This window comes from Balaenoptera borealis (assembly GCF_965194805.1).
Source record: "Balaenoptera borealis genome assembly, chromosome: 18".
In the NCBI taxonomy this organism is placed as follows: Eukaryota; Metazoa; Chordata; class Mammalia; order Artiodactyla; family Balaenopteridae; genus Balaenoptera; species Balaenoptera borealis.
Window position 1 is genome coordinate 26,964,607 of NC_138877.1, and position 72,089 is coordinate 27,036,695.

Genomic DNA, 72,089 nt, shown 5'->3' on the forward strand with positions numbered 1-72,089 from the left:
ATTTACAATATCCAACTGGTGTGGGAAACTCAGGTGCTGCTGTTGGGACGAAGTGAAGGCAGTGGTCAGGAAACAGCAAGAGGAATTTATGTGGCAATCCTTGGTCCCAAGTCTCTGGGCAGAGTCTCTCTGGAGGGGTCCAGAGATAAGCCTGGGGTCTGGTGCTTCCTGAGTCCATTGGCCCCTTATGGTGGCAGGTGTTTCCTGACTGTACACCGACAATCCTAAGGGAAATAGTTTTGAGCACACTTGTGGCTCATTAGTTCACGCTTTGTCTTAGAGGATGTAGAGTTTCTCTTTTTCCTAAAGTATTAGCATATGTTGACTTTCAACACATTTTTTTGGTTGTTGTTTTTGCTTTTCAGCATTTGCACAGAACTTTGCACTGGTTTCCATCAGTTGTGCTTTTGACTAGCTTGGTTCTGCATTCAGTCAACGTCGATGATTTTGCTGCAGATTAAAAACATAAGTATTTGGTTGAAAATTCTGTATTTTGGAGTTGGAATTCTCTGAACCATGATTGGATGGCTAAGTCTGTGAAGTTCCTGATACAGGATATACTTAGGGAATTAGAGTGTTTGGGGGTTTGGGTCAGGCCGAGGAACAACCTTAGGAATTCTGATCTGCGGATGAGTTGCTAGGGTGGCCACGTGAAATTACAGGGGCATGGCCAGCATCATGACCTTGGAGAGAATTCAGGTTGCCTGAGTTCTTGTACTCATGTAATTTCTCTTGCTGGGAACTCACTCCCTTTTCTCCAATAATTTTAAAAATTCACAATTTTTCACAATTCTTCTTGAATCAACTCATTCATTCATTCACTCATATATTTATTAAATATGTCCCTTCAGTGTACAAATGCCTATTGGGCACCAAGTACCAAGCACTGGGCCAGGTGCTGCGATTCAAAACTAACAAGGCCTTCGTCTCCATCCTTAAGAAGCTCAATACCTGGTGAATTCTTCCTACATCAGCTCACTCAGACTAGGTCCCCATCATCCAACCGGTCATTCCTCAGTATTCATGTCATTGGCTTTGAGTCCAATTTGTTGTTTTCATTCCTAGGATATTCTCTGAAGTGGCCTGCCTCCCCTGAGCGACCAGACATTTTTATTAGCAATAATTATGCTTTCTTCCTTCTTTTTAAGTCTTCATAGGGCCTGATACTTTGTACAGAGTGGGGCCTGATACACATTGTTAATGAAGGCCTCATACACATCATTAACCTTCTTTCCAGGGTGCATGAATGATGTCAGTTGATTATTATTTTTACACATCATTTCTAGTATTGCTAATAGCGATTCTAGGGTTGTTGGAGGTGGGGAACACCTCCACCTCCAACCTCCAGACCTCCTTGCCTGGAGGTCAACAGATGTCGAAAGGGTCACCCCAGCACAACCTCTGTAGTCAGTCTGTTGACTAAACTGGCCTCTATTGTCTTTTTATAGACCAGCTACCCTAAAGACACTGTCTTCTGAAAGTACCATGGTATGTTTGGCATTGCTTTTTAATGACAGGGGGATTAAATTAAGGCTTTATCTATATGATTATTTTTTCCTGTGTGTTGCAACTGGTCAAAAAGTACAGCTTTAAGGAATTCCCCTAATGAAATGCACACACAGTAACTTTCCTTCAAGCTGTCGGTGAAGAAAGCAGTGTTATTCAAGTGAATTTCAGTGACCTCTTCCTCTAGAAGGAGCCCATTGTCGGAACACATTTTTATAAATAATACACTGTTTGCTTTGCAGTGCTGATAATTTCTTCCTGTCTTTCAGGCTGTCAAATAACCAGGAGGCTTGTTGTTTCTTTGGACAAAAGTATTTGCAGAGGAGCTGATCAAACTCTTATTATTAATAATCTCATTACTGAGTCATCACCAATGCTTTTGTGCATTTGCTGCTACCAAATAGTACAGAATCTGAAAACTATGGAGGCACACAGGAACAAAGCAGCTTGTGAGCACAGTGGCAGGGAGGCGGGTGGGGAGGGGGGAGGCGGGTGGGGGGGGGGAAGGGGAGGGGGAGGGGGAGGGGGAGTATCTTCCTGCCTAGGGCACACTTGTGTTTGAGAGAATTGCTACCTCATTCCTGCAGGACTGCAGCCCCTCTGGAAAGGGGTCTCCTAAAGGATTGGTCATAGAGGGCTCTAAAGGTAGTCATGACTACGGGCTGCCATTGTTAATGAGATTTTTTATTTTTTTGACAAGGGCACTGACATGTTCCTTGAAAAAAGGAGCAAGGAAAGCTCATTATACCCACAGACAGAGGCTACAAGCAAATGAGAAGAGATTTTGCCCTTTGCTTTGGTGGGAAGCAGGAGGAAGCGGGAAACCACGATGGGAAGTAGAGGAAGCTTTCCTCCCTCTATTTGTAGTCATAGTGTTCAATCTCAGGATAGTGGGTTCAGTTCACCAATTTCCACTCTCACACATGCCCTCCGCTTTTCCTGTCTTGGGCCAGACGTCTCAGTGGCTAGACCATTCTGCCAAAGAGGCCGAAGCTGAATTGCTTCGGTAGAGAACAGTGAGCTCCACAGCTCACATCCTTTCCCAGGAGGCCCTGCCCAGGTGGAGCAAGCAGCCTTCAGCGGTCAGGTTCCCAAACAAAGCACAAGATATCCGGTTCAACTCAACTGTTAAATAAACAGCCTATAATTATTTTAGCATAGGTATGTCCCAAATATATTGTATGGGACATACCTATACCAAAAAATGGTTCGTTACTTTTTAGAAATTCAGTTGGACTGGATGTCCTGTATTTTTGTTTGCTAAATCTGACAATCCACTATAGCGCAGAATATGAGAGGTAGGGGCTTCGAAATACTGCTCCTAATTTTATAAATTAGGAATTTTGGGCTAACATATATATACTACTATATATAAAACAGATAAAGAACAAGGACCTACTGTGTAGCAGTAGGGAGCTATATTCAATATCTTGTAATAATCTATAATGGAAAAGAATCTGAAAAAGAATATACATATATACACACACATATATATGTATACACATATATAAAAATTTGAACCACTCTGCTGTACAGCTGAAACTAACACAGCATTGTATCAACTATACTTCAATAAAAAAATAAAAAAGAAAAAAAAATACTCTTCCTATCCCCTAACAGACGGCCATGAATCCCCTGTCCCTGACCTCAGTCTTCATTGCACATTGCCTTAGAGCAGATAAGGTAAGCAGACCCTGTTGCTTCCAGAAAGCTTCTGGGAAAATGCTCCTGACCTTCCTGGGTCTGCTCTAACTGCCTATCACCACGTCCACGTGAATGTGGGTATAAAGTTGGCCTGAGAAGGCACCCTGTGTGGCTGGTCAGGTGTGTTTCAATGAGGAGGCAACAATGACAGACTGGATGGCGGGGGTGGTGTGGACCCTAAAGTTGGGGGACTGGTATAGGTGAGGTGTCCAACTCAGCGCTTGGGGTCTGGGGGCTACGTGGGGCGCTGGACCAGGGTGTACCCCAGGGCACCTTGGGTACATCAGACAAAGAGAGACTTGTCCTTTCCCCCTTTCCCTCTCTGTCTCTTTTCCTTCCCTCACTCTCTATTCATTCATTCGTATTTTTCCTGCCCGTCCCCTCCCCTGTATCTGAATAATGTACTAAGGGTTTAAGATCCTGCTTCTCACATGAGTACAGTGTTGATTCTGAGAGTTTGTGCAGCCTGTGAGGTGCAAGGATCCTTCAGACCAGGTCTTCTGAACTGCTCCTGGCCTGGGGGTGGGGACAGTGAGGGGCAGGGACCTTCTTTCCCTGTTTCGAACCCAAACCATATTGAGCCGGGCTTTAGGAAATTAAAAATAAAACCATAAAAGCACACACAAAAAATCTGACATTTGTATAGCACTTCAAAGCTTATAAGCAACTTCTTATACAATAATTCATTTAATTCTAATGATTTAGGAATTGTTATCACACTAGGGGGCTCAGTGATTTGCCTAAGGCCACTGACTAAATGAGAGAGCTGGTTTTGAATATTCAGGCCAACACCCTTTTTCCCCTGCAGGGAGGAAGGCAGAGGTCACAGAGGTGTGTGAAACGGTGGAGGGGGTGTAAATGGGCCTGAAGACCACCCCTATTTCTCAGTTTCAGGAATACACCTTGAGCTCTTGAATGCCTAACCAGCTCACAACAGGGTCTGGGATAAGGAGGTCAAGAGAGAACCTTCTGGAGAAAGAAACTGTTCAACCATGGGCCTCCCGAACTGGGTCTGGGGCAGCCTCCTGCTTGGGTTCTTTCTCCTCTGTCAAGCTCACGGGGCCGAGTGATTGATAGCGCAGAGCCCTGACTGAAGTCCCAGGGCAGACACGTGGCTGGTGTCTCCTTCTGAGTGGGGCTGTTGAGAGAACTTTGTCTGGAAGCAGACCCTGCAAGGGAGCGGTCAGAGACACTGCAAGGGAGCGGTCAGAGACAGCCTGGGCAGTAGCCAGTGAAGAGGGAATCCCCTGGGGAGAGTCACAGTCTCCAGATGGAGTTCCCTAGCTTTCCCTGGAAAGCAGCATGCAGGACAATGGGGGGCAGGGGACAAATAGAGATGGCTTCTGGGCAAAAGATTGAGGCTTACTTTTCCTTCCTGGGGTCCCCAAGCTCTTTTCATCCACAAAGACTACTTTCATCCCATCTGTTTCAAGGAAGCATCAAGTCGGAAACCAGACATTGGGCTTGAAAAAGCGCATTTGAGCTAAGATTTGGTAAGAGATACCCAGATTTAAGGGCAGCCGGCAGAGTGGGGCCCAGGACCGGATGTGCAGGTGACTCAAGTTCCCGGCTGTCCTCACCTTCCTGGGTGCTCAGGTGCTCTCTGGCAGCTTCCTCTTTCCCTGCAAACTGGCCCGAGGGGAAATCCCCACTGGGCACTATAAGAGGCCCTGGAGTTCCTGCAGCAGCCAGTGGCCCCAGCCCAGAGCACAAGATGAAGCCGGACCTCCCCAGCCTGCTGGCCCTTCTGTGCCTCCTCCACTCAGATGCTGCGAGTGTTTGGGGGACCACCGCCACCTCTACCCACTTTCCCACCACCGCCTCCACCTCCTTCCTCACCTCTGACTTCAGCTCCAGCTCCACCTCCACCTCTGGCTCTGGCTGGTCCAGCTCCAGCTCCGAGTCCCAGGTGAGGATGCCCCAGAGTCTGATAGCCGCGTTCCTTCCCTTCCTCTGGCTCTTTGGGGAACTGAATATAATTTCACGGATGGCTAGGCCTGAACACTCGAGAAGATTTACGACTCCCTTTGTTAATTGTAGGTGCCCTGAAAATGAATTAAAACCTGGGTAAAATAATTGAATTGTTAGCAGGAGAGACAGCCTTTCGGTTCTCTGGCTGGGGGCTTTAGGGAAAGAATCTAAGCTTTCAAGAGGTTCTCAAACCTGGCTGCACTTTAGAATCGGGGCAGGGTGGAGGGGACTAAAATAAATGAAGATGCCGGGGTTCTCTCCCAGATACCAGCTGTTAGGGGATGAGCCCTGCCAGTAGAAGCTCCAGAAGTTTGTCTAATTGATTTGCGGCTATCAGGGACCCACAGTGCTTTGGTTGGAGACCTGACAGTTTCTCTGAGCCTGTTTGTAAGGGAGATGGGTGACAGAAGGTGGAGGAGGGGTCCCTGGTCTTTGGGAAAGTGCTGTTACACATGCACAGTTCCCTGGAGGAGTGTTAACTCTTTTCAGTCTTTCTTATAAGGAATCTTAAGAGCCATTTCCAGCTCAGAATGACAATAGCAGTAGCAACAAACAAGACAAACAAACAAACGAATGAAAAACAAAGCATGCACTAGAAAGGGACTGGTCCAGCTAGCCCACATCTCTACAACGTGCAGTGAGCCTCGTTCTTTAGGGGATGAGCCCTCTTTGGATCTCCTTTGAAGAAAGGGAAAGAGGCACAGAGGGGTGAGAAGTTAAGGTGCAGGAAGCAGTTCCTCCCTCCATCACCTCTGGGCTTCTCTGTAGGAGTCCTGCTCTGCAAAACCTAGGCTTTCCTTGCTAAGTTGTGATTTGGAGTGGGGGAGTCTCAACTCCCCCCGAGGCTGTCCTCTGCACTTCTATGATCTTTACTTACAGGTCAGGTCGCTGTTTATAGGATCATCTGAATGGAAGGGCCAACGGGAAAAGAGGAGGAAAAGACTTTTGTTTTCCTTTCACCATCAGAACCTCAAAGGCAATGAAAATTTGTCGATTATGAAATGAAATGGTTGGGACAGGGCTCAGAAATGGCAGTAACAATGTTTACTGAGTGCCTTATAAATGTCAGGACTACGTTAAGTGCAGAATATATATTATCTTATTTAACCTCAGAGGTAAGTACAATTAATTGTCGCATTTTAGAGATGTGAAAACTGAGGCTTAGTGAGATGAAGGCATTGGCTTAAAGTCAATAAACTAGCCAGTGATACAGCTCAAACTTAGTTGTTCATGCTCTTCACCATCTCTCTCCATGCAGCTTTCTATATTTTCAGAGAGTATAGATTTAAAGTGCTTATTTTGAAGAAGAGAATGGCTTGGGAATCATGAATATGCACCAAGATTCTTTGTAGCCAGAAATCAGACATATCATTTTATTCCATGATACTAAATGACTTCTGGGGACAATGAGAACTGGTTAGCATTTTTTTAAAAAGATTAAAATGAAAATTAGTAGTATATTTTGAGGTTTTATCACCAATCAGAAACCAGTTTTTAGGTAAGGTGATCAGCTAAAATAATAGAAAAGAAAATATAGGTCAAGAAACAGAGAAACCCAAAGTGTCTGTTGTTTGGTAAGAAGATAAATATTTAAAAGTAGATAAGGAATGGTAGTTAAATTATACTTAGAGGTTTTAATTTCCTTCCTGGTTTACTTATCTCCCTCTGGTGAGTTAGTATCACGTCTCCGACTTCTTTTTTACAGCAGGCTAGGTGTCACTTCCGCTATAAACCCAGTTTTCTAGGGCTGCTTGATGAGCTCTTTGCAAAGTGGAAAGGAAAACCCCTTTATAACTGTCATTGAGCAAGTTCCAAACATATCATTTTCTGTACTTTGAAAATGTTGAGTACCATTATTTTATGCCTTGAATCTTTACAGGCACTTAGACTTGGCTGCTAATTAGAACCAATTGCAACCTGAGATCACAAATGTGAGTCGCACCTTCGCTGGAGTGCTCAGAGCACTCCGCCAGCCTCAGGTGTCGCCCTGCAAAGAGGGGAGCTGCTATCACGGTCCTCAATTCACAGACAAGAAAAGGCTTGGTACTTCGCCTCACACAGCAACTGGCAGAGTCAGAACCTCGAGTCACATGCTTTTGTCATCAGGCTAAAGGGCTTGTTGAGGAAAAAGACACTAAGGCTTTCATAACGACAAGGGGCCTGACTCACTGGGCCGGAAGTGGGTCTTATTTGTCTCCTTATTTGTCTCTTATTTGTCCAGCTCCAGACCAGAGCCTGGCAAGTTGTAGACACCAGTAAATGTGAAATGAACACAGGCCGAGTGAGAACTGATCAGTGTAAGGTGTCTGTGGGGTCCACAGGGGGATCACATACCCTTCCAAAGGCCAAGGGGACAAGTGCTTCTTTCTGTCTCCCATCCCCCATATTACACTCACATAGAGATTAAGCATTTGCCACAGAAAGAGACCCATCACCATTCGTTTCCTGGTCTTTGAATGCGAGGAGCAGAAATATCTCTAATGGGAAACACTGATCAAACTTATGGACCATTTTGATGTCAGCTGAGCACGCTGGGCTGATGATAAGCAGGATGGAAGGTGGGAAGTCCACTGTGCTAGGACAGAGATGTTCAATACAAGACAGTGGAATGGCTATCAGCAGGTCTCATAATTATTTGCCTGCCTTTCAGGTGAACTTCAGGATAAAAATGTTGTGAGCTAGTAGTTTCTAGTTGATTGTCTAGAGACTGCTTGATGATCTCTACTGTTTATGGAGTTGACAGAGCTTTTTCAAGAACTCTCAGAATGGTCCAACCCTGTCTTGTACAGCTAATTGACCTCCCCTTGTCAAAATGCGATGCAAGACCGTTGTTTTTTTGGTAGACAGTTATTATAATAAGCTATTTCTTCAAAAGTCCATGATGACATGGACAGGTCCTCCTGCAAAAGCCTTGGCACGCTTGAGCTAGAGTCCTTCTACCTTCCGTGGGAGTGATAAAGCTGGTTCCCAGGGAAGCTGCTCTCTGACAGGCTCCTGGTGTGGCTTGTCTAGTCTTTATTTGTCCCTGGCAAAGGCCCTTCCCTTACTCTCCTCCCACCCCCAGTGTTCAGCATAAACCTGCTCGTCCCTCCTCCTTACTCCCCAGTTTTTGCAGGTGTGGGGTGTGATTGGCAAAGAAAGTTGAGGCCAATGTCAAGAATTAACGTGGCACAGAGAGTTTTGTGTACAAATATATATATATATATATATATATATATATATATATATATATATATATATATATGTATTTGTTCATCTTATAGAAGATTAGGTTAAAATAACAAGCAATTTGGCTGCAAAAGCCTGAATTAATTGGTTCAGAGGTCACTGATGGACTAGATCTTGATTATAGAAGCATCCACGTCCAGCTTGTTCAGGAATCAGGGAAGGTGGTAGACATTAAATCACTGAAATATTGAGAAGTGTAGCCTGCATTTCTTCAGACTCTGAAAACCATCGCTCTCCCCTTGGTAGTTTCAGAAAGAGACCCTTCGGGCTGATGTTCCACAGGTGAGTTTTGGGCTGGCCGTCAGAGAAGATCATTGAAAGGCACAGTCAGTCGGCTGCCAAGAGTTACTCTGTAAGGCAATTGTAGTAATAAAAAAAGTTAATTGTGCTGGGATCCCCTTGGGGAAGTTCAAAGGGGACAAAAGAAAAACAGGATCTTTCAAACCTGTCATTTTAAAATATGCAGTGGCACCAAAGTGTGAGCCTGAATATACTAAAGAAACATCAAATATTTTAAAATGACTTTTCTGCAAGTGATAAGCTGGAAAACTTAAAAAGAATTTGCACAAAATCTTCAAACTCATACATTGCTCAGTTTTTAACAAATGGCTGGTTTGTTGCCATTTTGAAGGATGTTAATTACACACTTTCCCAGGTGAAGAGAGGATGTGAATTTGCATTGCATAGCTTCACTGTAACCCACATCCTTGATGTTTTCCTCACTTTCCTGAAAGGCATTGGGTTGGGGCTGGGGTAGAAGTGTGGAAAAGAAAATGAGGGCGTAGAAGGAAAAGGAGAGTGACATTTACTGATCACTTGCCATGTGCCAGGGACTTGGTTTACATTACTTGGTTCCTCTTGGGAACAACCCTGTGAAGCAGGTTATCTCTATTTGACAGATGAGGAAACAGAGACTTAAAGAGAATTCAGGTCCAGTAAGTGATAGAATTGCCAACTTAGGACTCTCATCGCGTCTTCTTTTTCTTTTTTTAAAATAAATTTATTTATTTATTTATTTATATTTTTTGGCTGCGTTGGGTCTTTGTTGCTGCGTGCAGGCTTTCTCTAGTTGTGGCGAGCGGGGGCTACTCTTCGTGGTGGTGCGTGGGCTTCTCACTGCGGTGGCTTCTCTTGTTGCGGAGCACGGGCTCTAGGCACGTGGGCTTCAGTAGTTGCGGCGTGTGGGCTTCAGTAGTTGTGGCTCGCGGGCTCCAGAGCACAGGCTTAGTAGTTGTGGCTCACGGGCTTAGTTGCTCCGCGGCATGTGGGATCTTCCTGGACCAGGGCTCGAACCCGTGTCCCCTGCATTGGCAGGCGGATTCTTAACCACTGCGCCACCAGGGAAGTCCTCTCATCACTTCTTTATTTCTTTTTCCTTACATGGGGACAGTAGTAGTTTCCTTAAAGACTCTTCCAGAGAGGAGAATGATATGGTTTACTTAACAGGTGGAGAGGTGGCTGAACACTGAGCTACACTTGGGAGACATGGCAGCAGCTTTGGGGTGTTTCTATGATTCCATTCATTTATGTATTGAACTCCACTCGCTTGCCTCTGAGCACTCTTTTGACAAGCCAGTTTCTGTCACTCCCCTTGCCAAAGGCTCATTTCCCGGCTTATTACTGATGTTGAACTTATTTTTATTTACAGTCGTTGTCCAATTTCACCGGCTCCAAGGATGACCATGGGACCTGTCAGTGCTCCGTTATCCTGCCAGACACCACCTTTCCTGTGGAGAGAGTGGAACGCTTGGAAATCATAGCTCAAACTGTCACCGAGAAGTTCGAGAAAGAGCTTTCTATAGTAAGTATTTTATTCTTTTCTCCTCTTCCAACAATATCTTAAGAACAAACAAAATACTTTTTATTCAGGACTTTATAAGCAGCCTTTCTTCACTGTATCAAAGAGCACATTTGCATCTAATGGAAGCTTTAGCATTTATTTCACAGTAACCTATGGAGTTCTTTATAGCAGGAAGAGTGAGAGCACAGGAAGGAGATGGGATGGAGGTGAGTCACGCCACAGGATAAACTCTCTTCAGTATTATGGTGTGCATGCAGCTGGAAAGAAGCCTGAGCTCTCCCTGTAAATTTCAACTCTGAAATCTGTATTTGGTTTTGTGGCTTCTTCCTTTTGGTCTTCTTCTTGGTCATTCCTCCAGCTTTGCCTTCTTTTCTTTCCTCTCCTCTGTCCTCTTTATGTTCTATCTTCCTGCCCTTGCATTTTTTCCAGCCTATTCTATTCCATTCCTCCTTTCCTTCATTTGTATTTCTCCTCTTGCCTCAGTCCTTTCTTTCCCTTTTCCTTCTTATTTTGTTTTTGTTTTTTACTTTTTTTGGTCTTCTCTTGCTTTTGGTCTTTCCCCTTCCTTCTCCTCCTCCCCTCCCACAAATCTCCCTCTCATCTTCCTTCCTTCCTCCCTCTTTTCCTCTATCTTCCTCCTATTTTCTCTTCTCAATTCACTCTCTTTCTTCTCTCCCTCTCTCTCTTTCTTGGGGTTAGCCTCTATTGTCTCAGCAGGGACATTACATCGAATGCATCCAGCATTAGCCCCAAACCGAAGGCTTCCCTGGGAATTTGAAATGAGACTAGTAGGTGGCTCAGCCTTGATAAAAACCTCCACTTGACCCCCTGATTACTGCTTTCTCCAGCCAGAGGAAGTCATCTCACGGGGTTAGCCCTTCTCTGAGCTGGCTGGAGGAATGAACTTGGCATTCCAGTTTTGACCCCTTTAACCTTTTTAGCCAAGTTAAAAATCAACCAAAAGCGCTTCCATCTTCTGTACAGGTGAAGTCCAAGCTAGGCTATCATCACGTTATGCATTATTTAATACCATTCCATTAATTTACAAGGAGCTCTGGCTTCCCTACAAGATTCAAAATAAGTTTTCCCAAGAAATTTCAGCTCAGCTACCTCAACATCGAGCCTAGCTCTCTTTTAAGACAAAAGTTCTGATGAGGCTGAGCCCCTGCTTTCAACCTGAATTGGTAGATAAATATTCTAAGTTTAAATGAGTGTCCAGGAAAATGTGTTTGACGACTCCAGGAACCTAGCTTCTCAAGAAATAAAATGTCCTTGAATTAATCAGCAGAAAAGGCACAGAACTAAATTATAAATTCCACTCATTAATATTCATAGTCTTATTCCAGCATAATCAAGTACAGATAAGAAGTTCTGCATAAAAACATAACAAGTGGAGGAAAATCCTAGGTAAAGATCTTTTCAGTTAGAGTAATTTGCTTTGAAATAGTGGAAGCTACTGATATGCATGTCTTCTTGGCTGGCAGGGATGTGAAGGGCAGTTTGAAACCCCAGGCTGCTCCAGGGAGAGGTTTGTGAGTCTGGGACATTTAATTCCAATCCTGTAAGGGGGGCAGGTGGTATCCGCCTCACTAATAATTGGCAGGGAAGAAGTGTGGACTAGGTGGAAAAACTTCCAGTTCTGAAAGTGTCAGTAGCTGGTTCTAAAAAAAAATCATGATTGAGGCCTAAGAAAGGAATTGACCTGCCCACTGAGATTTGCATAATGGATTCGGGGTGTGACAGGTGAGGATATCAACAATAACAGTAAAAGCTTCCCTTTGTGCTTTTCTAAATGCTTCCGGTTCTACTCTCAAGCAACCCTTTAAGGCACGTAAACCAGTGTTCTTTACCCCATTGTAGGGATGGAAAAACTGAGGTTCATGAGGGTAAAGAGACATAAATGTAAAGGTCTTTTGGCTGGTTAAGCCAGGTCAGGAATCTGGGTCTTCGGAATCATTCTCTTTCAGTCATTATCTTGCCTCTCTGCCATGCGGTTATCATTCTCTAAGAAGAGATGCACCAGGTCAGTAATGCCTTCCATCCAAAAGTATCTCTTCAGCTGAGGGCTTTTGAGTTTCCAGGTGAATTATTATAGCTGTCCCTAGGTTGCCTTGGAAATCACCGTTTATCTAGAGGCCTGGGGGAACGCCCATTTGGGCAGGCCAGTAGAAAAGGATTTGGACTGTCTTACTTTGATTCATTATCTGTCAGGACACGGAGAAGACAGGGACGGCCTCTGCATAAGATGCTGAAAGCATTTTATACTTTTCTGTTCTTATGAGATGTCCCTGTGTGACTGTACTTAGAAAGGAGACAACACAGAGGGCGGCTCAGAATTTTTTTTTCTCTAGAGGGTTACGGTCTTTGGGGCAAGTTATTTAAATATGACACTTTTGCTAATAGTTCCTCATGCATGAGAGGGTTGAGGCAGCCTGGGAGACATTTAGGCAACCCATAAACAAACAACACCTATTGAGCGACGTTTTGTGCAGTGAAATATAATAAATTAAAAGGTCAGATTGAAAAAAACCTGAAATCACTGTCTAATAATTGCTGTAATTTATAGGGCATCCATTACACCAGGCACTTAATATACATTATCTCTAGAGTTTACAATCATCTTGTGAGCTTGATACCGTTACCCCCAGTTTATAGGAGGAAATGAAGGCTTAGAGAAATTAAGTGATTTGTCCACGAAGTACTGAAGCCAGATTTGAGCTTAGGTGGATCTAGCTGCAAAGTGCTTCATATGTCTTGACGGCCAATTCAAGCTCAATTAATCTTGCTGTTAAAAAATATATTAAAATGACAGTATGTGGTAAAGTACATTTATTTATTTCAATTAATCTAGCTATGGTGATGATCACAGGTTTTGAGGAACTGGCAGAAACACAAGCCAACTAATTCTTTAGCTTAATAGCCAGCTGGGGCTGCATCCCTATCTATTACAAGACCACATTGACTGTATAGAGCAACAACCCCCCAAAGAGATTTTGATGCTTAGAACCCATCAATGACATGATACGTGCATAACAAACAGAAGAATGGGAGCTCTGAATGAAGGGCTGAGGGTTTGAGGGCAAGTGTAGATGAGTCGTCTAAAGCTCAAACTTGTAGTGACGGGGAGCTTTACATTAAAAATGTTGACCCAGGGAACTGTCCCTGTAGGGCTGGACACATATTCTTGCTACACATCCCCAGGTAAACCGGGCACCTCTGCTGAGGCTGCACCTCCCAGGGAGAGTTGGGATGTTTCCAGAATTGTCCATTCCATCTCAACACTAGAGATCCGTACACATGAAGAGTTTAGACTCACAATCTATTTAAATTAGTAACATTCACACCACAACGTCTTTCTGGCCCATTCTCAAATTCTCTCCTGCCTTCTGTAACTCCATGGACGATTCCAATTTTCCTGAACATCCCGGAGCTATTCTTGACATTCCAGTCAAGTCCAGTTCTTGAAGGAACCTCAAGATTTTCCCCAAACAGATCTGTAGAGACCCTTTACTTTGGGGCAGAACAAGGGCAGGCCCACCACCATGTGTTCTCTGAGGTTTGCAGTGAGAATCCGGGAGAGCCACATTTTATTTAGCAGAAATGACAGTTGAACTACTCATTTTTTATAGAACAACAGCTGTGATATGCCACCAAAATGTTCCAGGAAAGCTGAGGGTGTTTCATTTGTTCCAAGAGCTGGCAAGGCCAAATGCCAACAAGAATATTCATTTCACAAACTTCCATTTCTGCCATGGGTTGGCACTTCATTATTATTATTATTTTTCTCACAGCCAAGGTTTTATGCCTGATTTTTGGAGAAGTTGAAACCTGGCTACCTTATATATGTGTTTGTACTTTTGAGTGGGACTTGCTAGATATATATATATATATATATATATATATATATATATTTTTTTTTTTTTTAACCTCCTTATCCACCAAAATGTCACCAGCCTTATCAGCATCCTCTAATGGCAATGAGCATCAGTTGATGAAGGAGATACACTAGCAGTGCCAAAGGCTGCGTTTTCAACTTTCATTAAAATCCTCTTCGCCTGAAGCCCTAGCCCTTTATGTTCATGGCCTATGTGTCTAATTTGTACAGTGGGGTTAAGTGGAAGGGCTAAAATGACAGAAGTTAGGGCTGCTTTTGGTATTAGGAAGATTAGAGGCTGACATCTGGCTCTGAATTCAGCCAGGCCCTGTGGATCAGCTTCTTGACATTAGTGAAGTTTGGGGGAAAAGTATTACTTCTCTTCAAATTTTTAAAAAGAATATAAAACCGTCAACTTTTAATGAGCAGGTCCTTAAAAAAAGCCATGACATTTCTTCCAGAGATCAGATACGGAAAGAGCCACCAACTGTGTTTATTGAAATATCCATTTGGAGATTCCAATTATACACTAAACCACCATGGGAATTTTTGCAAGTATTTTAACTTAATGATCAGACATTCAAAAATATGCAACAAATGTGTAATTTAAAGGTCTGATTGCAATAATCAGTTCTTGGAATAAACTTGGAATAAATATGTGGGTGCACTTAATGAAATGTGTACTTTACAGTTGCACATACCCTCACATATTGTGGAGAAAGTTGGATCTTTTTTTTAAATTGAAGTATAGTTGATTTACAATGTTGTGTTAGTTTCAGGTGTACAGCAAAGTGATTCAGTTATACACATATATATATGTATTTTTTTAAGATTCTTTTCCCTTATAGGTTATTTCAAAATATTGAGTATAGTTCCCTGTGCTATACAGTAGGTTCTTGTTAGTTACTAAATAGACATTTCACCAGAGAAGACGTCAGATGGCCAAAAGGCACATGAAAAGATGCTCAACATTGTTAATTATTAGTGAAAGGCAAATCAAAACTACAATACCTCACACCGGTCAGAATGACCATCATCAAAAAGTCTACAAATACTAAATGCTGGAGAGGGTGTGGAGAAAAGGGAACCCTCTTGCACTGTTGGTGGGAATGTAAATTGGTACAGACACTATGGAGAACCGTATGGAGGTTTCTTTAAAAACTAAAAATAGAGCTACCATATGATCCAGCAATCCCACTCCTGGGCATATATCTGGAGAAAACCATAATTTGTAAGTTGAGTCTTTATGCCACGCTGTAGAAGGCAGAGGGGCTCAAAACTCATTGCATTTGGTGATCAGAGAAGAAATTCTTCTCAGAGCATTTCTCCCTCTTCTAGAAAATACTTAGATTTAGAGCGGTGTTTCTAAATGGAGGGAAGGGGGTGGTGGTGGTGATTTTGCCCCTGGGGGATATTTAGCAATGTCTGGGACATTTTTGGTTGTCACAGCTGGGGGGTGGGTAGGTGCTATTGGCATCTAGAGGCCAGGGATGTTGCTAAACATCCTATAATACACAAAAATGCCCCCCACAAGAAAGAACAACCTATTCCCAAATGTTAATAGTGCTGAGGTTGGGAAACCCTGATTTAGAGCATGTGTACTAAGCAGAGGAGGGCGGGCAAAAGGCATTCAAACGAGTTTAGTTTGACGAGCTAATATCTTCAAACATTAAAAGGGAGATTAAAATATGCTTGCGAATGACGATCCTGAAGCACAATTATTTTTAGTCTAGGCAAGTGCAAAATCCACCCTCTCCCCCACTGTAATAATAAATTCTTTGTATTTGGATAGATTTTTAAAAATATTTAGGTAAATATATTTTTGATCCATTTCTTTACTTAAAAAAGATTGAAGGCAATCAAATAGTCCCCGAGGACTTGGTTAGTGGAGGAACGCTGTATGACATCACTCTGAAAACTGACTTGAGCTGTTTGATTCCCCTCCAGGTGAAGGAGTATGTGCAATTAATCAGCGTGTATGAAAAGAAGCTCTCAAACCTAACCGTCCGAATAGAGATCATGGAAAAAGATACCATTTCTTACACTGAACTGGACTTTGAGCTGATCAAGATAGAAGTGAAGGAGATGGAGAAACTGATCAAACAGCTGAAGGTCGGTTTTGTTGGAAGCTCAGTGATCGTTGACCAGCTGGAAGTGGAGGTAAGGAATGAAATCACTTCTTGTGCATTAATAATAAAGTCTCTTCAGTGAGCAAGTGCTAGGACCAGGATCGGAGTCCCTCTTCCGACGTCTAATTCTGTACTCTCTCATGACCGCCTGGCAAGGCCCGTGTTCTGTTTTAGATGGACGCCTGGCTTTGAACAGTAAATTACACACATTGGGAACATGCTGATTGAGGAGTAGGTGTTGTCTAACGGTCAGAGTCCTGCCCCAGAACCAAATGGCCTTTCAGTGTCTCTAGAAAAGAGATGACATAAGTGTGAACAACTCCATGGCCAAGCTAGATCAAGGGGTCTTCTCTGTTCTGGATTTCTCCTCACGGGACTAGAAGACCACACTTTTGGATTTGCTAGGTCTGTTTCTCCTTTTGAATGATCACATAGTCCGGATCCCTCTTGGAATGCTTCTCCACATACTCCACAAGCCTCTTTAAAGGAGTTTCTTGTGAGGATGTTTTCGTGAAGCCTTTTAAGCTCTGTGGGTAAAGACTATCCCATTAATGTTAGGCTTGGGTAATTTATTTTTTATTTTTTTTAACATCTTTATTGGAGTGTAATTGCTTTACAATGGTGTGTTACTTTCTGCCTTATAACAAAGTGAATCAGCTATACATATACATATAGCCCCATATCTCTTCCCTCTTGTGTCTCCCTCCCATCCTCCCTATCCCACCCCTCTAGGTGGTCACAAAGCACCGAGCTGATCTCCCTGTGCTATGCAGCTGCTTCCCACTAACTATCTAAATTACATTTGGTAGTGTATATATGTCCATGCCACTCTCTCACTTCGTCCCAGCTTACCCTTCTTCTTCCCCGTGTCCTCAAGTCCATTCTCTACAGCTGTGTCTTTATTCCTGTCCTGCCCCTAGGTTCTTCAGAACCTTTTTTTTTTTTTTTTTTTTTTAAGATTCCATATATATGTATTAGCATACGGTATTTGTTGTTCTCTTTCTGACTTACTTCACTGTATGACAGACTCTAGGTCCATCCACCTCACTACAAATAACTCAATTTCATTTCTTTTTATGGCTGAGTAATATTCCATTGTATATATGTGCCACATCTTCTTTATCCATTCATCTGTCGATGGACACTAGGTTGCTTCCATGACCTGGCTATTGTAAATAGAGCTGCAATGAACATTGTGGTACATGACTCTTTTTTGAATTATGGTTTTCTCAGGGTATATCCCCAGTAGTGGGATTGCTGGGTCGTAGTGGGTAGTTCTATTTTTAGTTTTTAAGGAACCTCCATACTGTTCTCCATAGTGGCTGTATCAATTTACATTCCCACCAACAGTGCAAGAGGGTTCCCTTTTCTCCACACCCTCACCAGCATTTATTGTTTGTAGATTTTTTGCTTGAGTAATTTATATCAACAAGAATTTACTAGCACAGTCATGACATGGGCTATCATTGAGAATTCCAGTTCTGTATTTTAGAATTTAGGTTTTCTCTGGCCCTCACCATTCATTAGAAACTTAATTATAGTACGACATGAGTAAACACGAGTTTATAGGGGAAGGTTATTAGAGATGAACTTTAATGGACACTTGTGGATACTTAGACAGAGCCTGTTCTCTGTTATTAAAGCTGTTAAAATCTTTGCCATTTTCTTCTTGTCACACACATCGGCCTGCAATCTGACAGGCATTCACGCTAAACCATGAAATGTATTCTTCCAAATGAAACCAGTCAGAAGAATCTCAGGTGTATTCTCTGGCAATGTTTCCCTAAGTGACATATTCAGCCCTGGAATGTTTATGAAGGAAATTGCACAATAATATAAAGTCACTCTGAATTTTGATTTCCTTAGATAAGGAATATGACTGTCCTGGTGGAGAAGCTTGAGACGCTAGACAAAAACAATGTCCTTGCCATTCGCCGACAAATCCTGGCTCTGAAGGAGAAACTCAAGGAATGTGAGGACTCTAAAGTCGAAAACCTTCCTGCCGTACCCCCTCCCCCTGCACCAGGTAAGGGGGTCCCATTTTTACCAGGCCCCATTAGGAGCTAAGGGTTGGGTGGGGAAGGGCTCTGGGATTGTGGAGGTGAAGGAAGGATGGGATTTTTGTAGCTCTGAGTTTACTCTTCCCTGCTTTTTAATCTCAACTACCAGAGCTCTACATACTGTTGTGTCCTGGGGCTCACAGAGGAAAAGCACAGACGATGAGTTGATTTAAGACAAAATTAAATAAGTTACGCATAACCTCTTTGCATTTACTAACAGAAGAAATGTCTCCACGGTGATTGTCTGGTTATCAAGGGCCGGGTGAAAGCGCCTGCAATCTGCGTGGCATCCCCTCCGGGCTGTCCTGGGGATTGTAAGGGCTGATTGGCTCATTTATGTGATGAGCTGGGTTACGCCTTGAATCCTCCATCCCTCCTTCCTTCCTTCCCTCCTTCCTTCCACCTCTTTATTTCTCCTTCCTGCTTTCCTTAAATGCACGTGCTGTGGAGTGCATCCCAGGATCCACTGAGGATTTAACGGATGGCTCCACGTGTCCAGTACGTGAAGGTGTGTCCTGCCGTCCCTCCTGGACTGTGAATTCTTGGAGGGCAAAGATGGCGTGGCCCTCTCTAAGGAACCATCCTTGGAGGGGGTTAAGTGTAGCATAGAGGTGGGTGCCCATAAGTACCTCCTTGAATGGGCCGGTGGAGTGTAGGGGCCAGGGGCATGGCATTGTGACCCCAAAGGCCTGAACTTTCCAGCTCTGTAGCCACAGCAGAAAGACTCTTAATCTCCTCCTTGGTAAAACGGGAGAACAGTAATACCTACCTTGCAGCGTTGCTGTGAGGATTCACAAAACAAGTCTTGGGAAACTCAGAGCTCTGTGATTGGCATTTATACACTGGTGATTGTTATTGTTGTTAATGAGGATAATTGAAGTGAACACCTTGCTGCAAACAAAAGCAGTGCTAGATCCGTGTGCATTCCGGCACATCCCTCCAGGAGAACTAAAGCCGCAGGGTCCAGCCCTGGAGCCAGGGTCATAGGGAAGCTCTCTTTGCACATCCTGAGCATCTCAGCCTGAACGGGGACAGTATCTGTTCATCAAATCATACAGCTCTTGTTATTTTCATTCATTCCTATTGTCACAACCTGCTTCCTTTTGGGCCATGCGTTTCTGGATCCTTGTCAGTGTCACTGGTTTCTTTAAGGCTTTAATTAAGTACTGCCACAGTTATAAGCCTCTTGGTGTTGTTCAGAGCCCTACCTTCCCTCCCTCTGCAGTTGGGAATCTGTCACAGTATGACATGCAGAGGTTTGGGACAAAGGCCATGCTCTGTCCTCTGTAACAAACCTGGCTAAATGTGGTCTGGGATCAATGGTGTCAACGTCGTCATTGGAAATGAGAGCTCATTCTGCGGGGCCATGGAGGGCTCCCTGAGGGCAGGAATCAAGCAGCGACCACTCCTGATACTACCTGAGCAAGTCTTTCTTTCCTTCCTCCATCCCTCCCATCCTTTTTTCTTTCTCTCTCTTTTTTAAACCTCAGCAAATTGTCCTCATGAAATAGCTTTTTTCTGCCACAGTTTTCTATGCATCCCTTGGAATGAGGACATTTTAGAGCAGGAAAGAACATTCAGGGCTGTCATGTCTCAGAGGAGGGAACTTAGTGGTGAGGATACTGCTTTTCCTGAGGCCACACAGGCAGCTGGTGACAGAGCTGAGGCCGAAGTGCAAGGCCCCTTGCTCCCTGTCATCTCAGGACCTCGAGGGTTAGACTTCAGTAACTCAGGGCCGGTGGTGGGGGAGAAAGTACATGGCTTAGTATCTAAGGAAGAAAACAGTGAGTCTGTTTTCTTATTTTTGTTAGCTTTTTTTTTTTCTAGAACTTTCCCCCAGGTCCTCACACTTAGACTTTTGTGAGCCAGCCCAGCCCAGCTGTGTTGTTTAAACAAATTGGACGCAGATTTCCTCTCACTTTCCCACAACCTTGGCTGTAGCTGGATCCCTGCCAAGCCACTTGGCCCTCCTCCAGCTCTGTTCATATTATATTTATGATGTTTATATTAAACTGACTTTTTGTCATGTTTTGAAATCAATTTCTTTCACTTGCTCTCTTTCTGTTTGGATTGGTTGATAATGCAGAATTGGAAAATCCCCAGGCACCACAAAGTTGTGAGCCTGTGGAGACTTTAATTAAAGTTTCGCACTATTATGGGACTTTAAAATCTGGCTTGTCTGCTTTTTTTCACTGCAGAGTTGCGGGGAACAAAAAACACTCTATGCAAGTTTCAGCTATAAAGTAATTCTGTGCTCTCTTGGGCCCTCTGGGCAGCTGCAGTTCGCTACCCCAGCGGTCAGCTTGATCTGAGAGCCAGTACATAGCATTAGGGTTCGATAAAACCTGCTTTATAGATGGCTTATGCTGCAAATGGCATCCTTTTCTGCTTCATTTCATAGAACTTTCTAATCTAAAATAATTGGCCTTGTGTGCTCATTAACTGTTTTTCCTGAAAACAACTGACTTCAGTTTCTCTCTGTTCTCCCCCTGAATCTAAAGGACTGCAGATAGGAAAATAGGATGTGAATGCCCAGGGGTCATCACTGTTGTGCTCAAAGATGCAAGGATCTGTGTTGGCACATAGTAGGTGCACAGTAAATGGTCCACGAAAGATGTAGGGTGACCGGCCAAAATTCCAAGCCTAGGGAGGAACAGAGTGTTAGGTAACATATATCCATTTTGTCAATTTCATCTTAATCATTTTATGATTATAACCATTTTAATTGTATTATTGTCTTTGCTCAGACAAAGTTCACTTGCCCAGGTGAGAGAGGGCATTGATGGATCCAAGATTAAGTTTCCTCTGCTGGTATATAATCTTTAGCTTTAAAAAAAAAAGTGCTACTAGCCATGAGACAGCCAAGTTAGAGTATTTTAAAGTCTCACCGTGTGGCCTCCCAGGATATTTTCAGAATACCATGGCCATATCTAATAAATTGCATGACAAAGAAGAGATTGCCAACCAAGGCTATCGGGTGTAGAGGGTTCCTTGCATTATGTTCAGTGGAGTGAATACCAGGCTCTTGGAAACTTTCAGTTATGTACCAGGGTAAAGAGCTAGAGTTTTATAAATAAGGGTAAGGTGAGTTTGGGGGATTTAATCAGTTTTTATTTCCACAAACATAATTTGGTGCCACTGGGTGGCTGGTCCTGTTCTGGGCACTCGGATTATCAGGGTAGGTACAGAAACCTGCAGAAACCACTATCTTGGAGGGGAAACAGTCGTGTAAACCTTCATTTGTAACATGGATGTGATTATAATGCTGATCGTTATCATTTATTGAGTCTAATGTATATGTCTTCTGTCTACTCTTCCTCACAATTCTGCAGAGTAGGTATCATTATTTTTCCTTTAACGTAAGGACACTGAGGCTCAGAAATTTAGGTAACTTGCTCAAGGATACGCAGCTCATAAGTGCTGGAGTCAGGATTTGAATTGGAATCTGGCAATGTTTTCACTGTACCAGGCTGCCCTCCACAGATGCTCTAATGGAGAGAGAGGTGCACCTGTGATTCCTAGAGTGACAAGGAAGTTGCAATAACTCACCAACCTGATTAACACCAAATTAGCTTGGCTTTTTTGCTTGCGGAGTAGCTGAAAGGGTACCTTCACTCTCAGTTCTATGGTGTGTTCTCTTCCATCAGGAAATGCAAAAGGATTCGTTGATTTTTCATAATTCTCGGGTCAGGGTTGGACAGTGGGTTGTTGTTCCAGTGGTAGGATAAAGTTGGCATAAAGAAAGAAAGGAATGGAATATCTCTAAGACCTTGAAATGCAGGCTGGGAAGGGGTACAAGATTAGAAAGGGCGGGGAGAAGCTCGTGTAGAAGGGGTGGGCGGATGGGGTCTCTGCTTGGGCTGGATGAGCAGTGGGCACTGGGTTGGCTGTCAGTTTCACTCCTATTTCTAAGACGGTTTGTCGCCAGGAGTCGAGGAAACCCGCCATAGCCTTGTCAGCCGTTTGTCACTGCTGTAGCCACATCTGTAGCATGGACAAGAATACTTAGTTTTCTTCTTATTTCCACTTCCTTTGATGAGAGCCAGGGCTCTAAAAATGGTCTAAAGGAGATAGAGGATAAAGAGAGGATGACAAAAAGGACAGGAGATGTTTAGAATTGTTGTGGGGTGAGGAAAAGAGATTTAAATGACATGCAGTTTTAATATTTATACCAGCTACAATTTTAATCACCTGGTCAACTTGTGAAATGATGAGACAGTAGTAGTAGTAGTAGTAGTGATTTTTAAGAGAAGTTTATTTTGGTTCCTTCATGTCTGAGGATTTCCACATCTAGGACAGAATAGTTTATTTTCTTTAATCTCATGATAAAATGCTTGAATGTGTTATATGCATCGTAAGTTTTCCTTAAATAATTTGTTGCTGTTGGTTTGGAATCTTTCCTTTCAAGGAGGGCAAGATTCAATTAAGCAAATAATGCCTAAGTCTTCTAACCTGCAAGGAAAAAGTGACTTTCTTTCATTTCCTCAGAGTGAAATGTAGTTGAATAAATAAGTTCTCGGGAAGGTATTTTAACTAGAAAATCCAGTTTGTAACATATGGAAACTCAAACAGTTTTTGTTATCATTAAACTGAACACACCGCTAACTTTATTTTAATAATTCATGCATTGTTTCGTAAACAAAAGCAAACAAGCATTCATCTGAGAGATCACTTTTAGAAGAGGAAATAATAATTTATAATTTTATTTATTATTTCTTTAGTGGAGAGCAGTCTCTTGGCTGAACACACGTTGCTTTTTTATTTATGAAATGGTGCATGCATTATTAAAATAAACCCGCGACTGTGTTCTGCTTAATGATATGCAAAATTATTTGAGGTTGGGTACAGAGGGGTTTCATTTCTCTACCTGTTGTATGGCTGGCTGGCTTTCCCACCAACTGCGGATTTATGAGAGCATTTAAGGAGCACGTATTTAATTCCAGGACCAAAAAGCCCCAACAGATTGGAAAAATAAAAGCAGGATTTCTAGTAATGGTTTCATCTCTGAACAGTCCTTGAATGAGGAGGGGAGAAAGAGGAGGCATTTAGCAAGGAAAGGAATGGGTCTTTCCGTGTGTGTCAGAGGTAGGGACTCAGAGTCAAACGCTTTGCACCCCATTGCTCCCCACAATGTTAATCTCGGGCAATTCTTTGGAGCTCTGCTTCTGGCCCAAGCCCACCTCACACACTCTCCATGGCTCCCTGATTCCCTCCAAGCATTTAAAGGATGAGGGAACATGATCTCAAATGTATCTGAAGTTGACTTTTCTCTGTAATTCCAATAAAATTTATGACCAGTTTTTTAAGGGTATTTGTTAAGATTCCAGAAAATGTGTGTTCAAATCTTTAGATAGCTATTGTAAAAATACTGGAGGAATTTTATTTTATTTTTTATAACTCATAAACGGTCTGGGTTGGCAGGCATTTCAGACGGAGGGCTCTGCAAAGGGCCAAATTGCCCAGACTGAGTTATGCGCCCAAGTGTTACAGGGAATGTAGATTCAAGGACCGGTGAGTCTGGTCCCACTTGATTGTACACATTGTGACAATGACAGCAACAGATTGGGAACGATGAAGTGCTTGCCTGTCATTCTGTGGCACAGTAGACTATGGCTTATGAACAGCAAGGCCCACCTTGTAACTGTGCAGTGAGATGGGTCACCAAGTGATCTATGTGATCGGCTATGCTTTGGGCACAGAGCAGGCAATGTTGCCCTATAATAACTTCCATGGCTTCTCAAGGCTGAAATCCCACCATTAGAGGACCTCTTAGAGGTCCATTAGGGGACCATCTTTCTGTATCTTTTAAAATGCCATAGTAAAAACTTCCTCTTTTGAGAGTAGCTTGGGGCATCATTGGTACCTGGTGTGGATATGCCCTTGGGGTCCCAGGGAAAAGCAGAGGGTGAAGGGAAGAAAGACTTGCCTAGGACAGACTTCTCCTTCATCCCAGTTCTCCCTGACCCTGGTGAATAGCAACTTCTGGCTTTATGAAAATAGGGTAGCATTCTCATGTGATCTTACTTTCTTGATCTCTCTATAAGAAAAAGGAAATAAAATAATTATTGACAAAACGCTTTCTCATAGAAGAAAATATATTAAATTCACCAAGTCCTCCTTTCCTCTTTCTGGGCCCTCAATGCTTTTTAATATGGCTCTTGGGAGTTTCATTATCCCCATTTTCCAGATTGAAAGCTCATCCATGTGAATAGAAGGTAGTGCTCTCTAGAACTGACAGCAGGTTTGCACTGAGACTGAAACCAAGAGTAGGTTTTGCCTCTTCTCCATCAGGACCACGGTTGTCATTGAACGTTGACAAGAAAAATGTTTATGGATTCCTTTGGTTCTTAGGATATTAAACTGTTTGTATCTTGTCATTCATTTTCTCTAAGAATGCCCTTTTATTTGCTTGTTCCTCTAGGGAGCTGTGCTCATGGCGGTGTGGTGAACATCAGCAGACCGGTTATGATTCGGCTCAACTGGAGAGGGTTTTCCTATAAGTATGGTGCCTGGGGTCGGGATTACTCTCCTCAGCATCCAGGCAAAGGGCTGTACTGGGTGGCACCTTTGAACACTGATGGGAGATATTTGGAATATTACAGACTCTACAATACACTGGATGATTTGCTGTTGTACACAAATGCCCAACAGAACAGGATAACCTATGGCCAAGGTGGTGGTGCAGTAGTTTATAAGAATAACATGTATGTCAACTGGTACAGCTCCCGGGACATTGCCAAAGTTAACCTGACCACCAACACAGTTGCTTTGACTCGAACTCTCCCTGATGCTGCCTATAATAACCGCTTTTCTTATGCTAATGTTGGTTGGCAAGATATCGACTTGGCTGTGGATGAGAATGGATTGTGGGTGACTTATGCAACTGAAGCCAGCACTGGTAACATGGTGATTAGCAAACTCAACGACACCACACTTGAGGTGCTAAACACTTGGCATACCAAGCAGTATAAACCATCTGTTACTAACACATTCATGGTGTGTGGGGTTCTGTATGCCACCCGTACTCTGAACACCAGAACAGAAGAGATTTTCTACTACTATGACACAAACACAGGGAAAGAAGGTAAACTTAACATTGTAATGCAGAAGATGCAGGAAAACCTACAGAGTATTAACTATCATCCTTTCGAGCAGAAACTTTTTGTCTATAATGATGGTTACCTTCTGAATTATGATCTTGTCTTCCAACAGATACCCCAGTAAACTTTTATGTATTAGGGTAGAGAGAAATAAAATTTTTGTTGACAAAAAATGGTCTTCTCCACTTATTTAGGTATCTGTGGGGGAGTGAGGGATGGGAAGGGGGGGCGGGACTCAGGATTCAAAAGTGTATCTGCTTAGTTGTAATGTTTGGGAGCAGAGTTCTACCACACTAGAGACTTAGGACATTGCCCTGATTGGCTGAGTTCTCTTGGAAGCCACCTGCTTCCTGGGATGCATTTCTCAACTGAAATAAGGTCATTTCAGGGTGGGTGGGTTGTCAGAGGTCTCGGGGCATCATGGTTCTAAGGAAGCCTTTGGTGAGGTGACATCTGGAAATTAAGGAACTTAAAGAGAACTCTGTATGGCTTTGGGGATTCTTTGTACAAAAGAGAGGGCTCAAGGACCAGTTCCCCTCCATATAGCTTGGTTAATTCTTCCACATCTGAAAGAAATCTGGGGCTTAATTAGGCAGATTAATATCTGAAGCTCCTTGAGGGTCCAAATCTCCAACTTTGTTTTTCTTACTAGCATGTGGAACGATGTTTTGTATGTATCAGATAAGTAAATTCAGTGTGCTTGTATTCTATCTGTGAAATGCTCTGAGTTTTCTGGAGAAAAGTCCTTTTAGGCATTAAATTATCTAATCAGTCCCAGATGGATCTGCAGAGGAGGGACTTGGGTTTTTCTTTTCTCTTTTGACCTTCATAAGAGTCAGTAGAATACTCCTACCTCATAACTTCATTCCAAAGGCAGCTCAGAAGATTAGAACCAGACTTACCAATCAATTCCTCTCACACCTCCCCCAAACTCCTACTTAAAAAAAAAAAAAAAAAATTAACCAGTTTTTAATGGAACAGATATAAGATAAACAAAACTAATATTCTTTTGTTTCATCATGAACTTTTACTTTCACAACTCTAAGACCATAAGAAAAGCAAACGGCCGTGATAAAATGGTAGCCTATCTGGTTCTATAATAAAGCCCTTAGAGCATACGTTAGACTTGTATTAAGTCATATCAATGGCTTCATGCAATTTTTGTCTTTAAGCCTGAAACTTGTAAGAAAATTAAATTTTAATTTTTTTCGAGGAAGAAATGTGGAAAAAAAATGGCTTTATCATCCCGTCTTGGTCTATTTTCGTTTGATGTTCAGAAGTCTTCGTTGATAGGACTGGCTCCTTAAATGCTGTATTCTTCCCCTTTTAATAAATGATTAAAATGTGGTTTGAAAAAGTGTTGTCTCTTGTGTTTTTTCACTCTTTTATTTTACTATAAAAAAACCCTCTTACCAGTCCACACCTTGCTGTGAGGTTCAGAGAATGGCTACCTCCCAAACGCCAGGACACCTAAGAGCAGAGAACATCAATGCCTTTTAAGACTCCAAAGTCAGGGCTGGCTCTTTAGTCCTCATTTCCCTTTAAAATCCATTCTCTCTGGCAGCTTTTGTTGTATGAGCCTGCACTCTTTTCTTTAGGGATGTGATGTTATGTACTTATTAATTTGCATGACTGATCTGATTATTTCCAATGTTAGACTATATTTGTGTGGCTTATGTTCCTTTTCCAACTGAGCTATCAACATGGGTCTGAAGCTTCCAGATCTTCCCCAAACAGGAGGTCTTGGATAGAAAGCAAACAGACTAACTGGCCACACTGGGGAAAGAATACCTTTCCTCCAAAAGAATGTGTCGGGGCACAAGTGACCTAGAGCTGAAAGGAGAGATAAGATAGTGGAGTGAGTTTTACTGAAAGGCTTATTTTTAATCCATGCCAAGCTTTTTGAGTATTTTTAGCAAGATTTTTTCTCTATCTTTCAGGGCTGAGCATAGAGACAGGTATGGCCTTCAAAATGCAGCAAGATATGAAGATAAAGACAGGTATGTCATGTGAGATAGAAGTTAAAAACAGTGATGTTATATTTAATCTGGCTCTAGGCAATTTTCCAGATGAATGTTTCTACCAAGTACACAGTATGACCTCTGAAGATTCAGGAAAGGAGACAGGAAGCCAAGATAACTCTAGCAATCAGCTCCTTATTTAAACTTCTACAGAAGCGTTTGCATGAAAATTCCCCTCAAAACCTTGCCACTGGACCTGGTGTATCAGCCTGCAGTGGCTGCCTGTAGGAAATCTCCCCACTGGGAAGGTTGAACAACCGAGGGATTCTGGTCCGAGGGTTTACTGCAATGTAGCTACACAATGGAAATTTTAGCTCAAGGTTCATCAGCTAGCACCCTTTTGGGAAAAAAATGTGTATATATATTTAAATCAGCTTTATTGAGATGTAATTTATATGCAGTAAAATCTACCAATGTTAAATGTATGATTAAATGAATTTTGACAAATGTATACAGTTGTGTAACAGCTAGGATAATTACCATATAAAACGTTTCCATCATCCCCCCAGATTTCTCTTGTGCCTTTTGTAGCCCACTCCTCCCCTCAGCTCCTAGCCCTTGGCAACCACTGATCTGTTTTCTGTCTCTGTGGAATCACACCACAGGAAGATTTTTGAGTTTGGTTTCTTCCGGTTTCCTCTTGAAAAAGAGAACTAGTGGGCTCAAATTACCGCAGAGGGTAACTGGACGTTATCAGTGGCTCTCAGGGTTCCCTACATTTTATTATTTGGGGGGAGGTTAGATAAGGGATTGTGGAGAGCTATGGTGAGCTCCTGCTTTTATAAGTGTTCCCTAGTGAGCTGAAATTGCCATGGGGAGTGGTCAGTCAAGCCCATCTGGCATCACTCCCCAAACTGGGAAGTTCCCTTGCTACCAGCTTTATTCAATGTGTGTTCTCTAATCTCGACCCCTGTGCCATAAGCATCTCGACCCAGGTGGGTCCTGAAATAGAAGAACGATGCATAGTGGGTAAGAGGACAGGATATGGAGTCAAGTAAAACTGGATTTGACTCTTGGTTCTGCTGCTTACTACTGGTATGGCTTTGGGCAAGTTCCTTAATTTTTCTGATGCTCAATGTCTTTTCTGTGTAATGGGATAAAACCACCTACCTCAGAGCCCACTTGGATGAATTAAATGATACCAAGTATATGAAATATGCAGTTCAGTGTTTGGCACATGCTCTGCCCTAAAAAAAGAGTTATTATCCCTGTTTCTCATATTGAATTTTAGGTTCAAAGTGGTCAATGAGTTGACAAGATATAAAGCTTATTGGGATCAGAGTTTATATCCTCTCCCCTGTCAGACTTGTGGCAAGTAGTAACTCTTTAAGCAGGTGCCATTTTGGCTTGGAAGAGTTCCACCCATTGGGACATCCTCTCTTTGTCCTCAGCTCCAAGATTGATCCTCAGAGTTGAAGTTTTCTATCTTTTGACTCCAAGAGACACACTGACATGAGCAACGGAAACTGAGGCTGCTTCCCTTTGCTTCTGAGCCACTGAAAACCTAAATGAAGGCTGGCTTTCATCAAGCCCTGGATGGGACCAAAATAGATGTACATGTTCTCCTACTGGCTTTGCTGGAGTCAACAAGTACATCCGTCCTCTCAGAACATGCATGGGTATTTATTTTGTGCTTCACTCTTAATAAAATACATTTATCTTTTGGGGATTTGTTGTCATTGCCAGCCTTAAGAGTGTGTTTTCCTCTCTTCTTGATTCGTGAACCAGTGAAAGGGCAATGGCAATGAACGGACTGTGGGTGACTGCGTGGCCACCTTCGGGATGATGTTTGGGAGGTACTGGGCTTAAGCTGTCAGCCACCTCCAGCAGATGTCTCACCATGAAGGATGATTAGCCTCCTGTGCTCCAGAATGTTCCGGAACAACAAAAGGGTAAATTGTGACACTTCAGAAAATGAAAGGCAGGCACGCTTCTGAGGCATGCTCCCAGCCAGGGGAACAGACCAGCTGGCTTGGCTCCTTCATGAGAGATGCTATTAGAGTTGTCAGTTCAGCTGCCAGGCCTCACATCTGTAGCTTGGGATGTGCCCACTTTTCTCTGAGATCTGCATCCGCTCCTGGAATGCATTCAAAGGGAACAGCCCTTGGAATCAAGGTCCATTGTGGAGAAAGATGGCCTTCACTCTGTCCAGAGAGGAGGCTTCTTCTTGGGCCCCCTCCCTGGACACCTTGGAACAAGGAGTTCCCCTGTGAGGATGGCTCCCCAGACCTCAGCCCCTCAGGAATATTAAAGAAAGACCTATGGTTTATTTGGGGGCTTCTATGTATTTTTTCTGGAGCTCAGTGTATGTGGTGGGTGGTTGAGGATGAGGATGGAGTGATGGGGTTTATATGATCGAAGGAACTTCCTTCCTGATCTTCCACCCAGGAAATTTATACTGACCTCCAACTCTCTCTTTTTTTAGTTGGATTCTGCCAGCTTACATATTGTTGTTTGTTTGTTTTTGTTTTCTTTTCTTTTCTTTTTGGTTGTGGCCTATAATGTTTTCATGTCAGTATTACCAGTGACTTAATCTGACTTTCACCCTGGTGGCTGTTATCAGTCAGAGTTTAGTGCAGAAACAGAAACAGCCTCTTTTACCTGGGGTGCCGCTAATGCCATATTAGATAAATCTCACAATCCCAGGGACTTAGCACAAGAGCAGGTTTTTCCTCCCTCACTTTGGTGACCACTGCTTTCACCATTTCATCCTTGGTGATTGTGTCCATAACATCTTCCTCATCTACCATACCACTTTCCCCCCTAACATACCAGTTGTATACCAGTTGCCACTATGATGGGATAGAGCTTCTCTTCCAAGATGACTCTCTTCCAAACAGTGATTCAGGGACCCAGACTCATTTCCTTCCCTCCTGTGTCTCCAGCATCTTCACACATAGCTTCCAAGGTCACTGTGCTTGTCTGCATCAGACAAGCAGAAGGGAGAAGAGTATGGAAGATCTTAAGTGGATGTTGTTTGGCTCAGGTCTGAAAGTGGTATCCAGTTGTGATGGATCATGATAGTTCACCATCCATTGACATAGGGCCACACCCAACTTCAAGGGAGGCTGGGAAATGTAGAGTCCAGCTGGGTACACAGGAGAAAAGGAAATGGGGGGCCAGGCTGCCTCACCACTCTAGGTATTGCAAGGAGAAAAGGATTTAGGTGCTTTACAAAATCACTGGAAAGGCTGGAGGCATGACAACCAGAAGCTGCCATTTTAGCATTTAGCTTTGAGGTCACACCCTTACCAACCACACAGAAATCAAGAAACCACATGTACTACCACATCAGCCACAGAAACCACTGGTGTCCTCTCCACCCCCTTCAAACTGGTACCAGACATTACAACATGGAGTCCATTTGCTGCCAACTCTCACCTCTGTTGGGGCCCACTTAACTCCTTGTACTCCTGGAAAGCTTCCACCTTCCAAAGTGGATCTTGTTCACTGACCCTAAAAGAACCCAGGACCATATCTACACAGGAGGTTGGGAAATATAGTTTACTCTTCCTTCCCCTGTGACACAGGGAAGATGATAGAAAAGTTTGGAAATTGATGCCAGTGCCAATAGACAGTGTCTGCACAGCAACCTCATTCGGTGACCACTGCTTACACCATTTCTGCTGCTCCCATTTTGTCTCTGCTGACTATTTCTTTCAGCACATCTTTCGTCCCCTGGTCATTCATCACCGTTTAAATTTTTTTTTTTTATGCTCACACCTAGTGACAGCTTTGCCTGATGCCGCCATAATGGGAGAGTTCCCCCTCTAGCAGCTCACTCTGAATGAGCTTAAGAAGGGGACCTGACTTTTACAACTTTATAGCTCCTCTGCCAGACTCTATCAGAGACGTTGGAATGGTAACCCATGGTGAATCCATCTTGTGGGCCCACCAGTGTCCTAAAAAAAGGCTTAGTCTCTTCAGTTCCTTTTTGAGGATAAGAATAAGAATCTCTTCTATTTGTGGTACCGTCCAGAAACTTCCAGAATTTGGGGTAAGACAGGTCCCTCATTTTCCCCCGTTCATCATCCCTGAAGTATTGGCTGATATGTACCCCCAGCAGACCTAGGGGGTCCTTGGGCTGATGGGCTGCTTTTGGGAGGTGATGCTTTATCCAGGACTTCGGAGGTGACAGTGCAAATAGGGACACCCCAGGGCCTTCCGTAGGCTCTGATCTGCTCCTGAAGAGAATCCCGGTAAGTATGAGTATGTGGTTTTCCTTCTAAGGATACCACACCGTTTGTGGATTTTCTCAGAACCATTCTGGGAGGGGCTGTGATCCACAGCCCCCCTGAGACCATCTGCTGCCTGCTGGAGCCAGGGTGGCAGATTTTCTAGCAGGATCTCAGGAGTCAATGAGTGAAGGCAGAACTGCCCTGGAGAGGGGGGATTCTGGCAACATAAGCTCAGGGAATTTGTTTGGGAAAGAAAGTTTATAATAACAGTGTTCCAGCTTCTGCTGAATAAAACATTTGGAGAGCTTTTCTTCTCCCAGCAGAAAAATAAAATACTCTGGTGGCAATAGAATGGTTGTTCTTTTTAAATGTTGTTTTTAATAAAAATCAGATGGTTGCAGTCATTTGATGGCTACACTGTCCTCCCTTCTGACCCTGTCCTGGGCATCGTGTGGGAGCGCATGGGACCCCATGGCTCGGGGCTAGAACGTGCTCTCTCATCTAAGCAGATGGGGAGACAGCTATTTGAGCGAATGGGGCATGGTCCCAGAGAAGGTACAACCAGCTGCAAACAGACCAGTAAATAAGGTTGTTACTCATCTGGTGGGTAGTTCTATAGCGATGCAACTTAATGGTGTTGGTAATGTAAACGGCTATTAGTAGACTCTGGATTCCGTGCACCCAATTAAGAAGTAGCCTGGAAGCTGTCTCTTGGTGCTGTTCCACTGTCGTTTGGCTACAGACCCGGCCAGCAGCAGAGCTCCGGTTTGCCTAGCTGTCATCGCTGCCTGCAGGGAGAGAAACTTCATTTCTGTCAATAGGAGACAGGAGATTCTGGAGTGGGCCTCACACCGATGGGGCATCTCAGAGGTGATACTTCCCTTGGCCCTCTCCTGCATGCGGGAGGATGCCAGCCCAGCACATCATGTGTTCCCAGTGTCTGCCTCCCATTAATCCTGAATCGACAAAACTCAGAGCCAGTTAATTCTAGGGATTCAATACTCGTGAGTGCCAAGTTATTCCCCTTAAGCCCTCTGGCAAAGAGAAGAAGAGGAGGTGCTTTTTCATTCTGAATCAATCTCACCTGATCAGTGATCTGGGTAGGCATCTGCCTGCCTCTTATCGGATTCCAAGGACCCGGGCTGCTGAAGGTCACTCCGTGCCTTAGGGATTTGTTCTCAGTTAAAATGCAAATGCTTTGGCCAAGAGAATATATTCAGAATGGCTTGGGTTTTTACACCTTGCCTGAAAAGTTTGAATAACGGAGAGCTTGAAGACTTTGAAGGTGGGGCTACGTGTAGATGGGGGAATCTCTGACAGTTTACAGGATGGGAGAAGGAGAGAGAGTGGCAGGAAACACACATTTTACCTACACTTGCTAACACCGCCCCTTGGGAAAACACCTGCTTATTTTCTTCTTGTTTTTACAGATAGTATTAAAAACAACCACCACCACTATGACTACCTTCCAAAATGCTCCAAGCTGCACGGAAAAGAGCAGAGATATGGACCCTGCTCGCTGAGACTTACTTTCTGCTTGCACATCTTGTTTTGCTGGGGCTGGTTGGTTTACGCTTGTTGCCCTGCTGTAATTGTGACTAGTGGGCCCCCTTTCACTCTTAGAAGGTTTTAGTGTGAGCAATCATTTGGTCACCCTATCTGTAGGTATCTCATAGGAAAATATCATTTGTTTTGTCTCTTTTGTTTAATTTCTTCATTTAAAATTTTTTTACTTTTTTGGAGGCAGCCGCAAAGAGACACATGCTTCTACTTTCATACAGCAATTAAGTGACAAGCAAAAATGTGAGTCGACTGGAAAAAAACCATGGCCAGCCTAAAAGAAATCAGGCTTTACAGTGATGCAGAATGAGGTGGAACTTGGGGTTCCTGGTACCTCTTTAGGCCCCTGGGGCTCACTCAGCACCAATGCTCATCTTGGTGGCCACAGGGAGGGACATCAGGGAAACGGCCCTGGTGGGCTGGTCTGCTGATGGCCTGGTGGCCTGAATGGCACTTTTTTGGGTAGAATATGCTGGAGATGTGGCTATGTGGTAGGGGTATCCTGTGACAGAGGTACTCAAAGTGGAGGTAAGTCACCATCACATCGGCTTCTAGCTCCAGTGGTGAAGTGAAGGCTGGTAATGTGACTTGACTGCCTCCATTGGGGAGAAGGGTTCTTAAAATGAGGAAAAGATGGGCAGAGCTGGGCTTATAGGCAGTTTGCTCTGCTAGACTGACCTGTGTTCAATTCCCAGGGTGTTTAGAGATCTGTGTACATACATGGGCGCACACACACCACACACACACACACACACTTCCATGCATAGTATCTACTATATGGCAGGCACTTGACATATGGAAGGGAGGTGATAGTGTATGTGATCTATTAAAGGAAACAGATCTGGTTTGGGGGGCAATCAAACTTGGGTTCAAATCTTCCCAGCTCCATGATTTACCAGCTGTGTTACCTTGGTCAGGTTTCTTAACTTTTGGCATCTCAGTTTTCTTTTTGAGGATGAACTGATAAAATATTTTCCAGCCCTTAGCTCCAGGTCTGACCCATAGGGTCAGAAAATAAATGGTGTCACCAGCTACTTCTCCTCCGTAACCCAGCTCTAGTGTTTAAGAACCTTTAGGTTGAATAAACAACGAGAACCTACTGTGTAGCACAGGGAACTATATTCAAGATCTTGTGAATAAGAATATTCACAATGGAAAAGAATCTGAAAAAGAATACATATATATGTATATATATATGTGCCTATATATTTCTGAATCACTTTGCTGAAACTAACACAACATTGGAAATCAACTATCTTTCAATTTTTAAAAAAAGAACCTTTAATTTGAGCAAGAGAGGCTTGCAGAAGAGGAAAATGTGCTCTCCTGGTTAAGGAAGGTTGCCCACAGTCAATCCTTTATTTAGTTCCAAATCACCCAACTTTGTATACTGCATAGGGCTCGTGTGTCCCCACTCCTGGCTGGCTCAATGTGTAATAATTGCTGCTGAATGAGGGAATGACGTCGGGTAGGGAGCAGGGAGAGTGTTTGGTGGAGCAGAGGCCTGCAGCTCAGAGTTCCGTCTTGGTGCTTTGAGGTTCCTGCAGGTGGCTCCTGTAGAGATTTAACAAGGGTGTTTGTGTCTTAAAGACACTGCCTGCTGTTCTTTCTGTGTTCTCCTGTCCTCAAACATTCAAGATAACAGGATCTGTCCCCCAGAAAATGGCCTGCGCTTGGCCTGTTTCTATTGTGCATCATCTGGGTTTGGCCTTGACTCTTCTGTGTTCCGTGCTGTGAGCAGAATATCAATTAGTGTGGAGGAGAAGCAAGCCGGGCGCTGCCGCTCATTGTGTACAGCGTCGGGGGGAAAATCACGCTACATGCACAGAAAACAACTTCTTTTCTCATTTTATAAATTAGCTCAGTGGTCCTTGGGATTATGAACCCTCATTCCGCCATAGATGGTGTTAGGAAAAAAAGAAAAAAAAGAAACCGAAAACAAAGAAATCAGAACGCAGTGCTCTTGGCAGTTCCGAAAAGGAAGCACGGGGTGGGAATGTGATCTATCTTTAGAGCACCCAAGAGTTCTCCACCTGCCCTGATCTCGCTTTTTCTCCTTAGCATCAGCCCGCTTTGGCTGCAGAAGCACATCAAGCTTTGGTTAAGGCTTGTAATCTCAGCTGGGGCTGCTAGGCTGGGGAGAAGGGAAAGGGGTCCTGCTTTCTAGAGCAGGAAGGTCATGGGAAGGGGTGGATTCCTGTGCCTGGTAGTCTCCCTGGCTTTTCAGATATAGGTTTATCCTCTATCCTGATTTTGTCATAGAAATATGGACAATCAGAGCAAGAAATGAACCCAAACATCATCTAGACCAGGCGTCCACAACTCCCCCGCCGCGGACCGATACCGGTCTGCCGCCCGTTAGGAACCTGGTTGCACAGCAGGAGGTGAGCAGCGGGTGAGCAAGTGAAGCCTCGTCTGCCGCTCCCCATCGCTCCCCATCACTCGCATTACCTCCTGAACCATCTCCCCGGGACGAAACTTGTCCCTGGTGCCAAAAAGTTTGGGGACCCCTGATGTAGACCAACTCCTTTGTTCCATAGATAAAGAAATTGAGACCCAGAGAAGGTGAATGACACACCCAAGCCCTCACACAGCTGGTCAGTGTCTGGGCTGGACCCTGGGTCCAGGTGAGCATCCTAGGGCATTGCTTTGACTCTGAAATAGACAGACTTTTAGGTGTCCCAGGGGAAAAGTGGGCAGCTCGTTCCCATTTCGTTTTATTCCAAAGTAAAAACCACATTCCTATGTGTTCTTAGTCTACTTATAAATGCTAATGAATAGTCCTAGTGTTAAGTACTGAACATAATTTACTGAATTAGCTAATTGCTAACAATGGAAAGTAGTTTTCTTTGACCTTTTATAATCCACGTTTCTCCCACAGAAAAGAAGTTCCAATCATCAGTGTTTTGGTGACACTGGCATAAAAGGTGAATTACTTGGCAGGAAAACAGAGTCCAGTTCCTGAGGGCCATGATTTCCTCTACTCAACACCCTACACTATCTTATTCAGTAAAATGCAGTGGAAAAAGAAGGACATTTTTAATTAGAAGCATTACACACACCTATATATTTGCTGAGCATGGAAGAGAGGTAAGTGGTAAATCAGTGTAGGGAGACGGGGGCCAGGGGTCTGACTTTAAGCCTTGCCTCCACCCTTTCTTGGTCGGATAACTTTGAGCAGAGTCTCTAAGCCTCTGCTTCCTCAGCTGTAATATGGGTTTGATAACTGTGCCTGCTTTATAGAGTTATGAAGATTAAGTGGGTTGGTATATACATAAAGTCCTGGCACATAGTAAGTTTTCAGTAAATGTTATTATTATTGCTGTTTTTAATACGTATTTGTAGAAAAATGTGCAAGTTCCTAAAAGTACAAAGAAGGAAGCTGCCTCAGCTTGATCCCTGAGAGTTCGCTCCTCAAAACCCTGCGGAGCATTGTAATATATGTATAATTTAGTAGGCTGTTTCTTTCATTTAGCATTCTTTTATAAACATCTTCCCTTATTCTTCAAACACATGGTTTTTAATGTCTACACAACATTTTATAAATAGACCATAATTTAACTATTTCCCTATTGTTGCAATTTAGTTTGTTTTCCCTATTTTTTTTTCCTTTATAAACACCCTGGCTTGTAAATCTTTGCCTGCACTTTTGATCATTTTCTTAGGATAGATTCTGAGAAGTAAAATTATTGGGTCAAAACATAAACATATGTCAGAATCTTGATCCAAACTCCCAAGTTGCTCTGGAAAAAAGAAGCCGTGCTTTACTTCGTAAAACTCATTCTCCAAAGCTGCACATGTTGACATTTCCCACTGGGCTGATTCTGTGAGAGGGGCAATCAAATACTTAACTAACATCCTTGGTTAATCAAGAGTCAGTTTCCTTCTCCTTCTCCTCCTGGACTGCATATGGGACTGCTGGAAATGTCCCCAGCTCGAGGGTCCTTTGGAATCGCCTCTTAGGGAAGCCATGTGTCCCGGTTTGGAGAGTTACCCAAACCCGAGCTGACCTTGAGACCTCAGCCGATCTAATCCAGTCTTCTGACCAGTGGAATGAATGGCATCCTCCATCATGCCCACCTTTAGAAGCTTTCAGAACAGTCGAATCCATGGGTCCTTTGCTTAGTCTATTGCTCTTTGGATAATGCCCCTCATTTGCTAGAAAGTCACTGCTTAAGTGTACCCCCCAAATCCTTGACCGGTTTGTTCCCTGTTAAGCAGAGCTCTGCAGGTGCACATCTTCTCTCCACAGTGTGGGTGGTGACCATGTCACAGGTGTGCTTTGCTGCTACACCTCTGGGTCCAGCACAGGGACTGCTTGCCACATGGCTTAGGTATTGCTCAGCTTCTCTTCCTCGGATCCAGAATCATTACCTTTTCTGGGATCAACCTTTCTGTTCTCACTGGCCTTCACCACTCCCCACCCCCATCCAGGGTGCACATTCTTTGTGCCTCAGGTGCTGCATCTTTACCTAATCGGTCTCTCTGCTGCCAACATCTTCCTCCTCCAATGCATCATACCCCCAGTTGCCAGATTAATCTTCCTTAAACATAGTTCCGAGGCTGCCACTCTTCATTGAGGACCAGATTAAGCACACTCTCAAGGCCATCCATTGTGTAGCCTCTATTTCCTGGTTACCCCATAACACTTTCCAGCCAAAACGCATGGCTCTCCGTTCCTGAATTGGCACCATCCTGGTCCGATTCATTATTTCCTCTTGGCTTTTACTGCCCTCCCTTTTCCCATGTCTCTCTCAAAATTTCATCTATTAGTGCCCATCCCAAATACCTGTATCTGATGCCTGTCTTAACGTCCTTTCACCAGCATGAAAGCTCACCCACCATGAACACCTGTGCACATTACTTCCCTTTTCTCAGTTTCTCTCATAATACAATGATTTCTAATCCTCCCTTTGTCCCAATCTTGGTAGATAATAGAGATTACCAACCTTTATTATCTACTTCTTATTATCTCATCCTCCCTTTGTCCCAATCTCCGTAGATAATAAACTCCTGGAAGGCAGGACAGTGCCTGCCCCCTCTGCCCCTTACAAAACCCCACAGAGTGCTTTGTACACGGTGGACGCTTGTTCTGAGACAGACGTTCTCTGACACAGCCCCCCTCTCATGATGCCACAGAGTGGGAGTTGCACAGCTGCCTGGATTTATTGCTTTCCCCTGGAGAGGCAATTATAACGCTTTATCTTCCCTCTTTGGCTTTAAGCCAGTGGCTCTGCACCTAGTCTCTAATTTTCTTTTTGTTTAAAAGGATATTCTGTCTACTCAGTTAAATGATGATGGTAATGAAAGTTGCTACTATGTGCTAGACACTCTCCTTTACATATAAGATCTTACTTACAAATCTTCATAAAAATCTTATACATTAGCTATTATTATTCTACTTTATGGATGAGAAAATGGAAGCTCAGAGAGGTTAAAAAACCTGCACTATAAACCCTAAAGATATAGATCAGAGTTGGAGTCAAAAGTTGAAGCCAGATCTATTGGCCTAAGTCCTTTCTAGTAAGTCCCACCAGAAAAGGATGACTTAAAGGTAGGGAGTGGATGTGAGGCTCTGGCTCAATGTTCCTGAGATCTAATACCCTGAGGCTTTTCAGTGGGGAAGTGCTTACTTCTACTGTGGCTTAGTTATGCTAAGCCCCAGTTTCTCTTGATCTAGTTGCAGGGCTAGGAGAGGACAGGGAAGTGGAGCGGAGCCCCTCCTTGGATCTGAGTGCCTTTGGTGAGCAGCACGTAATTTATAAGGATCCAAAGATCTTTGACTCTACACATACTCTATGCTTCCTCCAGAAATCTCCAGAGCTTCCAGACCTATCACTGCAACAGTGAGCAAAATGTACTCTTGACACTAAACTATGGGAAACCTGACCCTTGCTACACTCTCCAGGTCATCTGCTTGCTGGGGGGAAGACAGCTGAATGGGTGCAGTATATACCAAGATTAAGACAATATCAAACTTCTTACTTTAGGCATGAAAACTGCGTATGTTGGGATTATTCAATGCAAATTTTTAAAGAACTCTAGAAAGCAGCATCCTAGCATAGTGCTTGAAATAAAGTAGGTTTTAAAGAAACATTAATTGGATAAGTGAGTGAATGAATTCAGGAATACACTGTATAGGAACGAATGAATGATATTTACAATCTTGTTTTTTCATGGCAAGCAATGGGGAATAACGGAGAAAATGGTATCTTGCAGTTATTAGTAGTATGACTTTGGGTAACTTTCTCTCTGAGGCTCAGTCTAGTCGTGTGTAAAATGGTGATGCTAATACTGGCTGTCAAGAACTGTGAAAAGTCTAAAGTTTTACCCTACTTTCAGCTAACATGTGAGTCTGCCACAGTTTCAAAGATGCTGGCAGAAGGCATGGACTTCTGGGTCAGATACACTGGCTTTATTACTCATGGCACAGCAAAACATGAACATCACCATATTTGTAAAAGTCTCTCTTGCAAATGACTCAGATGGACGCCTGCACACACAGAGAGCTGTGTTATAAGAAAGAAACCCCAGGCTTAGGGATCCTAAATCTATAATGGGCAGGAAGCATGCCTGCCCTTTCCTCTGGAGCTGCTTGCTATACAAATATCCTTGAGAAGATATTCTGGAACAAAGGGATCTATTGCTTTGCTTGTAAGACATGCAGAAATGCATGAAACTCAAGAAGAATCATCTCCTAACACAACTTCTGAGATTTTTTTTTAAAATGAGGATCAAATGAACTATCATATTGCATCAGTCAGGATAGTCCAGGTTGTGCTGAGGTAACAAATGACTTCCCAAGTTTCAGTGCCTTAAGCCTCCAAAGATGTATTTCTTTTCTTTTTTAAATTGAAGTATAGTTGATTTACAATGTTGTGATAGTTTCTGGTGTACAGCAAAGTGATTCAGTTATATATATACATTCCTTTTCATATTCTTTTCCATTATGGCTTATTAAAGGACACTGAATATAGTTTTCTGTGCTATACAGTAGGACCTTGTTGGTCATTTTATATATATTAGTTTGTATCTGTTAATCCCAAACTCCTATTTTATCCCTTCCCCACCCCCTTTCCCCTTTGATAATCAGAAGTTTGTTTTCTAAGACTGTGAGTCTGTTTCTGTTTCATAAATAAGTTCATTTTTGTCATATTTTAGATTCTGCATATAAGTGATACTTGGTATTTGCCTTTCTCTTTCTGACTTACTTCAGTTAGTATGATAATCTCTAGGTCCATCCATGTTGCTGCAATTGGCATTATTTCATTCAAGGAGGTATTTCTTGCTACTGTCACCCACTCAGGGAGAATCAGCTGGGAACTCTGTTCCAGGTCATCTTCACTCTGGGTCCCAGGCTGAAGGAGGCTCCATGAAGGAGGCACACTGCCCTGACAAAGGGAAAGTGAGTGTGCAAAATAACAGGCTGGCTCTTAATACTGCATCGAAAGTGACGTGCATTGCCTCTGCTCAAACGTCATTCATTGTCCAAAGAAAGTCACGTGGCTAAACCCAACCTTGAGGGGGAAGGGAAGTGTGCTCAGAAGAAGAGCACAAAATACTTATTTGGTGGGCCACAAGAAATACTGTGACACAAATGCTAAGTCCTTGCACAAGGCCTGGAACATTAAAAATTGTAGCGTCCATCTTTTTTTCCACTCTTGGAGCCATGAGATTGGGCAGGGTCAGAAATGTGGGTCTTTGGTTCAGGGGAAACTCATAGTGGTCAGGCATTCACATTGTTCTCTGGCTATCTGTGGCCGTGGTCAAGAAAATTTGCAGAATTCCCAGCATAAAGTTATCTGCACAGCCTTGTAAATCAAGTTAATCAGTACTGATCATTAACATGCATTCAAGTCCACAAATTTGTTGGTCAACATTAAAAAAGAAGGAACATAGGATTTCTCCCAATCCCCAATTATTGCACAGAGATAATAACTAGATTGAGAAAGAGAAGGAAAATGTTGATTTTTTATTCATGATACAATGCAATCACAGATTCAACAGCTGAAATACTTCTGACTTGAATTGGTCTCCCCCCGATCTGACTAGAAATCATGAAATGTCATGGAATGAAATAAACATTATAGATCATCATGACCTCCATGCTTTAGAGTTAAAATATGCCAGACAGGTCTTAATTCATTTCTTCAGTAAATAGTCATTGAGACCCTCCAATCTGTTAGGTTCTGTGTTAAGGATCTGAGTACAGAGTGAGGAACAAAACAGACACAGTTCCTGACTCCATGGAGCTTAGAGTCTAGAGGGAAAAAAGATCATAGTAAAAGCTAACACTTATTCATGGTTTGCTTACTAGGGGCTGGGCACAGGGCTGTGCAATGTGTTAGCATTTCATAAAAGACTCAATAGCTTTGTGGTGGTTTATTACTTGTTCTAACTCTTTGTGGGAACCACAGCTTTGACCTGGTGTAGTCAAGGCTCAGAAAAGTAATTCTGGGGACACCAGGGTTACCGGGACAGAATTCAGGTCTTAGGAGCCCAGATAATAGATGCATCAACACCTAGACATTTTCACTAACCTGTATCACAAGAACCAGCCTTGTCCACGGGCTGTAGATCCCCCGTCTTCAGGCTGTGCCTTCTCTTAGTTACTATTCTCCATCAATGACGAATGAATCATTCAGAGAACTTATTGCATACCTATTAGGTGCCAGACACTGTGCACCTACAATTATTTGCAAGGTAAGGAATGACTATCATCACTTTATAGATGAAGAAATTGAGGATGAGAAGGGAAGACTTGTCTTTTATTCCAGGGCTTCAAGTTGGTAGAGGGAGCCCGGATTCAACCCATCGTGCCTGAGCCAGAGCTCCTCCCAGGGGCACAAAGCTGCCCCTTCTAACCACCAGCGGGCCTGGTCAGTGGACGTGCCCGGACCTATAACCATGGCTCCTGCCAGACATCCCTAAGTCCCCCTGCAATAATGCCGGGTTATGAAATCCAGGCAGCTCTAGCAGAAACAGACTCATTTGGAGAAAACTGTCCTCTCCTCATGGCAGCAGTACAACATGCAGCTTCTACTCACCTGTTCAAATGGATACAACAAACATTGACTGAACATCTTCAAAGTGGCAGGACTCAGAGGTGAACAGGATGAGTCCCTTGTAGCCCTGCTCTCCAAGGGCTCAAAATCAAGATTGCAAGAGAAACTTCGAACCACAGCCAACTATAATGCAAGTAGATTTAACTCAGGGTTATTTCAAATAAAGCCCAACAGGAGGACAAGGAGAGAGACACACACACAGTCCTACTGGGGAATCTAGGAAGGCTTTGGGGGCAACTGTGATTTGTCAGGGTCTTGAAGGATGTGTAAGATTCGAGTGCTAGCGACGGGGCAGGGAAGGGCGAGGAGGGAAAGAGTGAGTTTGAAGAAGCCAGGTCAGGCAGGCAGAAGAGGGTGCCGTTGCTTCTAGAGACGGGTAACCTGCAGAAGTTGTTTTTCCAGAACTCGCAAGGTCTGACCCATTTTCCCAGAGCCCCTGGGGAGGAGCAACTTGTAGGAGGCAGGTGTAGTCAGAAGGGGCTGCCTCAGGGGTGAGCGGAGAAAAAGGATGCTGTGGACACTTGGAAAGTCTTATCTGAAGGGGAGCCATCTGGTGCTTAGTACCAAGCAAACTTCTTTTTGTTTTCTCCCGGCATCTGGAGTGTGGTGCCTGGTGAGCCGTCCCCTGGGGCTCTGTAAGGGTGGAAGGACCCGCGATGGACCCCTCCCCCCCGGGCTGGTGAAGGGCTGCATCTCCTGTCTGAAGCCTGACTGGTCCCAGGCCCTGTACCTCTGCAGACAGCACCACCCAGGGTGGGCAGATGAGCTGACAGCTGTCTGTTTAGGAGCCCCCTGGGTCTCCACCGCCTCCATGTGCCTGTCCCCTTGCAGGAGAAGCATGGTAGGTTTTTAATCCTGACCAGTTACATCTGGGAAAAACAATGCAAATGTTAATCTATCTGGAGAGAGAACGAATCCATATCTTCTGCTACCTGTACTTTTTGTTTTTCATCTTTGGATCTTTAAATATCATTATAAAGCCCGAAGGAACCCCCTGCAAGCCTGTCTCTTACCCTTCAGGCAGCTTTTTAAGCATTTCTTTGTCCTCCCTCTCCTCTGCTCCTCACTAACAGACCTCCTTTCATCTGGATGTGGCACTGCTCTCGAAATAGCTAAACAAAGCCTCACTGCACCCCCATGAGGAAAGAGGCGATCGTAACTTGCTTTCCTCCTGTCTGAGAGGAGACAAGGCATGGAAACTACAGAGACTTGGTGAAGGTGCTCCCGCAGCCACCCTAAAACAGCAAGAGCGCGGCCACAACGTCTGCCCAAGTGTGCTTTGGCAGGAGTAGACCCACAGGTTCAGAAAGAAATTTGGTATATTTCTTCCAAAGCAGGTTCCTCCCCCTCTGTGCCCTGTTTGGGAAAATGGCATCAACCAATCCCCCAAGCCTGGAAACTTCAACTGTCCTAGGCTTTAGGGACTCAGCGGATCTCCAGTGCTCATGCGTGTTCTACCTCTTCCCTCGCTCTCTCCAACACGTTAGGGCACCCTGCTTGCCTGGATTACAGCTTGATCTCCACAGTCCCTGCTCCTACTGTGTTTTCCTCCTAATCCACCCTCCAGGCCGCTCTCGGAGTAATCTTTCTAAAATACACGCTTCGTTATGTCATGCCTCTGCTTAAAACCCCTCTCCAACAGGGTAAGATTTAAACTCCTTAATCTGGCATAGAAGCTCCATGCTCGAGTTTACCAGTCCAACCTCATCTTGCACCTGTGCCACTCCAAAAGCTCCCTAACCGGCCATTTAGAACCGCTTCCTGTTCCTTGGGCATGCGCATCAAGCATTTGTGCATGCTCCGTGCATAACTCTGACCTTCTTATGGGGGAATTCTACACCATCAAAGCCCGGTTCAAGAGTGGTCTTCGCTCTGAGCACCAAATGGAACCGACCACTTGCTCCTTTGTGTCACGTTATAGCTCCACTGGTTTTCTGTTAGAGCACATAGTAAGATATCATGCTTATTATTGACGTACTTCCACCTCTGCCCCCAAATGGTCTGTGCATTCCTTCTCGGCTAGTGCTGTCTTGCTCATCTTGGCCTTGCCAGTAACTGGTACCGGGCCTTGCAAATAGTCATTCAATAAAGTTTGCTGAATGAATAGGATCATAACATCAGTTCATGGGAAAGGGCAAAACTAACAGACGGGGAACCTGAGGCCAAGGACAGTTAAGAAGTTTCCTTAGACTCATGTTGTTAATTTAAGGAGCAATGCAATGAGTAACACACAAGTCTTCTGGTTTCTAGGTCATGAGAGCTTTCCAGCCCTTAAAACCGACAAACACAGCGAGCTGTTTCAGGGGAGATTTTGTATTCCTCTGCATGTTACAGATAACATTCATTCAGATATTCAACCAGTATTTTTGAGTGTTTAGCATAAGGCAGGCACTGTGCTAGATATTGAGATTACAGAAGAGCACAAGACAGAAAGATATCCTTTTCCACCAGAAACTTTCTACTGGAAACAGATACAAAAATGGTTAAATAAGTAAATAAATAAGATATAAGGTGAGCAGGCAGGGACCAGAGCAGGTAGAGGCTTGGAGGCCATCACAGGGAGCCTAGATTTTATTTTAAGAGCAGCCATTGGCTTCTTCAAACAGGGAGTTTGATGACTGCGGGGACAAGGGTGTGGAATAGAGTGGATGCAAGGAGGTGAGTTGAGTTATTGCACTGCTCCTGAAGAGATAGGATAGGGCTTGGATCAGGGTGGTGGGAGTGAAGGCAGGTTGTGGTTAGAATCTTTGGTCTGAAAGAATGGTCATAAACCATTATTCTCATGTGTCAGCATCAAGCTGATGACTACAGAGGCAGTAAGTTAGGATCCTTGAGTCATCGAAAGATTTCAGCATTTGGTCATTGCCAGCTGTTTCTGTGAACTACCCCAGTATACTTTATTAGGTGAACAATATTATCAAAGTCCTCTTTTAGGGGTCAGACTTTTTCTTGTACCTCTTAAGGCCAAGGGTGATGGCAATAGGACCGGTCTGGCTTTGCGTGTGGCGTCTGACCATACCTTCTGGGGTTTGACATGACGGCCAGCGTGGTGTAGGAAGAGCATGGGTTTCGAAGACGTACTGTGCCTGTTTCAAACTGTGTAACCTTGGGAAAGATTTATAACCTAAGTCTCAACTGTCTGATCTGTCAAATGAGCATTAAGAATACATATCTCAGAGAGTCAGTGTGAAAATTTAATGACATAAGTAAAATGCTTAGTTGGCCCTCAGTGACTTTTGGTTCTTCTCCCCAAAACCAGTATGTGGGTAAAGTTGAGGTAAAGGAAGGAAGAGTTTTCACATTCTCTGGCACCAGCTAGGGCCCTGGTGGAACTACACCCCCAGAATCAGCATCTCCATATCCCTCAATAGGTGCTCACCTAGTTTTAGGGAAGAAAATTTTTCCTCCTGTTGGAAACTTGAGTAGGTATACTATGGGGCACAAAGTAATTCTTTTCACCAGCTAGTGGCTTGCAGTTTCCTCTGTTCCCAGTGAGGATAACCATAGAGGAATAATGACAGCATGATAAAGATGTCCATCTTGAGCCAGTACTGTGGCATCTGGTGTTTTTGATTCTGGACCTGGGAATTAGGTGGAAAGTACAAGAGGAGACTCCCGTGAAGAGCCTTGTCTTACTGACTTTCAGATGAACGTGTGTTTTGAGTTGGTGAGTTTAGAAGGGCATCTCTGTGGCTGGTGTGAGCATCTCTGGCATAAGTTCTTCCTGCAGATCATTCACTTGGACACAAGGTGGTCCTCAGAGGAAACCAGAACTTGGAAGGTGGGCTTTAGGCAGGCAGGAAAAGGAATGTTCTAGCTTTCTCCCAGCTCTGGCCTTTTAGATAAGGACTTTGAGGAGTGTAAAGCAGGGATGAGTAAAGCAAGCTGGTTTAACTTTGATGGATTGGTAGTTGATACCTAGAATACTGAGTCTACTCTGCTCTCAGTGAGGAAGAGTGCTGTGGTTGATTGGTGATGTCTGCCATGAGCAGTATAGGGAGAACATGACACACGTGGGCTACAAATCAACCATCTCTGGTGTAGAAATTCATGAGATCCCTATAGGATGGCAGGGGCTAAATGTGGCCTCCACAGCATGGAGGCAGCAGGACTGCTGGGAAGGGAGGCGTCCCCGTAGGGGCCACTTACTAAAGATGGACAAACTACATGGTGTAAATCAGATGATCTGGCTGCTTGTTACTTTTTGTTGATTTATCTTTTTTGATCCCTAAGCCATTAGTGTAATCTCCTAAAAATGTTGTGGCCAGGTCTCTGCTTTATCTCAAGGGGCTGGGGGAAGGTCCATGTTTGGGCTGGAGTACAAAGGGGAAATACCGGCCCCTGAGAACAGTGGGGCAGGCAGTGGACAGAGCCCTCAAATCCCAAGGAGAAGGCCAACCTCAGGGCCCAGCCCTCCCTCCTCCTGTGTGGATTTTTCCTCCTTTGGAAGCTATAGGCGAGATGAATTCTTAATTCTCTGCAGCTAGCACACCATTCTTTTAGCTTCACCTTTTTCAGAATTTTGCTGAAGACTATTGCCAAGCTAGTTAATCAACCATTTCAATTCTTAATTCCATTAGGAAAAGAAGGGAAAATTACATAGACGGGGAAGGCAACCAAGAAGACTTAAATTGAGTGAACATTTACCAAGTATTTTTATGTATTTTATTTATTTTTCTTTCCTTTAAAAAAACCCCACTTTATTGAGGTATGACTGATGTATAAGAGCTGGATATATTGAATGTATACAGACCCAATGAATTTGGGGATAAATATACGTCTGTGAAACCATCCCAACCATCGAGGCCATAAACATATCCATCGCCTCCCAAAGTTTCCTTTCACTTCTGTTTTCATCATCATCATCATCATCATCATCATTTGTCATAAGAACATTCTTATCCCACAATTACCCTATGAGGTAAGTACTATTGTCACCATCTAAACCATGATGAAACTGAGGTTCAGGGAGGTCCAGGAACAGGCCCCAAGTCTCAAGTCCAGCCAAAGGCAAAGCCATGCCTCCAGTACCAGGAGTGCCAGTGCCCAGGGTGCATGTTCCTTGGGCCCACCGCGTGGCCCCCACGGAAGTTTGTGGGGTTTGTGGTCCTAATGGAGCCTCCTGAGAAGGGTGGGTCCCGCGAGGGCAGAATCCGGGCAGCCCGGCATCTGGGCCAACAGGAGAGGGCTGGGATGTCTGACGCTCTATGAGCGGCCTTACCTGCCGAGAGGGGGCGCTGTGGACCAGGTGCCCATAAGGAAGAGTCCGAACAGCATTGTGTTGCAGGGACCCCTCGGGGGTCCTCCTGTCCCGGCTTCTGTACTAAAAATGCTTTTAACCACAAGATTGGCTCTATGGATTTTTATTAATAAAAATTTCAAAGCATTGCATGGAGTGTTAGCTATATAACTTTCACTGAGTTTGAATGGAAATTGTGTAGCTGACTTCCCAAGCCAGGCGTCCTTGCGAATGTGTTGGGGAGATGGGGGTGGGACAGCATGATTTGACTTGATGTCACTATGAATATTTTTAGAGACCTTTTGAATCCTCTCTAATTACACTATCTGTGCTTTGGGCCTAGTGTTGTTGTTCAGTTTACAAAATACTCCTTGCTAATTACAATAGACAAAGGATTTCATTTCTCTAAAAAAAGGATTCTGAAGCTTCTCTTTGCTTGAGCAGCCCAAAATACCTACCCAGATTTTTAAAAAATAAATGGCTAAGACAGGCACACCCAAGACAATTTTTATCACAATTACATCTGTATTGCTTGCAAATAAGGAAGGCTTTCTTCACATGTTTTGTCTGAATGTGGTGACAGAGATGGGGGGGGGGCTTTCTTCTCATGTTTTGTCTGAATGTGGTGACAGAGATGGGGGGTGGTGGTTTGTGTGCAAAGTTTAAACTGAAGCCTGGATTTTGTGTAGCTGAAGAGCGATGCGTACTCCAATATCGTTCGTTCCCTTCTGGTTTCAGTGTGCTGTGTAGATGGAATCCCGGGGATTCTTCTACGAGCTACTGGAAAAGGACTTGAGGTTTGTAGCCTCCCATTTCACAGATGAGAGGGGCAGAGGAGAGAGAAAGCACAAGCTGCTGGAATTTTAGCTCTGCCATGTGCTGTGTGACCTGTGGCAAGTTACCTTACCTCTCTGAGCCTCATATGCAAAATGGACAGACTATCAGTATCTTCCTTACAGTGTTGTTGGAAATGGATGGAAAGCACTTAGTACAGCATGCATACAGGGTATGTTGATATGGAGTTGGCTATTATTTTTAAGATGTGCTCAATAAATATGTGGTGAATGAATGAAGAATATTTGTTCTGATCACAGGATGCTTCAGGCAGCGTTTTCAATTTTAAGTTATGTTAGGAAGAAAGCCTAATGAAGTGCCAGCCTCCTCTAGGAACCTTGTAACTTCTGACTGACTCCAGCAAGGCTGGCTGCTGTGCTTCCTGTGTAACTGTGGCTGTCTGTACTTTGCAGCAACAGTAGCCGGGAGATCTGACTTGAGCAGGGGTGGAATTAGGACTGGACTGACAGAGTAGGGCCCCAGGGGGCTGGTGAGAGATTCTATAGCTATAGATAGTTAATGCTGACTGAACTCTTGCCACCAGGCCCTGTACTAAGTGCTTTATGCTTAGAACAACAATCCTACCAACAGGCACTATTATTATTCCCATTTTACAGATGGGAAAACCTGGGACAGGCAGATTCATTTAGGAAGTCTCTTGAAGTCCCCGGCTTATAAGGGATAGAACTGGGATCTGAGCCCAGCTTTAGCCCTGACCACTGTGCTCTGTGGCCTCTCTGAACCCTGCAAATCTGAGGGTGCCTTGAATATGACATATGTGATGAATTGGGATGCAAATTGGGAAGAGGATATTGGTTCTCTGATCCACAGAAGCCCTGCTAAGAAATGGACCCAGAGTAAGAACTCCAACTGGGTGTCTGGAGCTGGCCTTGTTTAAATCTTCTATGTGCATGGTGGCGCATGTACACACACACACACACCTGTTTGTGGATCTTAAGCATTTCATGGGGCTTAGATAGGCAAGTGAGAAATAGTGTGAGGACAGAAGGACACAGCAGCGTCCCTGAATTAAGGAATTTGGAAGACAAGGGAAGAAATGGATGTCCAAATACGTTGTGTTTGCTGGGAGGCTCTCACAGATTCATTTGATTTCCATTTACTCTTAAACATTTTTTCAGGTTTGCCTATCTGGGCGGAAGATAAAGTCGCAGTCCTTCCTAATGTGTCCACCTCCCCTAGGGACGCTCTCCCCACTTTAGGCGAGGACAGCCTTCAGTCACAGAGACAGTGCTGGCAGACAGACTCCAGCTTGTGCCCTGGTCTACACCCTCTTGCCTTTCCTCCTGGGAGTACAGGGCTGTGTGAATCAGCTGTGAGGAAAGTTTAGCAATTAAGGAACCTGACACCTACGTGATTGCTCCATCCCCAGGGATTTCCAAACCTTTTTGAGCCATGAATTTCTGTGTTCAAACAAAATCCTACCCACTCACCTGATCTCTGTATCTATGAGCTTGTTTCTGTTTTATTTTGTTTGTTTTGTTTATTTAGATTCCACATATAAATGAAATCACAGTATTTATCTTTCTCTGTCTGCCTTATTTCAGTTAGCCTGATACCTTCAAGTTCCATCCCTGTTGTCACAAATGACAGGGTTTCATTCTTTTTTATGGCTAAGTAGTATTCCTTTGTGTATATATACCACATATATTTATCCATTCATTCATCAGTGATGCTTAGATTGTTTCCATAAGTTGACTATTAATTGTAAATAATGCTGCAATGAATATAGGGGTGCATATATCTTTTTGAATTAGTGTTTTCTTGTTCTTCCAGAGTGGAATACCTGGGTCATATGGTAGATCTATTTTTAATATTTTGAGGAATCTCCATTCTGTTTGCCATAGTGGCTGCACCAATTTATAGTCCCACCAATAGTGTACTAGGGTTCCCTTTTCTCCAAATCTTCTCCAACAATTGTTATTTCTTGTCTTTTCCATAATAGCTATTCTAATAGGTATGAGGTGATATCTCACTGTGGTTTTGATTTGCATTTCCCTAATAATTAGTGACGTTGAAGCTTTTTTCATGTGCCTGTTGACCACATGTGTGTCTTCTTTGGAAAAACGTATGTTCAGACCCTCTGCCCATTTTTAAATTGGGTAGTTTTTTTTTTGTTGTTGTTGTTGAACTATATGAGTTCTTATATATATTTTGGATCTTAACCTCTTATCGGATATATGATTTGCAAGTATCTTCTTTCATTGAGTAGGTGGCCTTTTCGTTGTGATGATGGTTTCCTTCACTGTGCAGAAGCTTTTTGGGATGCAGTTCCCTTTGTTTACTTCTGCTCTTGTTTCCCTTGCTTTTGGAGTCAGATCCACAAAAACATCACTAAGACCATTGCCAGTGAGGTTACTGCTTATGTTTTCTCCTAGAAATTGTATGGCTTTAGGTCTTATGTTCAAGTCTTTAATCCATTTTGAGTTGATTTTTGTGTATGGTGTAAAATAGTGATAATTTTTATTTTTTAATTTACCAAATATTTGTTGAGATTCTGGGCTCTATTTTGCATATTGAAGGCTGCAGAGTGGGGAAACAAAAATAAATAGACGTATTCCCTGATCTCAGTTTAAATGTAATGAGCAATTTAGATATGTGTACACAAATAACATAAAGCAGCAATGGGGGAGCAGGGCTTATTCTAAAATTCCTCAGTCTTATGTTTCCAGATTGGAGCACTGGGCTGGGTCCCCTGTCTAAATCCCACTGTGGCTACATGGTGCATGTTGGCATGTTTGCCCAGGTCTCAGAGCAGAGAACAGGTTGAAAGAGGGGGTCCTGTTAAAGCCTCATCTCTTTTTGTCCATGTGGGAAATCCCACCTGGCTCTGGGGCACTTTAATCTTTGTCAAAATTTGCTGTGTTTTTGGCCATTGTGCCTGAAAAACTGAACTTGTCAGCATCTTTCTTCTGATCCCTCTGGGGCAGAGGTCCCCAACCCCCAGGCCACGGACCGGTACCGGTCCGTGGCCTGTTAGGAACTGGGCCGCACAGCAGGAGGTGAGTGACGGGCGAGCAAGCGAAACTTCATCTATATTTACAGCTGCTCCCCATCACTCACATTACCACCTGAGCTCCGCCTCCTGTTGGCATTATGGTGAGTTGTATAATTATTTTATTATATATAACAATGTAATAATAATAGAAATAAAGTGCACAGTAAATGTAATGTGCTTGAATCATCCTGAAACCATCTCCCCCCGCCCCCATCTGTGGAACAATTGTCTTCCACGAGACCAGTCCCTGGTGCCAGAAAGGTTGGGGATTGCTGCTCTGGGGGAAGAAAAGTGCAGAAGGGCAGTAAGCAGCCTGGCTACCCATTTAGTCCCTCTCAGCATTTGGTCCTGAGCAAGGCAGCCGGCTTCGGTAATTAGACTCAGAATCCTGATGGAGGTACTTTGTTCAAAGTTCAGTCACCATCTGAGACGGCGAACTCTGCATGCCCACTTCCCTTGTTAATAGCTTTGCTGACCTTCTCCGAAGAAAAAGTCATTAGAATGTTGAGTTATGATCTGTTTCTTGCAAAATCGCACCAGTCCCCCATTTATAGCCCTGTATTTCAACCAATTCTAATTACCTCTTAGAATATACTTCTCCCAGCCCTTGGAGAATATTTCAAATCCTGATCCAAGCAATCAAGCATACTTCTTGGTTAGCAAGCTGATTGTGTCCCGATGCACACAAGTCTCAGTGAGAACCCCCCTCCCCTTTCCCAACAGCCACATAATCCTTATCTCAAGGGCTCCAAAGAACTGGTCTTTTGGTTTCTTAACCTTGGAAGATGACCTTTCATGGAGGAGGCTGGGTGTCAGGAAGTTAATGAGGACGAGCAAAAAAATTCTTGTCTTTTCCAATCATTTATTGCATCTCCCCAGGGAGGTTCTCTCCTTCCCTCTCATTACTGACATCATTTGAAGTCACTGGCCACCTTCTTCTTCGACCTATGGAGAGTATGCTGGTTCAGTTCAGAGTCCATTGGGGGGTCCCGGGTAGTGGAGTTCTTGCCTCACTTTTGCTTTATTCCTGCAAAAAGCCCACAAGGTGTAAAAAAAAAAAAAAGTCTTTGTTGGCTTATGAAGTCAAGAGCTCCTTGGTACATCTTGAACTTGGCTGTGTCCAGTGGATTTTTTCCCTCTTCTACCTCGTGTTATATATTAGCCTCTATCATTTCAGGCAGTTCAAGCGACTCAAAGATTTTTGGAGGTCTCTGTTCCTTTTACACTTTGAATGGGACTAAACGCACCAGCATTGCTGAGAGGAAACGTTTTTATAGACTTTCTAAATCTCTCCACTGCCGAGAAGAATTAAAAAAAAAAAAAAAGTAGAAACATTTCTCTCGTCTCTTTATTTCTAATCACTTTTTCCTTCTAACGGGACTGAAGCACCATGAGAAATGGCGCTCTTTTACGGCAAGGACTCATTTGCCCATAACGAACACTGAGTACAAAAGCAAATTTAAAAAACCCAACCCTATGCTTAGAGAGACCATTAGGAACGATTTGACATTTATTGAACAACAGATGGCGATTAAAAGCATAAAAACTAGATTGCCTTGCTGGAAACAAAGGGTAGTTCTACTGAGGAAGTCTAACGTTTCAATTAAAATACCTCGCAATGCCAATTAAATCATATGAAGATAAGACTGAAAATGGTTTCTATCTGCACTATAATCAATAGTGCAGTTAAAATCCTCATCAAGAAGCACCCAAGTTTTTAGTTTGACAGTTTGCTAAAAGATTAGCCAAAGCTTCAGGAAACCATTTCCTTCAGTGTAGGGTTCAAAAGATAAACATTTAACCAGGAGTGTTTCATACGTATTAAACAGATTTATTCCAGTGATGAGGAGGCAGCCTCACTGCCTTTGCTTTGTTTCAAATCTCACCCACCTTTCAGTGGATGAAGCATTAGTGAGGGGTGGAAAAATAATCCCATTATTTCCATAGCAAGAATGTTGCTTTAATGATGTTCGTATTCTTTTGGGAAATAGCGAGTTGGAGTAGAGAGGGAAGTGGTTTAGTGGTGAGACAGACCTGTGTTTGAATCACAGCTCAGTCACTTTGGGCAAGTGTCTTAAATGTTGACAATTTGTTTTCTCATTTGTAAAATTGTCATCACAGTATTACCTTTCCTGGAGTGCCTGGTGCATTCTTGGGTCTCGGTGAATGAGGGCCCCTATCTTTATTCCTCTTTTGGAAGAACCTCAGGATATAGAATCTATTCTAGCAGATCTTACCAAAACTCAGTTCAGTGGAATACTTGTTCTGCTACGTATCCCGTGCCAAGAGGTTACTCTGTATTATGGGTTGAATTGTGTCCCCTTAAAATTCATATGTTGGAGTCCTAACCCCTAGTACCTCAGAATGTGAGTTTATTTGGAAACAGGACTGTTGCAGATGTAATTAGTCAAGTTAAGATGAGGTCATACTGTAGTAGGGGGAGCCCTAATCTAATATGACTATTTCCCCTTTTTATAAGTGTTCTTATAAAAAGGGGAAATGTAGAGACAGACATCCACACTGAGGGAAAGACCATGTGAACATGAAGGCAGAGATAGGGGTGATTCTACAAGCCAAGGAATGTCAGAGATAGTCAGCAACGTACCAGAAGCCAGGGGAAAGGCGTGGAAGAGATCCTCCCTCACAGATGTCAGAAGGAACCAACTCTGCTGACAGGTTTGATCTTGGACTTCTAGCTTCCCAAACTTCAAGGCAATAAATTTCTGTTGTTTAAGCCACCCTGTTTGTGGTACTTTGCTACAGCAGCTCTAGAAAACTAACACACTATGTCAAATACAATTGGTAAACATTGGTACAGCATCCTGCTTTTGAAGGTTCATAAAAAGGTTTACCAAAGTCAAGTCTGAGAAATCCTGCCCTAAGAATTATCTCTACCTTTATTTAATCCAGTGTTTCCCAAACATCTGGCCATGGAAGACTTTCTTGCCTGCATAAATACCTATTTATATACTTTGGAACTCTGTTGGGAAACAATGCTCTGGAATGCTTGCCTTTAGCCCCACCTCCTAGCTTACATCATTCCCATGTCTTCACCTCAACCCCAGGGCTTTCACTCCATGTCTTGCTTCTCACCAGCCACAACCAGTCACCTAGCCGTGTGCTCGGCACCGCCCAGAATGACGTCAGCCCCTTAGTCATCACTGCATCCCTAGGCAACCTTCGCTGTTGCTCCCACCCTCTTTTCTCCACTTCTGCTCTGCAGGTGTGAGGTGTTGCTTGAGAATGTAATGAAACTGAGTTAAATGATGAATTTGGATTTGGGGCAGTGAAATGTAGAATGTCTCAAGCTGAGTCTCCATCTCTGCTCAGTCATTCTTATTTTCTTGTCTTGCTTCTCCATTGCTTGCATGCCTTCCTTCATGCCTGCACTCATTTACCTTCTAGTGTATGGCCCACTGTAAGCCAAGTCCTCTACTAGTCACAGGGTAGGTAGGGGAGCAAGGGCAGGCCCCGATGAACCCCTTCCCTCAACTTCAGTTGGTCTAGCAGAAGAGATAAGCTAATACTCTCTCATAGAGAGTATTTCTCTCATAGAGAAAAAACATTCACAGAAATAGTTTCATGTTGAACAGAAAATGGAATAGAGTGAACAAGAGTTTGTCAGCCAAATGTGGTAGAGTATATTTCAGGAAGAAGGAATAGCAGATGTATTCAGGAAATTTCAAGTTCTGGTCAGGTGTTAGGTTACTAGATGGGGGAAAATAGAATGTGAAGTTAGGAAGGAGACAGGGATAAAAATATTACATGCTAAGGCATTTGCCATTTATCTCATGGGGAAGGGGGCACCATTGATGACTGTAAATAGATCAGATTTTCATTAAGAAAGGTCACTGTGAGATTATAAGTGACTTTAATTTTCTTCTTTGTCTTTTTTTTGGTATTTTCAAAATTCTCTGCCTGTTTTGGTTATTGGAAATATTATATGTATTGCATGAATGTATTTTTACTAAAAGTATTAAAAAATTCAGGCATACATAGAGAGCATCCTGGGTTTTCTTACCACTCTCCAAATCAACTTATATTCCCTCCCAATAAGTTTGGTTTATTTTTTCGGTCCCTCATTTATCTTTCTATGAATTTGTGTGTATGTATATGTGCATACACATATACATATGTACATCCATATATGTATACACACACATGCACACACATTCATATATATGCATGACTCAAATTTGTTAGTTAAAAAACATGAATACAATCATGCTTTGCCTCTGATGGTGACATATTTTTTCACATTTGCCATGTCCTGGAACTCTTTCCACATACAGGTTTATCTCATTCTTTTTAATGGTTTCATAGTATTCCATACAATAGATGTACTTTATTTTAACCTCTCCCTTATTGTAAGAAATTGTTATTATTAGCAGTACTTCAAGGGTATTTTGTACATAAATTTTAGTGCACATGTGCAAGTATTTCTTTAAGACTCCTAGAAGTAGAATTGTTGGATCAAAAGTATAGCATTTAAAATTTTGAAAAATATTGTCAAAAATGACTTCAGAATGGCCTCAGTGATTCACTCTTCTACTATGTCTTTTAGTGACTGGAATTATCAATATTTTAAATTTCTTCCAACTGTGGGGGCCAAAAATTTTATTAAAAAATAGTCATCTTCCTTACTACTAATGAGGCTGAGGATCTTTTCACACATATATTGCCCATTTTTATTCATTATAAATTGCTAATTTTTATCTTTTGCCCATTTTAAAAATTGAAACTCTTTATCTTATTAATTTGTGGAAGCTTTTTATATAATTTGGATATTAATCTTCTGTCATTTTAATATGTAACATTTAAAACTTTTCCAATCTCGCACTGAAAAGGTAAATTATGCTTATTTTGACTTTTATTTTAAGGAAATTTTAAATTTCTATAAAATGAGATCTGATAATTATTTTTCTATGACTTCTAGGTATCGTATCTTGCTTAGGATTTTTTTTTTATTTTTTCAAAATTTTTATTGGAGTATAGTTGATTTACAATGTTGTGTTAGTTTCTGCTGTACAGCAAAGTGAATCAGTTATACACACGTATATATGCACCTTTTTTTAGATTCTTTTCCCATATAGGTCATTACGGAGTGCTGAGTAGAGTTCCCTGTGCTATACAGCAGGTCCTTATGAGTTATCTATTTTATATATAGTAATGTGTATATGTCAGTCCCAATCTCTTAATTTATCCCTTCCCCCCTTGACCCCTGGTAACCATAAGTTTGTTTTTTACATCTGTGACTCTATTTCTGTTTTATAAATAAGTTCATTTGTACCACTTTTTTTAGATTCCACATGTAAGTGATATCATATGATATTCGTCTTTCCCTGTCTGACTTACTTCACTCAGTATGACAGTCTCTAGGTCCATCCATGTTGCTGTAAATGGCATTATTTCATTCTTTTTTTTATGGCTGAGTAATATTTCATTGTATATATGTACCACATCTTCTTTACACATTCCTCTGTTGATGGATATTTGAATTGTGTTTTTCTTTTGATGCTTCTATAGTTTTAGGCTATAATAGAGTTTATTTTTGCACACCATGTGATATTGGGAACTAAACTATTCATTTTATTCAAAAATGGTAATGTCCCAATATTGTTTATTGAATAATAATTACTATTATAATCAGAAATAAAGTATTTTAAGTATGTATTAATTTGGTGCCATTGAACAAGAAGGATTGGAAAGGATGGAAAAGACCAATTAGGGGACTGAAAAAAAATACAACCTTAGTAGTTAAAATATAACTCAGAGCCCCTAAGGTTTGTTACTACAAAGAAAATTTTTAGGTAAGGAAGTCTGGTAGCTTAAACTAAGGAATTGTCTTAGTCACCGTAATAGGGTGACTGAGAGAAGAGGGCGTGAAATTGAGAGATCTTTAAGAATAGAACAGACAGGGATTTGTAACTGACTGACTGAGGAAGAGGGAGGGATCCCGTGTGGTTCCCGGGTTTCCAACCCTGGTGACATTAAGTACCAAGGTATTTCCTCCTGGACATGAGAATAGGTTGAACACAATAAAATATGCTTCCCAATCTAAATTAATAAAAATACTGGGTAAAACATTAGAAAACAAAAATTAATAGAGGCACACCTAAAAGCAAAAAGGAGGTTCTCTAATGTTTAAAGAAAAAGGGAACCCAAAGTGGTGAGTAGGAAGCAAAGCCACCTTGCTCAGGGAGGCCTGGAACCAACAGAGACTTTAGTGGCTGTGTTTTGAACACCATCTTGGGGATGGAGTAAAGTCCACAGGCTCTGGGTTGGGGTGAGGGTCCCAGAAATTGAATGCCCCATATGAGGCTTTGGGCTAGAAATGTGCTTCCCATCCTTGTATAGTGGGAAAAAAAAACCCAAAAAACAAAAAACACTGCTCACTACACAGGGGCTGCAGCCAGAAACAAGCTTGCTGCCTCAGGCTAGGAGTGGAAACAATTGTGCCAGGTCACAACTCCAGGACAGCATCAAGTGCAGATAAATAGGGTCCAAGTTTATAGGACCTATGTGGAACAAGTATGCTGAGACCATAAACTAACTTAAAAAGTGGTTTAGGGCTGGTCAATCCCATGGGGCCTGAGCAGAGAAACTGTAAAATAGAACAGCTGGGTGGCTAAGATGTAGAAAAAAATAGAGATAGATAGATAGATAAAGAGATAGATAGATAAATTCCACACCCAGACTTTTCATAGTGCAAGTGCAAAATATCAAGTATAATGAGAAATCCTGAGAGCCAATGGAGGAGGAAAATGACAAGGTTAACTATAATTGCACAGTAATAAGATTGGCAGCATACTTCTCTTCAGCAGCAATAGTTGTCATAAGGTAGTGGAATATACTTCCAAAGTCCTAAGGGCAAATAATTGGGAATTTAGAAATCTATAATGAGCCAATCTATTATTTAAGACTGAGGATTTTTTGTACTTCTTGAATTTGTATCAGGTGCTTGTTTAACCTGTTCAAAAAATTAAATAGAAGAGTGAAAGTTAGATAAAGACATTTTAGGCTGACTAGGAGTTAGAAGGTTTACCGTTCACAGTAACCCAAATAGATTACAATCACTAAAAATATTACTAAATGATATACTTTAGTTTGAAGAAAAATGTATTCAGGGGAAGAAGTGGGATGCTAGTAGCAAAGGGAACAAATAAATTATGGTGATAAATCTAAATGAGAGTTGAGAATAATAATAATAATAATCAATGAGAATAATAATATTGTTCATAATATGTGCTTAAAACAAAATGAACCAAAACATCAAATGAACAAACAAAACTAATAGCACAATAGCAGGGGAGTTGGGTGGGGGAATTCTGAAGGGAGTTAAAGTATGCAAAAGTCCTAGTTCAATTAGGAAGGAAGGCAGATGTGTGTATTAACTTTAGCCTTTGATAGAAAAAATTAAACTATATATCTATATCTATTTATGAAAAATTTAGGTATAATAACTAAAGGAACAAACATAGACTGTTTAACACTAAATGGGCAAAGGAAAATAAAGGAAATGAAGAAAATGTGATTAATGGACAGAAACTAAGACAGGAAAGTAAACAAAGTAGAGTGAAAGCCCAGCTAACACCAGAGGAATTTATCAATAGATCATTGGAATAGCATAGAGACTGGAGAAAATAACTTAGCATGGAACTTGGCTTGTTACTGAACTTGGTTTTGTTCCCCCATCAAAATCAATGGGGGAAAAGATATCCTGTAAAATATATAGTGTTGAGACTACTGAATTTCTGCAAGGAAAGCAATAATTAAATGACTACTTTACATCATATACAAATGAATTACATACAAAAATGTGAAAAATAAAATTCTAAAACTACCAGGAAAAGCATGTTGAATGAAATGTAGAAAATATGGAAAGAATATGAACTTGGGATAAGAAAGGAATTCTTAAAAAAGATCAAATAGCACAATCTATTAAGGAAAAATAGATAAATTTGACTCCATAAGGCAAAATACCCTATAAACAAAGTTTAAAAACAACCTAGGGACTAGGAGAAGTATTTTCTGTGTACATGATAGATTAGTATCCAGAATAGATAAAAAATCCTTACAAATGAATAAGAAAAAGACAAATAGAAAATAGAAAAAAATCCACCCAAAGAAACCAGATATCATCTCTCCCTCTGTTTATGGACTGAATGTTTTTGTCCTTCTCCAAATTCTGATGTTGAAACTCTACCACTCATTGTGATGGTACTAAGAGGTGGGGACTTTGGGAGGTAATTAGTATTGGATAAGGTCATGAGGGTGGAGCCCTCATGAATGGGATTTGTGTCCTTATAAGAGGAGACACTGGAGAGCTTGTTTCTCCTCTCTTGTCTTCACCATGTGAAGATACAAAAAGAAGTTGGCGGGCTACAATATGGAAGAAGGCTCTCACCAGAACCCGACCATGATCTCAGACATCCTCCCTCCAGAACTGTGAGAAAATAAATGTCTGTTGTTTATAAGCCATCCAGTCTATGGTACTTTGTTTTAGCTGTCTGAACAGACACCCTCCTTGACACTTTATCTCATTTTGTTTGTATCTTTTTATGGATCTTAAATTATTTTGTCTTTGTTAGACTTATTTATTAATATATCTACTTGTCTTTATTCTCCATTCTCATCCTTCCAAATGGTAAAATTTTTGAAGGCTGGCACTATTTATATCTGACTGCCCTATAACTCATAGCATACTCTCTTGGATATAATGGGTACTCAATAAATAATTTGTTAAATTCAATTCAATAAAGGTAAAAATCATGTAGTCTTCACAAGAAAGATGTGCTGGCCATGAGAATTCACTGGGAGTGAATCTCCTGGAAGTTTCATGTATCAATTTAAAGGGCTTTGTAACCTACAAATAAAAAGGATATTTTTTACCCCACCTCATTTTTAAGCTTTTCCTTTGAACCAGGGGAAAAAACTCATTGACTTTATTTATTTATTTTAGGAAAATTGTGCTTAAAGGAGGAAATGAGAATTATGATAACAAACATCCTGAAAATGCATTGGAATTTCTTCAGTATTGGATTTGCTTTTATTCAGACCAATAATGCTCTCTTGGCATTTTGATTACTAAAGACATCAGGTCTCTAAGTTTCCTGGAAAGGGAGTTTTTGTTTAATTAGGTCTCACTGTATGAACTACAATTTGATTTACACTGGTGGCAGAAAGGGCCAGGAAGAGTAATTCTGCTGCAGTCTTCCTGCCTGTTTCTTCCTCACATCTCTTCCTTCATCTCTTTCTAAACCACCTCTCTTTTCTGCCTGCATCCTTCCTTCTTAGTGCTTTTCACCCTTCTCCTGCTGTTCAATTATAACTTAGTTCCATTTGTTAAAAATCTCTCTCTTAAGCCTGTACCTGTTTCAGCTTTTCCTTATCTGCACACAATTTATCTTTCTCAAGGATGAGGAAGGAGAACATTTAGTATTGTACAGACACATATTCTCCAAACCACCCTAGAAAGAACTACCACCATTATATGAGTGTACTCTGGTGGTTAAAGACAAGGGGAAAATTTAGCAACCCAGGATGTCTGGGCATCACTGGGCAGAAATAATTGCTAATTAGTATCCTACTAGCTTGGGAGCATTAACTGGCTTTGGGGACCTGCTTTCTAGACCCTAAATGTATTTTGTTTATTTTAGCTTGCTTTATAAGATGAGAGAAGAATGACAATTATAAAAGTAGTTTCATTTCAGTAATTCAACCTAATGAAGACTTGTCATTTGAATGATTATTCAGTAGTTGGTACTTGTTTTTCTGCCAAGTTTTCAGAAAAACAAACTCAGATATTCTTCAAGCCTGAGAAAACACATCCTTTCCTTTAAAATAATTTAGAGAATTTTATTCTATTCATGGATATGGGAATGTTCCCCAAAGAACTGTCATCTTATATGACTTTATAAGTAGAGAGAAAAAGAAAGAGGGTATCTTTTGAAACATATAATTTTCATTTCAGAACACATCAAGCAATCATACAAAATAAAGTGCTTCAAATTGATATCTTAAATTTTCTCCTAGAAAAATTTGTCAGCTATTTTATGATTTATGGAGACTAAAGGCATATGTGAGAACAAGTTTTGTGATTAATTAAATGAAATTACTTGAGCATAATACTCATAATGATATTATCTTTGAATTAAAATACACTTGAATAAGATTGATGACATTTTCAATCAGTAGATTAATTAAACTTTTGTTAATTACACATAAGTCAATATGTTTGGATTACATATCAATCAATATACTGAAAGCAACGTCCACTTTCTTTGCTCTGGAAAACTGCTTTGCTGATATTTTTCTAGCGGCTTTATTTTAAAAGTTAGAATTCTTTCATTTTCTTTATATCAGAGGTCTCAATATTTAGCAGATTGAGATGTGAAAATAATTATTGCAACAATTTTTTTTGCTCATTTTTTTTTTATCATTGTGAAAGTCTTTTTTTGGGTTCTGATGATTGCTTTAATGATTATTCTTGTAACTGAATTTCGACTCTGCCCTGCTCAGATGTTTCTGTCGGAACAATGCCATGATGGAACTAGAGATGGGGAAGTCTGCAGCTGTCGGCTCTGCCCGACGCCTGTCTGATTTGAACTCTTGTCTGCTGTTCTACTTCCCACTTGCAAGTAGGGTGCTGACTACAGTGAAATTTTCTATTGTGTTTAACATGCTGAAGGACTGTTAGCTATTTAGGTACCTTACTCTTCCTTTGCCAATTTACTTCACTCCTCCTCTCCTCCCAAGTCTCATTTCTAGAGGTTTAATTCCTGATGAATTAATATCTGTCTTTGTAGGTAGAGGCTGGGGAGAAAAGTGACTAGTTTTTTTGGCACAAAGCCATAGAAAGGTGAATTTTCTTACAGTCTCGGGTGCACTTGTGGGCCAGTGATAAGCCCACATTGTGGTAACTTTTTTTTCAGTGCCTCTATGCATTGCAATAAAAACAAATGGTGTGACTACTATATATAAAATAGATAGCCAACAATCCTACTGTATAGCACAGGGAACTATAGTCAGTATTTTGTAAAAACCTTTAAGTGAAAAGAATCTGAAAAAGAATATATATATGTGTATAACTGGATCACTGTGCTGTACACCTGAAACAAACAGGACATTGTAAATCAACTATATTTCAATAAAAAAAAAAAAAGAAAAAAACCAAATGGTGTGGTTGAACAATCATCTCAGAACCTCTCCTATCCTCCTCCTCCAGTTTCTGAACACTGACTTTCTCTATTTTTATTCACTAGGCCAAATTCTTTTCTCAATCTGGCAGGAGTTTACATGCTACAAATAGCTACCCTTGAATGAGTGGGAGTTTTCTAGGCTCTCAGTGAATCCAGTTTGGGGTTATCATTTAGCTCCTGTCAAAGCCTGGCTAAGACAATTGATATTTGAGAAATAGAGCTTATAGATGTGCAGTCTCTTCCGTGTGCTAAGCTATATGTATCCTTGATCACCAGAAAGCTCTAAATGTGGTCTCGTTAGCTTAGCCTTTCCCAGTGGAAACTTTCATGAATCATGTTTTGGTGCCAGGTCTTTATATATATATTTTTTAAAGCATTAATATTGGAAACCCTGAAGTGAAGAATATTTCTGTAGCTTCTGCAAAAACTGCTTAAAGATACTGCCTATTATGTTGTTCAATGTTCCTTGACAAGAACTCATGCGATGGATTCCTTTTAAAATTTATTATCAGAAAAAAGTTTGCGTCTGTTGAAGAAGTGTTTTGCTATTTTCAGACAACAAACACCATATCCTTTATTGTTTCTCTTTATGCATTGGCTGTCAGGAGGCTCAGAATGAAAGTACATGCTGTATTAGAAGAAGAGAGAGTAAGAAATCACAGGCAGGTTCCAGGAGGAGCATAGGAGTGAACCTGTCTTTGTCTTTCCTGTGTCTGTTCATTTACTGATGCAATGGACATTTATGAAAGGACCATTGTGTTCTAGGCACCATGTCAAGTGTTGGGGAGAAGAACACGGTCCCTACCCTGGAAGGGATTAGGGTCTAGGAGGGGGACAAGATAAGTGAGTAGACAAATGAAAGGAGTGCTAGAATAGAGGGATGCATGAGGTGCTGCAGAAGGGAAAATAAGGAAGCACTCGGTTCTGCCTGGAGACAGGAAGTTCTCTTCAGTAAATTATGAAGAATAAGTCCCCGGGGTAGACAGGGTCAAGGTGGAGGGCAGAGCACAAAGGCAGAGAGGGAGAAGTAGCCAAGCAGCCACAGTAGTGTGTGAAGGGAGGGTTATGAAATGAAGCTGGAGAGATGGGCAAAACCTGAACAGCAATGACTTCAGTGCCTTGCCTAGAAGTTTCTGGTTTATCCTCCAGGGCATAGAGATTCATATTTTAAGCAACACGATCAGTTCTGAATTTTAGAAAACCTTCTGGAAACCTAGATAATTTGGGAAGGGGGTCAAATGAGAAGCAGAGGGTCCAGGCGGGAGGTTGTTGGAAAAGTACAGGATATACAGGAAGGACCGCACTGAGGCTGGGGCCAGGGGGCAGAAGAGAGACGAAGTAGACAGGGAAGAGGGATTAGAATCAACCGGACTTGGTGTCCACAAGGAAAGGAAGCAGCAAGGATTGCAACCCAGGTTTCTGGCTTAGGAGACTGTGGATCATTATAAGAGGAGAGAGTATGGAATGAGGAGCAGGTGCACCCGTGTGGGTTGGGAGATGATGTTTGAGATTTTGGTGATGTGGGGCTGAGGTGCCTGAGAGATGAATGATGGAAGATGCTTTGTAAGCAGCTAGATTTAAGGGTCTGGGCCTGAGGAGAGAAGTCTGAACTGAAGATGTAGCTCTGGGAGTTGTTTCTACATTGGAGAGAGGTTGAAGTCCTCAGTTCCATAAAATCCTTTGAGAAGAGTGGGACGTGAGTGTATGGGGAAGGGCAGACATACAGATGTCATGAAGCGAGCCTCAAGAGGTGTGGGCAGACAGGAAAGGAGGGACCTCAGAAACAGCAGTGTTGGCCTATACTTCCCCTGCCTTTGTGGTCAGTCTATGAGGTTAACCCATGGGCATCTCGAGTCCAGTAAGTCAAAAGCTGAGCTCATCCTTCTCCTCCCGACACTACCTCTTTTGCTATTCTCCCTTTGAAGCAGAAATCTACCCATTTCCCAAGCCAGATTTGTGGAGTCAACCTTGAGTCCTAAAGTCTCCAAGCCTTAGAACATTCAGTTTCTTATTAAGCCCTTCCCATGTCTCCATCCCCCAGTCACTGCCTTAGTTCAAGCCTCTGTCACTTCTGGCATGGGTTATGGGAGCAGTCCCTAGTGGATCCTTGTCTCCAGTCTTGATCTCAAATTCAATTTTCTCACAACACTTCCATGGTGAAGATCATACAATGGATTCCTCTTTCCTGCCTGACAAAGTCCAAAGCCTTAGCTTGGGATTGAAGATCTATTTAAACAGTGTGATGTGAGACAACCGTTTTGATGTCATTTTTTTTTTTTTTTTTTACGTATGCAAAGTGCAAGGTACAAAGAAAGATGGCTCCATTGTCCAGCCTTGCTCCATTCCTCCTGATTAACATTTTCTTAGTCTAAGGATGGCAGTTGGAGGCTCCACCAATCCAAGGTCAGGAGCAGAAATGGTACCGTGTTTTGTGGAATTGTGAAATCTACCCCTACCCTTCCATCTTTGGGTCATTTCCTGATCCTGAACTGCAGTATTTTTTTCTCTTATCACCACACTTTTGTACATGTTATTTCTTTTGCCTGGAGTGACTTCCCCTTCTTCATTTTGATAGGTTTATACTAGAAATAACAGAGATGTAGTGAGTTCTGTACAATAAGGGATGTTTTGTTCAGATTATAGTTAACCCACATGTTGTTTTCTTTCTCTACCCCTTCCCATCTGAGCCAGAATTTATAAAATCTTTCCCATAGCTACAATGGAGTTCAAAGAGACAGAAGGAGAGATCAGAACAAAGAAAAGTCACCTCTGGGTGACTCTTAGAGGCAGCTGCTATTTGTAGAAAGTGCACTTTGGAGGAAACCAAATCTCCTCAGAAATAAGCTTGATGACTTAAAGATAAATTTTGAACAATTGTTGACTGAGAAACTGAAAATTCTCTGTCATTTGAAGGAAAGCCCTGAAATACAGAAGCATCCTTTTCAGAGCACAGAGGTTTCAGATGTAGACATTTGTAAAGCAAAGAAGAGGATCAGCAAATAACGTAGCTCCAGGGCAAAGAAAAAAGAGAATTTGCACAGTATCTGTGGAGAGATGTTTCTCTTAGCAATATTTGGCTGAAAGTTTCACTGGTTCTGAGGTGAAGAGGAATGGGTAGTTTACTGTGTGTTTTCATGCCTAAGTTAACCATTTAATAATCCATATACAATCACTTCCAAAGTAAGTGTTGATTTAGTCCTTCTCAGTTGAGGAGAAAAAATTATAAGCCTAAAATCCTTGGTTAAAATTAAAAGCAACTCTAAGTCATAATGCTATTCGATAAGCTCAGGAAGAAAAGAATCCTATAGGTCAAGTGCTTTGAATTTTGAAAGTGCTTCACTGATCAGATAAAGATATTTACATTCTGTGGCCACAGTGACAGAGCCAGCAAAGAACACAGGAGGGGAAAGAACAGACAGGAGGGGAAGGGCTGTATTTAAATTTAAATTTACACAAGGTTTGTCTGTTATCAAGTTTATTGGAAAGGAGCTAGAGGCTTCTGGACCAATTCAGTAACTATAAATTTCTCCCTGAGATAGTCATTTAATGTTAACTACAAAATTGCTGCTTAATATTCATAGAATGGAATTTTCCACTGCTGCACATGCAAAATATTCTATTATTTACTTAATCCATATTTGTTTTGTAGGAAATGGAGTTTTTAAACTTCATTTGCAAAGGAAAGAAAGAGCCTTGTGTTAATCTATGTCAAAATTGTTCTTGCATTAGTTGGAAAACCCTTCTATCTCTGGGCCTATTTTTTTTCTTTGCAGGTTGCAAGTAAATACATGCCTTTAGCAGATTCAGGTCCAAACACAACATGAGGATTGGTGCCTGCGACACACTCACTTTAATTTATTGAGCATTTCCTGTGTATCGGGCACCATACTGAGTACGGCACTCATCGTCCTCTAATCTTCCTGTACAAGTCAACTTCAGCCAGGGAAGCAGAGCCACTGGGAGTGGCATGAGAAGAGGGGCTTCTTCAGGACTGCACTGAGGCTGGCTTGCACCAGTTCCAGGGAGCACTGTGACCCTTCTTCCCAATTCCATGTCCAGTGACTTAATGTTGGTAGCCTGAAGAGTGGGAGTATTAACCCCACAGAAATTAACAAAAGCTACAAATCGGGCTCTAGCAGGTATACTACATAACTGTGGAAGGAGCTGGGGAAATGAAGGTCTGGAAGAAGGAGTTGGAGGATGAGAGGTGTCACTTACCAGAAGCACTCAGATATTGTAGAGGAATCTGGAAGCCAATCACGTTCATATGTGGAAGGTGGATTGTGAAGGCAGAACTCTTGGTGGGGACCGTGGAAGCTGTTGCCTCTGTGTAGCTGCCTTTTTGAGTTTGCAGCCAAGGTGTAGGGGTGCCTGCTGTTGATGAGGACAGCCAGCATTTGGGGAGGAGGAGACAAACTAGACATGGAGCAGAGGGAAGTGAGGTACCAGCTGGGACCCACCAGGCACTGCTGGATCCCCATCACCGTATCAGACTGCAAAGGAGGCCTTCTGCCCTTCCCCTCCTCTCTGCTTCACATCACCTCCCAAATTTTTGGTGAGTTCCTTTTTTTGGCCAGTCCTACCCTGGAATCATACAGGAAACAGGTGCCTGGGAAACACAGTTCCCAGCTTAACCAAGGTGACACGGCACAACTCAACAACTTCCCAACAGTGCAATGACACAGATATTATTATCCCCATTTTTCAGAAAAGCAAACCAAGATCTAATGAGGTAATTTGCTTGAGGTTGCACAAATCTATCACTAGGTCTGTTACGTTCCAAAGCCTGTAGTCTCAACTACTCTAGTGTACTGGGAGTGTTTTTGTTTTGCCTTTTTTTTTGCTGTTTTAAAAAGAATGACACCAAATGAAAGAATCACATTCCAAAAGCACTATAGGTAAGTATTTGAGATGGATGAACCCATTTGACAACGACAGTTAACATTCTAGTGCACAGGATGGCCAGACCAGGTGAGCATTTGAAGAAGAGATATGGGGATATATGTATATGTATAGCTGATTCACTTTGTTATAAAGCGGAAACTAACACACCATTGTAAAGCAATTATACTCCAATAAAGATGTTAAAAAAAATAATAATCTTAAAAAAAAAAAGGAAAACCTATTGTAACCAGGTTTAGTTCAGTCTGGTAGGCTCACCTTGCCCTTAGCCTCTGGGGATACAAAGATGAATGATAAGAGAGGATTCCTGCCATTAAGGAGCACATGGTCTATTTCACAAAAATAGGCATAGCCATAAATTTGGTACCTGACCATTTTATGTCCTCTTCCAGATTTCCTCAGCCCCACCTGCCCTCCAGCCTTTCATGGCTGCTCAGTGGACAGCCTGCCCAACACTGCCATAGTCTGAATGCTACCACCGCCAACTGGGCTTCAGCATGGGCTCCATTTTGTCCACCAAAGCAGGGGCCTTGGGTCTTCTAGGCTCAGATCTGACTTGACCAAACATATAGAGGTGTTGATTTTTCCAGCACTTCAGGGCTCAGAGGAAGTATTGCATCATTGGCTGTGGAGTGGCTTCTCCAGCAGCTTCCCAAGGGACAGGATATCATAACTCAGAAGTAGATGAGGGAGTTGACACTGGTAGGGCCAAAGATAAATGATAATGACCAATGATAAGCAGGAGCTAGAGGACCCTGGCAGGTACATCCTCTCTCAGGTGCAGTGGTTCCACATAGCTGACCAGAAGTGAGGGTCCTGTGATTGAACAACAGACTGTTTTCTAGGAAGATGCAGGCAGGTCAGCAGTATATCACTATGTTTATGCCTGCCATCTTCCTTTACTCCTTCTCCTTACCCCTCACTGTTGCTTCCCTGGGATTGCACCTCTTATAAAGACTTGGCCTCTAATCTTTGCCTCAGACTCTGGTCTCTAGGGAACCCAGGCAAAGATGATTACCTAAAAGTCAACACACGCTAAATAAATTACAATAGTGGCCTGTTTAAAGTACTGTTGGGGAGGATTGCTAAAAATATATATAATTCTTTACTTCCATTTTGATGCTTGTCTTATGTTTCACTATTCAAAGCGCAAGTCTTTGATACTCGACTCATTAACTGATTTCTTAAACTAATTCCTACGTGAGCACATGCCATGATGTAACAATATATCATGATCCACAGGAAATATGCTTGTATTTTAAATGGTATCTTATTAAGTCAAAAGGATGAGTAGAATGGGGATTCCATATTGCAATGTGGGGAAGACGTGATGGAGGAGGGAGGCTCTCGAATCACATCCCGTCAGTGGTGATCTACTCCATCCCAACATGATAATCATATGAGTAAGACTTGCCACAGCTGAGACATGACTTTATTATAACATCTGTTACAATTACTTGAATTACCACTATTGGGAAGTAAACAACTACACATTTTCTTCAGTAGAGCTAGTGGGTGCTTTCTTTAGAAAAGATATACAATTTTAATTATATATGGCTATGGGAAAAAAAAAAACACTTCATCTAGAAGATCTGTAGTCAAATTGTACTAATCTCACTATAAAGGCATAGTGAGATTCTATTAAAATTAATAGAATATGACAAAACTAACAGATACCTTGCATTAATGATTAAAATATTAGGAAAGCTTACAAGCATATTTCTAAACTCAGGGCTCACATGCATGTGTTCATATTTTTAAATGAGATTGTTTGGAAACTTCAGAATGGGTTAATTAGCTTCCTTTATTAAAAGAGAAGAATTCTCCCAAATTGACTTAGGGGAGCAAATCCCAAACTGCAAATAATTGAAGATAAAATTTAAAAATGAATAGGGTGATACAGCAGTTTCCTAGAACAGAATGCACCATCACTATCCAATTATAACTGGGTATACCAAGGGGAAGATTAAAGCAGAAACTGTCAGTTATGACATTCTAGCCATAAGGATTTTTAGCAGAACCTTGTTGTAAAAATTAGGACAAAGGTAAAAGGGTATATTTACCCTAAAGCGGCTGAGAGTCTTCACAATAATTAGAAAAAGGAATTTTTTTTTTAAGATTTTACTTTTTCTTTTCTTGGTTAGAGACAGAATCATCTTGATGGAAAATTAGCAGTCACAGAGCAACATTCAGTTTCACTAAATTATGGCACAATTCAGGTGCTGTATGTTATGAGGAGCCTTTAATGCCATTGCTGCAGGACAACCAGAGATTTTTCCAGTTCTTGGTACTTGAATTGCAAAGGAGAATATTAATAAGATAAAATCCTAGGATGGAAAATCTTTCAACTCTGAAATTCTATGCCTGGAAGAATCATAAGATAGCATTTTCTCATAAAGTCCCTTTGCTTTAGAAGATCCACAATCCTGATTATTATTCAAACCTAATTTCACCTCAGAAAACTTAAGTAAAAGACAATCTTCAAGTTCTGAGGATTATAAAAGATGACAGGACGTATGTACTGTTGATCAAAAATGCACCAGGGGCAGCAGCTACCCACAAAAAGACAGCTCAGAGAAGCTGTCAGTCAGACTAACAGGGAGGCAAGTCAGAGCAAATCACTGTGTCAGACTCCCGGGCAATAAAGCCATTACTCCTTAAATGCTGGGCAGTTAGGAAATGTTGCTCTACCGTGAAAATGACATTATGACATTCTCGGTTTGTTATTTCCCTTTAGTTTTCATTTAACATTTCTATACTTGAAAAGGCAACCAAATTACACATTGTCCTTGTTAGGTTTTGAAACATAGCATAAGATTCATCTCATTCTTCAACAAATATTTATAGAGTGCCTGTTATTTACCAGGCACTATGCTAGGTCCTGGGCTATAAAAATGATAGGATTTTGATCTTTGTTCTGTAGGAGCTTACAGTGCAGTGGGACATTAGAGTTGGAGGTACAATTAGAGATCATCTAATTTTGTAGATGAGGACGCTTGGGCTCTGAAAGGATTAGGGAACTATTAAGGATGAACAGAACCAGATTCATGGAGACAGAGGTGAGGTGATCTGTGTCCTCTGATTTCCACAACAGAGCTGTTTAGAATTCTTTATTCATTCATTTATTTGGTCATGAACACATATTCGAGAGCCCACTCTGGGCTGTCCGTGTCCTTCCTGACCTGGAGGTAAAAACTTCAGCAGAGAAGGCAAATATCAAAATGGTAAAGATGCTACAAATTCCTTAAGCTATATCTTGGATCTATAAATAACATCACTTAATTTTTAATAAGTAAATTTACACAGTATTTTGAGCTCTCCCCCCACCAATGGTGGCACAATATTTAGCATGATCAATTCCAGGTGAATCCTGTTAATACTGGTTGTTTTTTCACTCTTTCCTTCTCCAAGTTGCTATAAAGTTTCCCCTGGAATTTATGGATTTTTTTTTTTTTTGAAAATAGGTTTATCCAGGAGGTAGAGCAGCATAGTAGAATGAGCATGGAGTGGAGAGGGATTTGGAGTCTGAAGCCTTGGCTTTTTTTTTTTTTTTTTAAAGGCCTTACTTTTATTTATTTATTTATTTATGGCTGTGTTGGGTCTTCGTTTCTGTGTGAGGGCTCTCTCCAGTTGCGGCATGCGGGGGCCACTCTTCATCGCGGTGTGCGGGCCTCTCACTATCGCGGCCTCTCTTGTTGTGGAGCACAGGCTCCAGACGTGCAGGCTCAGTAATTGTGGCTCACGGGCCCAGTTGCTCCGCGGCATGTGGGATCTTCCCAGACCAGGGCTCGAACCTGTGTCCCCTGCATTGGCAGGCAGATTCTCAACCACTGGGCCACCAAGGAAGCCCTATGGATTGTTGAGGACACTCATCTGGTCTTAAGTCATCACCTGCCAGTGATGGCAAGAGATGTCTGATTTTCCCCATTCTTGAGTCCTCAACCCTCTTCATCGATCCCATTTGCAACCACTGAGATATCCATTAACCCCTCTGGTCTACACTGCCTGGGTTCATGCAGTGAAGTCTCTTGTCTGCCGTTCCAGCCTCCTCCAGATGTTTTCTTTCCTTTTCTTTTTTAAAAAAATCTCTTCTTAGATTGGAAAACTCACTCTGACATCTTGCTTTCTTCTAAATTTGTTGCTTAACTCATTAATAGTATGCCTCTTAGTTCTTTAGGGCTTTGTCTCTTGACTGAGTACTAGTCAAGTGCTAAGATTTTTAGATTCCAAATTTAATCCCTTTAAGCCATTGTCATAGAGATGATTCTTGAAAAATCACGTTGAAACTTAAAAAAAAAAATAGACACCTTTTCTTTTAATAACCTAACCTGAGAGTAGTGGTAAGAGTAGGGTCCCAGTGTGGGTTAGTTATGGCTCAAAACGATAATACTCATTTATTATGTTTCTGGGGGTCAGGCATTCAGACAGGGCACAATGAAGACAAGTTAACTTTGTTCCACTGTGTCAGGAGCCTCAGCTGGGAGTCATCAACACTGGGGTCTCGAATCATCATAAAGCTCATCCATGCAGTACCTGGGAGGTTTCTGTTGGCTGGGGGCCTAGCTGGGGCAGTCATCTGGAAGATCCTCACATGGCCAGGCCATGGGCTGTGGGCTTTGTCACATGGTGGCTAGGTTCCAAGGGCAAGAGGAGAGAGAGAGAATCAGGCAGAGGCCATATTGCCCTTTATGATAAACCTC

At 42.3% G+C, this 72,089-nt stretch overlaps 1 protein-coding gene across 1 annotated transcript; it reads left to right on the top strand.

The window, feature by feature from the left end:
* Nucleotides 1–4,882: 4,882 nt before the first annotated feature.
* On the top strand, nucleotides 4,883–25,546 carry OLFM4 (olfactomedin 4). The gene is made up of 5 exons (XM_082365784.1): nucleotides 4,883–5,119; nucleotides 10,058–10,210; nucleotides 16,032–16,244; nucleotides 18,080–18,239; nucleotides 24,695–25,546. The coding sequence occupies exons 1-5, from the start codon at nucleotides 4,925–4,927 to the stop codon at nucleotides 25,495–25,497; spliced, it is 1,524 nt and encodes a 507-aa protein (XP_082221910.1). The 5' UTR covers nucleotides 4,883–4,924; the 3' UTR covers nucleotides 25,498–25,546.
* The last annotated feature ends 46,543 nt before the right edge of the window (nucleotides 25,547–72,089 follow it).

Bases quoted from the DNA above. Each gene is read 5' to 3' on its own strand.
- OLFM4 (XM_082365784.1), top strand. From the start codon at position 4,925: ATGAAGCCGGACCTCCCCAGCCTGCTGGCCCTTCTGTGCCTCCTCCAC. The intron at 10,211-16,031 runs GTAAGTATTTTA...ATTCCCCTCCAG, and splicing joins TCGAGAAAGAGCTTTCTATA to GTGAAGGAGTATGTGCAATT. The intron at 16,245-18,079 runs GTAAGGAATGAA...TGATTTCCTTAG, and splicing joins TTGACCAGCTGGAAGTGGAG to ATAAGGAATATGACTGTCCT.